At 42.4% G+C, this 71,386-nt stretch overlaps 6 protein-coding genes across 8 annotated transcripts in view; 5 read left to right on the top strand and 1 right to left on the bottom strand.

Annotated features, from left to right (window-relative positions):
- The window catches only part of kaznb (kazrin, periplakin interacting protein b), a 93,754-nt gene extending 91,435 nt beyond the window's left edge, over positions 1-2,319 (top strand). For all 3 annotated transcript variants that reach the window (XM_079265376.1, XM_079265377.1, XM_079265379.1), the window contains one exon: positions 856-2,319. In XM_079265376.1, coding sequence (XP_079121502.1) covers positions 856-1,020 — 165 coding nt within the window. In that variant the 3' untranslated portion in view covers positions 1,021-2,319. The remainder of the gene's footprint in view (positions 1-855) is intronic.
- Positions 2,320-3,567: 1,248 nt separating this feature from the next.
- Positions 3,568-10,435, top strand: tmem51b (transmembrane protein 51b). Its single transcript, XM_079266210.1, has 3 exons — positions 3,568-3,793; positions 8,020-8,449; positions 9,208-10,435. The coding sequence occupies exons 2-3, from the start codon at positions 8,034-8,036 to the stop codon at positions 9,632-9,634; spliced, it is 843 nt and encodes a 280-aa protein (XP_079122336.1). The 5' UTR covers positions 3,568-3,793; positions 8,020-8,033; the 3' UTR covers positions 9,635-10,435.
- Positions 10,436-17,888: 7,453 nt separating this feature from the next.
- On the top strand, positions 17,889-48,395 carry skib (v-ski avian sarcoma viral oncogene homolog b). The gene is made up of 7 exons (XM_079297008.1): positions 17,889-19,093; positions 44,251-44,364; positions 44,580-44,683; positions 44,796-45,040; positions 45,610-45,878; positions 45,981-46,211; positions 46,350-48,395. The coding sequence occupies exons 1-7, from the start codon at positions 18,200-18,202 to the stop codon at positions 46,569-46,571; spliced, it is 2,079 nt and encodes a 692-aa protein (XP_079153134.1). The 5' UTR covers positions 17,889-18,199; the 3' UTR covers positions 46,572-48,395.
- A 2,452-nt stretch (positions 48,396-50,847) lies between these two features.
- Positions 50,848-60,504, top strand: plch2b (phospholipase C, eta 2b; the record flags this gene model as incomplete). The annotated part of the gene is made up of 21 exons (XM_079266119.1): positions 50,848-51,199; positions 51,820-51,966; positions 52,681-52,924; positions 53,096-53,231; positions 54,633-54,803; positions 55,723-55,816; positions 55,941-56,144; positions 56,251-56,371; positions 56,466-56,637; positions 56,760-56,876; positions 57,098-57,181; positions 57,259-57,350; positions 57,436-57,524; positions 57,647-57,832; positions 57,918-58,025; positions 58,105-58,229; positions 58,320-58,404; positions 58,489-58,635; positions 59,100-59,179; positions 59,271-60,384; positions 60,500-60,504. The coding sequence occupies 21 exons, from the start codon at positions 50,848-50,850 to the stop codon at positions 60,502-60,504; spliced, it is 3,873 nt and encodes a 1,290-aa protein (XP_079122245.1).
- Positions 60,505-61,070: 566 nt separating this feature from the next.
- On the bottom strand, positions 61,071-65,788 carry grik6 (glutamate receptor, ionotropic, kainate 6; the record flags this gene model as incomplete). Its single annotated transcript, XM_079266117.1, has 10 exons — positions 61,071-61,181; positions 61,562-61,806; positions 61,913-62,132; positions 62,207-62,424; positions 62,541-62,638; positions 62,812-63,035; positions 63,247-63,426; positions 63,523-63,554; positions 65,349-65,434; positions 65,604-65,788. The coding sequence occupies 10 exons, from the start codon at positions 65,786-65,788 to the stop codon at positions 61,071-61,073; spliced, it is 1,599 nt and encodes a 532-aa protein (XP_079122243.1).
- A 1,872-nt stretch (positions 65,789-67,660) lies between these two features.
- The window catches only part of brpf3a (bromodomain and PHD finger containing, 3a), an 8,944-nt gene continuing 5,218 nt past the window's right edge, over positions 67,661-71,386 (top strand). The window contains exons 1-4 of the mRNA XM_079266371.1: positions 67,661-67,777; positions 68,637-70,166; positions 70,417-70,573; positions 70,964-71,095. Of these exons, the coding sequence (XP_079122497.1) occupies positions 68,656-70,166; positions 70,417-70,573; positions 70,964-71,095 (1,800 nt within the window). The 5' untranslated portion in view covers positions 67,661-67,777; positions 68,637-68,655. The remainder of the gene's footprint in view (positions 67,778-68,636; positions 70,167-70,416; positions 70,574-70,963; positions 71,096-71,386) is intronic.

Raw genomic sequence — 71,386 nt, 5'->3', positions numbered from 1 at the left:
CACTTTACTCAGCTGCAATTTCTTCACAGACGACACATGCATGCAGAAGAACAGCATTTCTCCCTGATTATTTTCATAACAACTAGTTGCCTTTTTATCTGCAAAACAAAACTATTTGAGAGCCTTATTCAGCTCAAGATTTAAATTGAAATGAATCTCTCATTTTTGAGAGACAGTAGCTTCCTTAAAGCTTTAGTAACGTTGGAGAAACCTGCAAGAGAACGCTATATTAAAATAATTACCCAACCAGTGTTGCCAGCTCTTTCCCAATGGAAGTGGCTAGCAGCGCTAGCTCCAAAAGTCACGAAATCTAGCAAGAAAGTAGCCAAACCGTCAACACTGACAGCACGTCCCTTCAGGCCTATAACAAGAAATGTTTCTAAAATGCATTGCCCACACTAGCTATATGTGATGTATGTCTTTGTGTCAGGAGATGTTGACGTGGGACATGACATGGGGAGCGATCATTAAAAAGTGTTTAATAGTGAGAGAAAGTTAAATTAGCTGGAAGTTTTAGAAAGGTGACTTTGTTCAGAAACCTGTTTAATTGGTTAATTAACCTGTTGCAGCATGTTACAGTTTGGAAATAAAAACAGTCTCAGGCTTGAAATAGTGAATTAGGTGTATATCGTCACAAACATTTGTATTTTTGTATAGAAAAATGCAAGTGAAGCTTTTTGTTCATCTACAGTAATGAGTTGTCCTGTAATTGGGAGTTTTTATTGGACAGTTTCACTTCAATGTCAGCTGATAGTATTTGAACAAAGTAGTCATTTAAGATATAGGAAAAAAAGCATCTTATTTTCAGAAAGTAGCTCCACATTCTGTTTTATGCCTTCTTGAAAAAATGTCCAGAGTCCGCTGAGGTTACGCGCCAACAACCACTCTGTGGAGCGAAGTCTGGGCTTCCACGGCAGCTGCGGCTCTCTGCCCAGAGATGCCCGAGTTCAGGCCGTTCCCCGGGCAGCCAAAGGCAGCCCGATGCACACCTACAAGAGTGTTGAAATCACCAACGTCTGAACCAGCCTCCGCCATCCAGATCGTTGACGTTGCAGCTGTTGTTTACATTGTCATTGTATTATTGTTTACGACTGAGAGGGACCTACACTCAGCATCGATTAAGAGTAAGTTGTCTTAAAGGGGCGCACCACTTGATTTAATGATTCATTATTCTTGGCCAATATTAGAATAACACATACTCTGAACAGATCATTTTTGACCCGATGGAGCCGTTGTGAACACAATGAAGAGGAAGAGGATTCTATGGACAAAAAAACAATTATGTTTTCTTCTGACTAAACGCCCAAATGAGTTTTATATTATGAGTTTATACGAGGCTTAAGAACAACCTTCAAAATACCTGAACACAGTGTTGTTCTCCTTTGATGCCTGATATCAAATAGGTCTCACAGCACTGTTGTTTACTGCTCTACTCTTTATTATTACAGTAAATGAATGATTATGCTTGAGTTATAGGAAATAAAGTCATTATAACATGCTTTCACTGTAGAGATACATATCAGCTGTTGAAGCCTGAACTGCTTCAGGTCAGCAGCTCTACATATACGAGTGAGATGTTGTTTAATTTTCATTACAACATTAAAATATATGTAATTTGGACGTGTGGGGGAGCTAAAAGTGGCAAAATTAAACTTCTATGATTCTGGTATTTAGGACCATATTTAACATGAATTCTGTAATTTTGAGAACTGGTAAAAATCCATCTTCTCATTAGTGTTACATAATATATTCATTTAATTAAAGAACTGAAATTGTTTTTGTTTTCATTATAATGTAAATGTTGAGGTTATATGTAGATACAACATACAGTTGAATGTTGGGTTTTGAAAGTGCCGATGTGTAAAAATTCAAGCAAATTATCTGCACATGTTTATACTGTATTAGTTAAGCACTGACGTAAAGGCAATGCTGTTACTTATATTATGAGCTCAGTGGAGAGAATGTAGGTATGAAGGTATTTTTGTACGGTTTAATCTTGTTTCATAAAACACTGTTTAAAGTTTGTTCCTGAGCATGAAAACACACAAATGAAATGTCACAGCTGTGTGCAGCTAAACGCCTGAGGTCAATCCAAATACCGGTTTGTCTGTCACTATCAGGGTGTCTCCTTCAGTCGCCAAGAGCAAAGTTGTTTAAGTGGGAAGATTTGGACTAGTTCCAACGTGTATGGAAACAGAGCTGAAGGACTCAATGTTTTCTGCTTTTAACACCAGTGTGAATATGACTGTTTACTGTCTCTCTGCTGTCAGAGCTTTTCATGTACACCAACATTAAAAGTGAAATTATTGTCAAGTCATATTCAGCTTAGGCCTGTTATTGTTATTGTTCAAGACAAATGCATTCAAATCACTTTTAAAACATGAACCAAGAAAGATATTATCCAATGAGATTTTTTTATATTTTTAGTTATATTATATATTTAAAATGTGCTCAGAATTTTCCAAAGTGTCATATTAGCTTGTTGATTAGTTTGGTATCTTAATTCTTTTCATTAAATAGTGTATCAGAATTTCTGTTTGCATTTCATCCCCCTTAGTTTTGAGCAGATTAGGAGGGATTTGAGGGCCTTGTGTGTGGTAATGAGGGGACAGCGCTGCTCTACACTCAAACCAGAAACCTTTGGGGGCTCTAACCTTGAGGCCACCACTTCATCTGCTAAGTGTGACACAATCTAAAGCTCCAAAACAGCTACTGAGTGGACCTTAGAGTAAGATCGTTTGTGTCAGCTGTATATCTCTGATGGTTGTGATCATATAAAGAATAGGAGTGGTTTACTTCAGACCACAACAAGTAACGTGGGGTCAGAATCTGAATCAGAACCGTTTATTCCCATGGTATGTTGAACATACAAGGAATTTGACATGACTGGTGGTGCACAACATTTATCAATCAACAACAATCAACACAGTGCAAAGTAGAAACATATTAAAATGTACAGTAAAATATAAAATAAAGTGAAACATAAAATAAATACATATGTAACGACCTCTTCAAGACAATTAAGGACACATTTAGTTTTGCTTTAATGATATTTAAACACTAATCATTAGAAGTGAAATGATTAATAGTCTAAGTCAGTTGTCAAGCAAAAGTTCAAAATATGACCTGGTTTCTGCATTTCTTTGTTTTATATGATAGAAAACTAAATATATATTGGTCAAACAAAACAAGCAAAGACACCCTTCTGGGTTCTGGAATATTTTTGATTTTCATAGACTAAAGTTAATAATGTAGAAAATCATCGGCAGTCTAATCGATAATACAAATATCGTCAATACAGCCACAATAATAACAATACTATTAATTTCTTTTAGACAGACTCTGAATAAATACAATGTAGTTAAATCAATTTAAGAATCCTGTAAGTCTCCATTCATGCCAACTTAAAACTACATTAACCATGTTTTATTGTAATATATTATTCAATTTCAATACATTTATCAATCTGTTTCCGGGTGTGTCCACCTTTCTTCCACTAATTTGTCTCCAGCGGAAGTTCCCTACGCGGCGCTAGGACCACGCGGACAAGCTTTACAACAAGGAGAGGGGAGGTTTCACTCCGGCTGGAATCTTAACATAGTTCCTCTTAAAACATTTTTCTGTGGTAGTAAACGGCGTACATAGGTATATAAAAAACGTTTTGTAATTTTAAACACGACTCTCAGTTGAACGGGGTCGTCAGTTGTTGCGTTTATGTCTTCTTCCTGAAAGCACACCTGCGTGATTCAGGTGAAGAGGAAGAGGGAAGTCCTTGGGCATTGAGCGGCGAAAGGTAAGGCCTCTCCCAGATCACCTTCACCACCTTTGCCCGCTATCAGCTCAACAGGAGCTCGCAGATTGGGTCGCACGCGGGTCTTCATGAACTCTCTTGTGTCCGGATAAGTTGAGTTTTCTTTAGTGTAGCTCCTGTGAGGGGACGCGTCCTCCCTCTGGGGTGCCTTCCTACTTTACAAAGAACAAAAGAACTGGCAGCTTGCTGAAGCACGCAACCTACCCAGTAAAAGCTCACTGTTTCAGAAGTTAAGATTACTCAAACAGTATTGTCATTGAAGCAGGTCGTAGGCCTGTGATACTTACAGGAGAGACTGTTTTTTTGTTGTTAATGTTTGAAATGGACACACCCACGCACACCTTCCAGCCTGTAACATGCAGATCATAAGACTATAAGGAAGCAGTTGATGACACAGGATGTCAGCGTGCAAACTGACAGAAGCACAGACCACTGTGATAATAAACTGTCCCCATAGTCCAGCCTTGATAGTGTCGGTAATACATCAATACTGATCCGATAGCAGTCACAGAAGGCACTAAACACTCTGTGGGCCTCCATGACTTAATGGAAGCAGAATTGTATATGTACATTGACAAATAAATTGTGTTTAATGTTGGTCGTGTCAGAGCTGATATTTGATCCATTTAATAAAGCCAATACTGATCTAGTGTATCGAATCAATGCAACCTTGTATCAAAGTGTCATACACTCACAGAATGGGCTCGTTATTATGAATGAAATCAACGTCACAATATTAACAAGTTTCATAATTTCAAAATAACCTTTGAAATCTATTTAAATTTGATGTTAAATGTAGTGAACTGAAAATAAGGTTACATTGTGTGTAACCGTAAAATAAACTGTTAATGGAATTTATTCCGAATGAAACTAAATCATTTATCACAGTGTTTTATGCAGCTTAATTTCACAACATGAATTTAAGAAAAAAACTCAATAAACTGTCTCCAGCCACGACAGCGACGCTGGTAATTGTGTGACAGATGCATGATGAGACTTTAAAGGTTTATAGTAGAACATCAAGGCTGCGTTCTCAGATGATTGTGGTCCAGGTTAGGGGCTAGGAAGGGCCACTGGCCTGATTATGCATCACAGCTGGTGTGATCCCGTTGCAAGATAATATCTAATATTTGTAGTTTCCACTTATGGTTTGCTTAAGATCGTCAATTTAAACATAACATTAATGATGTTGAAGTAGGACCTACTGTATGTATTCAGTGAATTTAAGTATTTTCAAGGAGTTTTACACACATCTGACATTTACAGTGTGCATGAAATTGCTGAGATTGATGATTGATTAATGAGAGTAGTTAGAAGATTCATGATGGAAAATGTACAACTAATAATAACAGCAGCAGTGAGTATACTAAAATGTGTTTCTATATTCTAGTGGGATAATGGGGTATAATAAGCTCTTTAAGATATGATGGTGCCTGACCAATTAGGGCTTTGTAGGTGAGAAGGATTTTAAATTATATTCTAGATTTTACAGGGAGCCAGTGCAGAGAAGCTAGTACAGGAGAGATATGATCTCTTTTCTTAGGTTTAGTTAGTACACGTGCTGCAGCATTCTGAAGCATCTGGAGAGATTTAAGAGACTTATAAGAGCAGCCTGATAATAAGGAATCACAGTAATCTAGTCTAGAGGTAACGCATGCATTAACTCATTTCTCTGCATCGCTTTGAGACAGGATGTGCCTGATTTTTATTTTCTTTTAAATGTTACGTAGGTGATAAAGGGAGTCCTTGAATTTCTTTTATTTATTCATTTTTTACATTAGTTTTGCTCTCGACCAATTGTGATGTTTTTTATTTTTGTGTACCCGACATGTAACTTGCCGCTTTCTTGCCCAGATCATCATTGAAAAAGAGATTTGATCTCAACAGATCAGATTTGTATCTGGTGTGGGACTGGGCTATCATTCCTGTCAAAGAGCCAGTGGAAGGAAACACCTGCCTCAGCATCACAAGGAAATGTCCTGTGATGCTGGTGATGGTGTATCAGTAGCATATTCCGCAGAGACCACGTCATGATAAAGGGGAGAATCAATTATTTGATCAACCCATACCAGTCCTCAGCTCTCCCAGCCTCTTTAAATCAATCAGGATAAATTTATACTTGGTTGATACTTTATTAGCATTGTTCTGTCCTCCATGCCCATCCCATCCTTTCTTTGTCAGAATAAGAGGACAGAAGCTTAATTGCAGGGTGTGCTTTGAACGTAGGTTTGGACTTTCATCTGCAGTTAAGCGCATCGATGACGTGCTTAAAACACTTTGCCCTTTAAATCATGAATGAAAAGAACATCTGTCAACTGTCCTGAGAACAGTGCAGCAGGTGGTGGCTGATTAATGATGGATGCAAGGCGTTTTTTACTCTAATTCATGATGTTCAGTCGATTAAACTCATTGTTTATTTTGCACTTTGCATTTTATACCTCCTCCCTCTGTTGACACCAGCTGCCCCGCCCTCCTCTATAAACTCATGAGCTCATCTAAACCTGCTCCCTCGGCCCACTAACGCGCTGAATACTTGCCTCCCTGTCCTATGTCCTCACCTTAAATTGTCCTCTTCAATTCTCCACTGTCTCATGGAATTGTCCCCTCCACCTTTTAATACTGCTGCTATCACCACAATACTCAAAAACCTGGTTGCCACCAGACCCACCCAACTCCAATCCTTCTCCAGAGCAGTTCCCAGGCTCTGGAATTCCCTTTCCCAAGATATTAGAATCCGTGTCCCTCCCGATTTTTCAATCTTACCTCAAAACCAATCTCTTCCTCACTGCTTCCTCTTAGCACCAACCCGAAATACTGTTTTAACTGTATGAATATGGATCCAGCACGCCTTGCTAAAGATAAAGTGATTGTGTGGATTACAGTGTGGTGGTCTAAAGGCTTTTAAATATATACTTGGTGCCCAGTAGCACCTTTAGTACCGATGTAGCGTTTTATGAAGACTGCAGTACAACCTAAACTTTGTTGCTGACCTGTTATTTGAACATGTTTTCCTGTTTGAACACGTTTCCAAACACACCCATCTAGTGTATCTGTCAGTCATCACTCGACTAACTTCAGTCGAGGCAGTAGTAGAAGAGGATTCTGTGTATTTGTCAGATTATTCTCTCATTTTAACTTTTATTTTTTAATTGAGAAATACTAGCTGCTTGTCAACCATCTAAAAAGTATTCAAATTGAACAGTTTAAGAAGAAAGAATGACTCACTGAAGTAATGGAGGGTAAAGATAATGCTTTGCTTTAAAGATTGACAAGAACAAAAAATGATGAAGTCCACTGTTTATTGCAAACATTTCTGAAAAGCTCGAGTTGGATGTATATGTTACAGACAGAGAGACACTTTTTGCAGTGTTGTGTTAAATTGCATTTATTTGCAGAGGTCTTCATGCTATGTTTTGCCCCCCACGCCTGTAATTCTGGGACTTGTTTATCAAAGATCCAATCTGCTCCATTGTGTTCTACTATATACTTAACATAATTAATGTTGAGTGATATATCATCATACCACAGACACTTTTTGTGTGAGTCATTACCCTCAATGAAAAGACCTGATGTGTCTCAATCTGTCATGTCAAGACATGTGTGGAGCTACTAAAGCACTTGTTGTATTTTAACCTGTTTTCTTGTCGACCTGCTCTCTCACTCCTGTCGCTCAGAAATGTAGCAATCGCAGCACTTTTGTACGAACCGTAAAACAAAAAGCAACTTATTCACCAATGCAGCCAGGTTCATGAATAGCATTATGCTAATACTCAGTCAGCGCAGGTTTCAATTGTTTGTTGCAGCAATAAAATGCTTTTTAGAGCTAATCTGAGCAGGCCTGATACACACGGTCCCAGAGATAACAATCTCCCTCCGAGAGCCTGAGATATGCAAATTTGTGTTTTTAGACTTGACAGACATAATGATGTTAAATGTTTACATGGGCCGTGTAGTGTTAGAGAATGGGTATTAGTATTATTGGTAGTCGTATTAATGTGGTTGATGGTAAATGAACAACGTGACTGGAGCTAAAGCAATTGGTCAAATATTCGATTAGGACACATCAGCATGGACTAGCTTTGCCGGGGATCGAACCTCCGATTCTCCGATTGAAGGTGACCCGACTCTACAACTGAGCCACGGTCGCTCGTGTGGCTACTGTTTCCTTATCTCTCGTCACTTCTCATCGGTGATCCTCTATGTTCCAGTTTGTCCTGCAGGGATGTGTTCCAGTCGGGGTATATGCGGCAACAACAACCGTCCCAATAGATCCTCCGGCTCAGAGGGCAGCGGTTCGGGCGCTCACTATGCCCTGTGCGCCCTTGGAGTGGGACTCATAGCCCTGGGTATCGTCATGATTGTGTGGACTGTGATACCGATGGACGGAGAGGACTCAACCGACTCCCCCAACTCGTCAACCAACTCCACTGGAGGGACTGACAAAGGGGACGACGACGACGACGGCGGCACGAGTTCTTCAACAGTGGCTATGGTGCTGGTTGGAGTAGGGGCGGGCTTGTTGCTTTTATCCATTTTCCTCGGTCTGAGGAGCAGGAAGAGACGACTCAATGCAAGTAGCCAGCCAGTGGCAACAGGAGTCCCCCTCATGAACCATGTGGCGAGGGAGCAGGCGGAAGCGTGAGTGATGGCCCTTTTGTCTTTTTAATATTTTCAGATTTTCCTTAGACGTTGTCAACTTCCAGTGTTACTCCTATTTGGTACATATGGTGCACACATTGTTGTTGTTGCTTTACAGGGATCGTTTCACTTTAGTACACACAAAAATGTACGCCATCAGAAAGCATTGCAAGATGCTTTAATCACCTACATGTTCTACCGAGTGCAGATGTGAGCTGTTAATCATGCCTCATGAAACCAAGTTTGTTGTCTCATAATAAGATCTATTGGCTTTATGGGGAGGAAGACGGTGGCTATAATCCATATTTTTATGAAAAACAATGGATCGACGTCTGGAGCATGTGTCATGTGAAAATGACAAAACCCTAAGCTTGTGATGGTTCAGTCTCACAGCTCTCTTAGCCCCGTTTCGGTTCACACAGGCAGCTGTATAGACAGCTGGTCAACATAGTTGAGCATTTAGCAGCTAAAGAACCAGATGTATAAAAGAGAGTGAATATTGGACTTACATTTGACAGGTGGACACAAACACGACTCCAAATGAATGGTAATGTTGCTCTATGTCTCTTGGATGTGAAAAACTGAAACCGTTTGTCAACACCTTCGTCATATCAACATAATAAGTGATGTGTCAGTGTTGTATTCACGGCTTGTTTCTGTTGTCCCTGAGTGGCAACAGAATAGTTATTGATAGAGTTTGATGATTTTCTTCCGTGTTTTGTTTTATACTCCACTTTCTCACTGAGATTCTTTTGCAGAGCGGCAGACCGAGCTTCGTACACCGTGCCGAGTTACGACGAGGTTGTCGGTAGCAGCGACTACCCCGTCCGCCACAGCAACCTTCGCAGTACCACCTCCCAGCTGCCGTCCTACGAGGACATCATAGCTGCTGTGGAAAATGAGGGAACAGAGCCTGACAACCCCTCCGAGGCCGTCCCTCCGAATGATCCCACACCAGCTCCGGCTGAACCTTCTGGCCTTCGATCAAACCCCAGCCTGCCCACTCGCAGTGCCAGCCGTGTGAGCCGTTTACTGCGGCCCCTCCGGGTGAGGAGGATCAAGTCAGACAAACTGCACCTGAAGGAATTCCGCCTCCAAATCCGCAGCCCCACACAGAATCCAGTGACCATTGAACCCATCACTCCGCCACCGCAGTATGACAAAGAGATGCCTGAGTTAGGGTAGTGTCTCTCTCTTATTCCCTGCTCTCGATGAATATAAATAACTCTGTTTCTGAGAACCCATTTTCAAGGTTGATATTAAGTAGGTTACCGTAAATGTAGCTGGGAGCGGCGTGATGGAAGCATGCAGATACACTCCTGAAATGAGAACATCGTCTTCATCGCTGAAGCTTGTGATTGGCAGAGCTATTGCTTCTTATTCTATAAATCATAATTAAGTCTGTGTGAAAGGATACGCTGTCAACGTTGAGATTTAGTTTGACAGAACTGTCAAAACATGGTGACAGCCTTTCCGTTTTATTTCATAGCCAATTTTGTGTTGCAATGGACAATATCCTGAACTTTTATGTTTTTCCCCTCAATTCTTATTGTTGCTGTATACGGGTGCTGGTTAATTGTGGAATAATTTCAATCATATTATTGTAATTGAAAAGGGGGAAAGGGAAACTCATTACCTGAGAGATTTTAAAGTTATTAAGTATGCAACCTTTATGTGATTTGCAAGTCTGAAGAAAATGCACTGAGGCCAAAAAATTATGATTTAAAAAAAAAAGAAGCTGTTTGTGAGTGCTTTTTGTAAATTGTTTTAAATTCTTTGTATTAAACTGTTTGTTGAAAATGAAAATGCCATCTATAAGACATTCAGTGTGAACTGTAAAATATTGGAAACACATAATCCACTGTAAAACCAGAGAAGAACTATTGGATATTCTGGTATGGGAAGCAACATTAACAATTATGCATTTCTTCATAGGAATTTATAGGTATTCAGATGTTTAAGCTGTGCTGTATGTTGTTTGTGAAGACTGGAGAATAAATGTTTTCTATTTCATTTACCTCATGACCAGATTTTATATTTTTGTTGCGAAATGGTTAAGGCGGGGCAGCAGGCTTAGGAGGGTATTTCAAATGTCCCTTTTCCCAGCAACCAGAGGCATTCCCAGGCCAGAGATATATAATCCCTCCAGTGTGTCCGAAGTCTGACCCGGGGCCTCTTGCCAGTTGGATGTGCCCGGACAACCTCTAAAGGGAGGCATCCAGAAGGCATCCTGATCAACTGCCCAAACCACCTCAGCAGGCCCCTTTCGAGGCAAAGGAGCAATGAGTGGCTCTACCCAACATATCTATACAATTTGTAGAGCCTTCAGCATATCCGGGATAGAAGCATATCCTGCAATAAGCTGTTTTTTGCCAAATTGTAGTTCTTTTTTGCACAGATATAACTTTATTTGCATTGTTCTAACAAAGTGATTGCACATTTTATTTGTTTTTGTCTGATGGAGCAATCTGGTTTCCTTAAAAGTGATTGCAATTTTCTTCATTCTATTATTTGAAAAAGCACAAAATCATAAAGTTGTAGTATAGCATGTTATTAAAGTAAGTGTGTAATGAAATGTCATAAAAAGTCATAGCATAATATGTCATCAAAAAGGGCATGAACATTCATTGTATGGCATGTCATGGTATAGTATTTCATTAAAAGTCATAGTATAGTTTGTCATGAAGAAACTATAAAATATTATGTATGCCATAAAATTCTCATGAAAATGTCATAAAATGTACAGTATCGATGTCTTACAAAATGTCATGAAAATGTCATAGTATAGTATGTAAAAACATTTTTATGCAAAATCACTGTCGGTAAAAATTCATAATTTAGTATGCCCTGGAAATATTGCAAAAAAGTCATAGTTTAGTATGTCAAGAAAATGTTAAAACTTTATAAAACGTCATAGTGTATAGTATGTCCTGAAAATTAATGTAAAAGTGATAGCAAATTATGTCATGAAACATGTCATTCAAATAATATTAAGTCATCAAAAAGTCAAGGTTTATAGTATGTAATACAAAAGTCATATCTTTCAAAGTGTCCTAAATTAACGAATTTACTAATTAACTAATTTCCCCCTGGGATGAATAAAGTTTATATATCTATCTAAATGAGTCATGAAAAAGTCATTGTATGTCGTTAAAATGTGATTACAATTCATGGTGTCTTACATGTCATGAAAATGTCATATTATATATGTACATATATGTAAAAAAAACATTATGAAAAAGTCGTATATGTCATAAAAAGTGTCATAAGAAGTCATAGTATAGGATGTGACCAAAAATGTCATGAAAATATCATAGATTAGTATGTCATGAAAATATTAAAAAGTCATAGTATAGTGTGTCGTTAAAAAATCATACTTATTCATTCATTGCACATTAATTCATTTATATTTTCTCCGTTTTTTTGGTGTGATTTTGCAGTCTGACAACAGCAGGAAGGAAGGACCTGCGATACCCCTCCTTCACACATCGCGGCTAAAGCAGCCTGTCACTGAAGCAGCTGCTAAGTGCTGTGTGTCCGGCATAGAGTAGGACATGGGCTCTCTATCAGGGATGACATCTTAACATCATTCTCCTTTCTCCCACCAACTCCACCAGACCAAAGGGTTAAGTCTCTTCCTGTCAGCAGTCGAGATGCTGCTGCCTCAGACCACTCCATCGATGAAAGCTGATGCCACCACGGTCGAAAAAGGTCCTCCGGAGTGCTCCCTGTACTCCAAAAGACAGGAATCTCCTTAGCAGATGGATTCTGCTGTGTTCCTTTTTGTCTGTTCCGTCTAGTGTATTGTTCAGGTGAGCACCCAGATCATAGAAAGTCTAAACAAAGCATGTCATTAAAATTTCATAGTATAGTATGTCATGAAAATGTCATAACAGTCATAGTATAGTATAGTTGTCATACAAGTGTCAAAGTGTTGTATGTCCTAGTTGTAATAAAAAAAGTCATCGAATCATGTAATTAAAAATAAAGTTGTATTATAGTATGTCATAAATAAGTCAAATATTCACAGTAAACTATGTTTTACAAAATGACATAAACATGTCATAAAACCTGTCCTAAAAGTCATAGATTAGAATGCTGCGTTCACACCGGTCACGTCGTTAGTATGTCTTACAAAATGTCATAGCTTAGTATGTCAAAACAAATTTCATAAAAAAGTCGTAGTATAGTATGACATGAAAAGTCATAATTACTGTCTTACAAAATTTAAACAAAATACTTTTTACATAAGTATTTTATGAAATATTTTATAAAAAGTTATAGTATGTCTTTAAAATCATAATTTAGGATGAAATTTCCTGACTTAAAAAATTAAATATGAAATATATTATTTTGTCAGACATACGACTTTTTCTTCACATTTTTCAAATAAAATACCATGACATTTTTATGATATTTTGTAAGACATACTATCGTATAATTATATACCGTACATGTTTTTTTTACATTTATATGACATACTTCACTCTTATTTTATGAAATTCTTCATGACAAACTTAATAAAGATTGTATGACACTTCTCACAATGACCTTTCATGACATATTATACGTTGACTTTTTACGCCATACTAAACTAATACTCTGCCATACTATACTATGAGTTTCATGGCATTATAAACTACACTTTTCCTGAGATTTTGAGACACACTGTACTATTGCTTCTTTTTTTTAAACTTTTTCCACGACATATAATTACTTTTTTACAACATAATAAACTGATATTTTCACGACAAATATAACATATCTTTAAGCGCTACAGAAGTCTACTTAACCGTTTTACCTCACATGCACTTGAAACTACTTTCTGATCCCATTTTAAGTTCACCCAAAGTTAAGTTTGCTTTTCTGTTCTGTGACAAAGACACAATTTTATTTCAAATTCTACACACTTTACAGCTTTGCAAAAATAGATAAATAAAAAACAACAAATGCCTTCATTTTGGTAGTACTTCACCAACAAAAAAATGCATTTTCTTAAACAGTATATTTTACTGTGTATCTAACCTACAAACCAACAAGCTACCTTAGCTGATATAACTGTAGAACATGATGGTGGCACTCGCATCATTTATTGGCTTGAAAAGTACATTTTTCACAGGACCCCCTCGCCTTTAACACAAACTAATTTCAAGATGGCTGATCCCTGAGGAGGAACCTCGCTGTCGCCCTCATTGGTACAGTTACTCCGCAGCAAGGGTTGGATCTCGTTGTCGTTGGTATTTGGGCGGTCTCTCACTGCATGCGTCTGTGAAAATAGGAAGGATGTGTGAGATTTAAGATTCATTTTTATTGGAATGTTGCACACTAAGTCCATATGGACAAATCTAAATAATTAATTGATTGTGTTATAGCAATATCCTATTCCTAGGGATGCGCCGATACCAGTATGAGAACTTAATAATACCATTACAGCTCTAACAATAACTTTGACATCATTTTAACATAATATTTTCATCAGATATTCTTTACTTTCTGACTGTAACAAATGAAAAATTCAACATGATGCTGTTGCTGACATTTTAACGTTCAACTTTGTGTTTTCCTGATACAAACAGAGGCATGTTAATAAGTAACTGTTTAACAGAGTTATCAGTTTTAAAAAAATACAAAAAACTGAACAAAACTCACATTGGTACACATTGAAGAGTATGGGCTCAGTTCTGGAAACACTTTGATTTAAAGGTTTTTCTTTCTCAAGTCCTATTCCAGCCTAACTTTTTACTTAGTTTTGTATTTCAAGAATGGGACAGAAGGGGCATTGAACGCTTTCAAGTTCTGTTTATCGGCTCCAAATGAGAATGGAAATGGGGCATAGACTTACATGTGTTTTGGGAGAAAGAATCTGCCCCATTTTCATGTTAACTTTCAAATCTCATAGTAACTGTTTTTTTAGTTGAATGTTTTTTTCATCTCTGGTCGCTGGTCCAGTGCTGGGAGGGCTCCACGTGCAGCAGGATGATGTTTTACAGTGGGTCTTGTCACGCCCACCCCAATAACTTCAACAGGTGTGACACCAATGCACAATTAGAATGATGTCAGGATGACGTAATGACCCTTCCTTCTTCCTAGCCGTTTAGACGGAAGTTAGCCTGCTATTACCCGCTATGTTGATTTGAATGGGAAAGTCAGATCCACTCAGTCCGTTTATATGGGTTGAACGCAACATAATGACGCAACCTAGAACGTAACCTGGCTGGCTGAAGCTAGACAGCCAGCTAACGTTAGCGAACATTAACTATAACGTTACAAGGACTATTTCAGAATAATTTCACGACTGTTTTAATTACCTCACACGAATATCAATTTGGCTGCAACTGGCTCCTGTCGTTGTCAAATGACCGACATCCAGCCGTGCTCCGCTCCGCCTCGAGGTCTTCCTTTACATCCCGTACATGACCCGTATGGTGTATTCTCTGCCCTAACAGGACCCGTGTTGGACATAAAACTCCATCTATGCCTGTCTGACACATACTCGTGTCTTGCGGAATCTGGGTGCTCATTTTCAAATGATCAGCGCCACCGTAGTGTGATTTGATTTGTCACCTCTGGCTCAGTGATCTCGCACACTCATTGGATGTGGAACCTTTTTTGGTGGATTGCATACCAACTTTTGAGTGCATACCGCCACCTACCGTACCGGAGTATGTAAAGCTGGACCTATTCTATATTCGCCTGTAATTAAAAAAAAGACAGCATGACAAAAGGAAAAGTAAGAAAAATAAACTATATTCTATCAAACTAACAGGTGTTTTTATTAAGACATCTATTACCTTTCTTAGCTTTCCACACCGTGTCACCCACCTCCCAGAAAAAGTCATAAACCTCGTAGTGTGTTATCTCATTGAAAATGTCATAGTAAAATATGACATAAAAAGGTCACAAAGAAATCATAGAAAAGTCATAAAATGCTATAGTATACAATCTCATAAAATATGTCAGATTATAGCATAAATATCATAGTATAGTATGGCACAAAAAAGTCACAGTATAAAGAACAAACAAACAACGAGAGTTAGATTATATAAACAGAAAGTTAAAAGACAATATTAATGACTTTCAAAAATAAATACAGCTTTATTAAACTTATAGCAAGTCTATTATACTATGATGACATTTTTATGACAATAAAAAACGAATCATAGTATGCAATAAAAATGACCCTAGAGAACAGACTTATTGTAACATCAGAGCAAGCTATTTCGTTGACATTCAACAGTTGCAGTCTGGGTTCGGTCACCATATGTTTAACAGAAACACGGTCCATGTACTCACCATGGTGCTCACAGGCATTGCTGTCATTTGTACCTCACAGAGTTGTGTTAACCACTTGGGAAACAACATTCCTCCCAAAGTCAGAGACACCATCACACAATTACAAATATCCCTACCACGGAAAAGGGGAGAGAAGTTGTGTGTTTTGGAAAACAAAGACTTGGCATGGCTTTAATAATCATTGTGATTGGTCTTGCCTTACGCTTTACTTGCACCCATCAATACTGTTCATAAGTCCTCATGATTGTGTTGTATAGGCCTATCATACAAATGCTAATAACCCTAGCTATCACTTTATGCTCACAATGCTATAGTGTGTTATTGATGTTTATAAGACAGTATTCCATTTCAGAAACTTTGAATTTATAATCTGTTATGATACATTAGAGCAGTTCTCTATGTGTCTGACCTTACGGTGGTTATAGTGTGCTATGTAACCCAGAAATCAGATTATCTTGTTCTCACTTTGGCATGGAGATATAAAGCGTTATGAATGCTGAACTTAACAAACCTTGTTATAAGTTATATTTGCATGATTATATATATATAAAGCTTTTGTGAAGCCTGTTAAATGCATTATAATGTCTTATAAATGTGCTTACAATGCAATATAGACATGTCCTTCACATACAGTGTTACAGACTTGCTTGAAGTTGAATAAAGCTGTGTTTATTTTTTAAAGTCATTCATATTGTCTTTTAACTTACTGTTTGTATAATCTAACTGTAGTTGTTTGTTTTGTTCTTTTCTATATTGTGAGCTCTTTGCAAACTCTCCCAATTTGACTTTCTGCTTTTGCATCAATTTCCATGAGTTTACGTTCACTGTTAATATTTAGCGCCCTCCAGTGGTTAGGAAAAGCAAATTACCAAATTAGGTTGATTCAAAGATGTTCTGTTACTTATTAGTTATCAGCTAGTTATTTGCTAAAAACAAACCCCAATAAGATCAAGGAAAGAGTAGTGCATAGTGGAAAACAATTGCTAATTGAGAGGAGAGGCTATCAATGGGAAATCAATGTGATGTCCCTTTTGATGAATTTCAGAGGATTTCACACAATCTCAGTTGCAATATATTGGATTTATATATAATGCTGACCCAAAATAATGTAAAATATGAAGCTGAGGGGTGATGCTTATGACAGCTGAATCAGGGAATATCAGAAACAAGATTTCAAAGGGTTTATATACATTTTGTATCATTGATGGCTGAAGTGTTCAGATGCTTTACTTTAGTAAAAGTAGTTTAAAAGTCAAAGTTCTGCTTTGAAAATGTTGCTTAGGCAAACAAACATAAGTATTATCAGCGCAATACTTAAAAAACAAAAGGAAAGGTATTCAATGCATAAAATGCATAAATATGCATAAAATATTAACAATGAATGTAAACTCATGGAAATTGATGCAAAAGCAGAAAGTCATGTTAATCAATAGATTATCAGTGCTCATGCATGCAATGCTATTATTGTACTTGATCATTTGTGTTTATGTTAAATTCTACTCTGTAACCAAAAATTGTCAAATGTATAAATGTAGTGGAGTAAAAAGTTTCCTACAATGGAAACACTCAATATAAGTACCTCAAATATGAACTTAAGTGCAGTCCTTGTTGCTTCTATACCACATGTTTCTGTTTCAGGTTGACCTTCTCAAGCAAACACATAAATATAGCCCTCAGTATATTCTAGATCCTCTCATTTTAAATCTGCATGCTCAAAAAAATACTGACGTTTTATTATACATTTCAAACAAACTTCAACTATGTTTTCCTAAGCTCCACCTTCCCCTCGGTTCAGAGGGATTTTTTCTTTTTTTTAATGTGCAGCTGCCATGTAGCAGAGGGAGGAACAGCTGGCTGAGGGAAGAGCCAGCCCGGGGAGTCAGTCACATTCCTGGCTGGGATTCAATGACTGAACCAGACACAAACAAACAGAGAGGGCGAGAGAGAGAGAGAGAGAGAGAGAGAGAGAGAGAGAGAGAGAGAGAGAGAGAGAGAGAGAGAGAGAGAGAGAGAGAGAGAGAGAGAGAGAGAGAGAGAGAGAGAGAGAGAGAGAGAGAGAGAGAGAGGAGAGAGAGAGAGACTCACACATTGAGTGAGTGGGGAGACAGACTGAGAGTAGCCTACGCCAGACTGAGCAGACGAGGCATATTTCGAGCTCACATTAGGAGTGCGTAAAACCGCAAGAGCGCATAGAAACACGGTACCCGGTGATTGTACGTTGGATAATACGAGTTTTGAGCCTCGGAGTTGTCGACTTTAATTGCGTCTGCTCACAGGAACAGCCCCTGTGAATTCAGCAGCCGTCAGTTTTCTGAATGGACGCGCTGGGAAGCTTCTCCGGTGACATGGAAATGCGCGTTATTGAGCGTGCAGCCGGATGCTGAGGACGCCCGATCCGACAAGTCAATTTTAGCTTTCACTTTGAGGTTGCAACTCTCTTTTCCACCCGGCGACATCATGGAGGGCACGAGCTTTCAGCCCCATCCCGGACTTCAACAAACTCTTAAGCAGTTTCATCTGAGTTCCATGCGCTCTCTCGGCGGACCGGCGGCGTTCTCCGCTCGGTGGCACCAGGACTCATTCTTCGGGAAAGATGGAAAATCCGTCGAGATGATGCTCACCCTCCCGGCTCAGACACCTCCGGTAATGTCCGGTCCACTTTTCATCCCGTCCGACCGATCCACGGAGAGGTGTGAGACCGTCCTGGAGCGGGAGCCCATCTCCTGCTTCGTGGTCGGCGGTGAGAAGCGACTGTGCCTGCCGCAGATCCTCAACAGCGTCCTGAGAGATTTCTCCCTCCAGCAGATCAACTCGGTGTGCGACGACCTGCACATCTACTGCTCCAGGTGCACGGCGGACCAGCTGGAGATCCTCAAAGTGGTGGGTATCCTGCCCTTCTCTGCTCCGTCCTGCGGGCTGATCACGCAGACGGATGCTGAGCGCCTCTGCAACGCGCTCATCTACGGCGGTACTTACCCTCCTCACTGCAGCAAGGAGTTGGGCTCCCTGGAGTTGGAGCGAACCGAGAAGAGCTTCAAAGTCTATCATGAATGTTTCGGTCGGTGTAAAGGCGTGTTCGTTCCGGAACTGTACACCGGTCCAAGTGCCGCCTGCGTCCAGTGCATGGATTGCAGACTCATGTTCCCTCCTCACAAGTTTGTGGTCCACAGTCACAAGAGACTCGAGAACCGGACAGTCCACTGGGGATTCGACTCCGCAAACTGGCGGGCTTATGTGCTCTTAGACCCGGACTACACCGGAAAAGAGGAGAACAGTCACCTGGAGCAGCTGCTTAAAGAGTTAAAAGGAAAATATGATCTGTCGGGCAAGCGGTCCAGTAAATCGTGCAGAGTAAGTCTGTTCTGTTTCACCTTATTATCAGCCACACACTTATTGTCTGAGAGGTCTTTAGTTTGTATCTGTGGATATTTCAAGGAACCCATCCTACTACAGCACCTACATTCATGAACATTCATTTTGAGGAGGCTTCCTTCTCATGTCACTGTCTCCCTTGATTGATTGTTTGTGTCTTTTCCAAGTGTTGCCAGTTGTATTAGGTGACCCCAACAGAGTTATAATGCAAATCACATGTCTTATTACATCTTTCTGTGTGTGTCCTCTACTCTTGCACTGTGAAACGTCACTCACCTCATATATTTCTAAAAGAGGTGACAGTGAAGCGTCTTACCGTCAGCTGACGCCCCTGAGTATCCCTCCCATCCTCCAAAACTCACAGGCCCACCCCCCACCCTCAGGCTTACCCAAGGGCATCTGCATTATGATAAATGGAGTCCCGATGATATATTTTACCAGTGTGAGAGGGAAGAGGGGGGCAGGGAAGCCCATTACGGTGCCATGAGGTGGGGAAGGGGATAAGAGTTTAATGAGGTTTGGGATATGGAAATGTGTGTGTGAGAGAGAGAGAGGAGGCGTTGTGGCTGGTCGGGATAGGATAAGATATGAATGTGTGTCAATGTCCAGGCTTCCTTGCATAAGTCAGAGATGTTGTGGACAAAGGGCCAGGAGACGAGGTGACTGTTCCTTCGTCACAGAGCAGCTGCTGTGTGGGACTCTGCTAATGAGTGGTCATCTCTGTATGCATCACCATGGTGCTGCTCCAGTCTGAGCAGGAGAAGATGTCTCACAGGGAAACCTCAGTACTCTCTTTGAAAAATGCTCAGGGAAATGTTGTCGGTTTATAGAAACACGTCTGAAACATCGAAAAGGTTATCAGTCCTGAGTGCAGCATGTTTTGGTAGAAGTTGTACCCAGACGTCTTTGTGCGTTCAAGAAATATCTGTCTGTACAAACAAAAGTTATCGCAGGTCCCAGGTCAGCACCAGCGGCTAATTTCTTCCCAACTGCAGTCGGCATGGACTTGATGTATCACCCGTGAGTGCTATATTTTGTCAGATTGTTGAGTCCTGCGCAGTCCCACGCTGACAGTCTTTTAGTTTGCGTGTGAAATAATCGGAGGGCTGAGCATCTTGGAGGGAGCGTGGCGTTTGCTGTGGTTCACTGTCAGTCGAGTCCCGGTTAGCAGACAGGCCTGGTCCTCAGGGAGCTGCACACCAGCGCTCCCCCATACATCAGCCTGACAGGGCAAGCTGCTGAAAGGCCGGGACGGGGGCTCGCAGATCGCGCTTGGCTCGGCTTACCTATGAAACAAAAAGTCAATGTTATCGGCCTGCCTCAGTCTCCCTCTGATGTCAGAGTGTTTTATTAATAAGAGAGAGCCTTGAAGGTTACCTCCTCTGCCTGTATCATCTGTCTAGACTCCCACTTCTTCTACTGTATGTGGTGGCTGGTGCAGATACAGCACTGCTGGAGGAAACTGCTGAGACAATTATTGCTGATGTAGCATGTGGTTTTTTTTCGTGGAATAGTTTTGAAGCGCAGTTTGCTGGAGAGATGGAAGTGTGATTCAGAATTATTCCATTTTTTTTATAGGCAGTGAATGTAGAAATTGAAACATAACCAGCCTCATCAGAAGCCGGATCAGAGGAGGGAATGAGCCCAGTGAACCATTGTGTCTGTTTTGCATCAAATCCTGCATTTGGTCATTTAGCTCTTGACTTAATGTGCAGATGAGGCCAGATTGCTGAGAGGAGGCTGCAGACTCTCATTCAGAAGATGCAGGGTGTGTGTGTGTGAGCCAGGCCTTGACATGTGTTGTCAAAGGGCCGTAACCCCTGACCTTTCCCCAAAGACACTGACCGAGCCTTCCCCCATTCTTTTCACACCATCCAATCATGTGCCCTTGTCTCCAGTCCACTGGGCAGATGGCTGTCTGATAATGGACGGAGGGATATACAGTGGGCAGATAACAAAATCTCAACTGCAGCTTGATTCCAATGAAACATTGCCATTTGTGCAATGCTTACAGTGCTCTTTATGATGCTTATATTGCTCACTGTGTGTTTATCTGCACTTGCATGCGTGTGTGTATGTGTGTGTGTGTGTGTGTGTGTGTGTCTTTAGGTATAGCTAGTATACGAGTGGTGTTTGCATGTAAACAGGCAAGTGTAATGCATGGATCAGCTGTGCGGGTCAGATTAAAATGAGCTCTCTGCCGGCTCATTTCCATTCCCATCTGTCTGCTGACCACTGGGATCCCTGAAAGCTGACAATGTGCATCTCTTTGGTCCTTGATGGCCCTGTCTGCCCAGTGTTGACCCAGCCAGTGAAGACTCAACCCACCCACGTCACCCAGACACACACACACAGAGCCATTTGCATTTGGTTCAGATTCAGCATATTTCAAAATCTCACTCCTGGTGCAGCAAATTAATGCTTTTAGTCGTTTGTTGCTTGTGTGTAATGTGCCTTCTTCTACTTATCCGTCTCTTGGAAGCATCATTCTTTTTGAGAGCAGTCGTCTGACTCTACAACCCCCCTCCCCCCCCTTCTCAACGCCCCGCTGACCAGCCCCCCGCCCCAGAAGCCAGTGACTGCTGGACGGAGCATTTTGGCCAAAGCACAGACAGCGTGTCAAGGCAAAGGGGTGTCAGGAGCTCCCAGGGGTTGTGGCCTCCATTCTGGCAGAGGTGACCCCATGTTAAAAGGGTGTCAGCTGGGGTTCTGTGATGGGTGATGTGTGCTAAAGACCTGCCGCCTCCTTTGTCTGAGGGCCGAGCTTTCAGAGGCTGTGAAGTGCAGCCTTTTCTCTTTGTCCGTGCCTTGTTTCTTTGGCTGCTGTGTGGATTGGTCTGTAACTTCCAGCTTTTCCCAGGGTGGGAAATCCATGCTCGTGAGTTTGCCCTGTCACTGGTTTCCCTGTTACGTGCACAAAGACATATTGGAGCCTGTAGTGGTGTCTGCATGTCTGATAGAGATAGGGCTGGGCCACAGTTCAATATTATGGTTTATCGACTTTCAGCAGAACCATTTTGCAATTATATGATCTTATCATGATATTGCCTCACAAATGCATGTTCAAATCAATGATTCTGTGCCAGTTTTAATTCAATTCTAACAAAAATAGTAACAAATGACGAGTTTGGCCCCAAGGAATGCTTTGAACAGATCAAATGAATTATTTGATCTATGGTTTTGAATACATTTGCAATCATGCTCTATATGATCTATATCAATATTTGAAAATATCCTGAACATAGTGATGTTAGATAGTTTTTTTTAACTTTTTTTTGACTTTGTTGTTAAAGCACTTCTGGCAAAATTCAAATATATCACAATGCTTTTGACCAAATTCCTCCGTAAAGTTATTGTGAGTTATTGTTTGCAGTGATGGAAGAAGTATCCAGATCCTTTATATAAGTTAAAGCACCAACACCACAATGTCAATTACTCAGCTGTAAGTAAAACACAAGTATTAACATCAAAATGCAGTTTATAAAGGTATCACAGAGCAAAGATACTCATAGTGCTTGTGTAGTTCATTTTTTAACAATATTATTCAACTGATCATATGTTTTCTATGTAATAGCTGTGGTCAAGTAATTGTGGTAAAGTTTAAAAAAGTACAATATTTCCCTTTGAAATGTAGTGCAGTGGAATGGAAATAGTCAAGTAAAGTTTTTGGGCATGCCTGTTGTTGCTTTATATATACACATTCATGAGAAAGGTAATAGTGATGTATACAAAGGGGCCAGGTAGAGGCTCACTCAGCTCCAACAATCAGATGTTTGGAACATAATGCTGATGCTATAAACTTGTGAAAATCATTGGTTCCAAAGTCAAATAGCAAGAACAATTTTAAAAACAAATACAATATACATATATATGCCTATACCCACCTAAAGTTAGATGATAAGAAAGTGAGTTTTTAGAGAAAAGATGTTGTGACTTTATCGTACGGAACCAGTTAAACTGAAAAAGAAAGCATTTCTGGAGTGTCCATATCTTGTTTCCTGCGATATCAGTATTATGGAAATATACTGTAATGCCCATCTCTATCTCCCATCATTTCACGTGGACCGCTTTTTTTTTTCTCGTTCCTCGCTAAAACCTCGATGACACAGCACAGTGCTAAAGTGTGAAAGACTTCTTGTATAACTCATGGAGTGAGGGAGGAGGATGATTAGTGCTGATCAGCGATGATGAGATGAGGGAGGAGATGAGCACTGGCTGTGACTGCAGTCAACAAGCCAGTCGGTCCATCGATGTGTTAGTGGCAGAACAGATGCCCGTATTGGGTTATCATCAATTCCTCCTCGATCACCTCCTGATTTCCAGCTCTGTGATTAAGAGTCAGACCCATCTGGTGCAGAGACAGGAAATCCTGGAGTCTGCATCTGCTGTTGGCTGAGCTACTAAGCCGCTGCAGTCAGGGGGGGGGGGGGGGGGGGGGGGGGGGGTGAAACTCTGATAATCCTACATAACCCCTGGAATGCAGAGACCACAGTGCACATCAAAACCGTCATCTTCTCTGGACAACGTCTTCAGGAACACACTCAGACAGACTGAACGTCAGCCATGGAGTCTCTCCTCCTTCTTTGGCCCACTCTAAGCATCCTCACAATTTATAACCAGTCCCTCTGGAATTTTGTAATTAGAGCATGAATTAGATATACTGCGGAGAGCATGTTACATGGAGGAACAAACATTGTAATTGTACATACCAATTCAAGATTTCAAATGAGACCTAGAGACACGAGCAGGATCTCTCTGTTTCTCCTTAATGACCCTCTGCTCTAAGCTACATAACTGTTAGAGCACATTGGAGATGTGCTATTGGAGCTCCAGCCCGAGCAGAAGTAGGCCCTGCTGGTGCCATATGACAAATCGGCATGCTGCTCTCGCCTACAATCCGCCCACCGACCACCTCCAAAGCTATCATAAGGATTAGCTCACGCGGCTAAACCAAACAGACTGCTCAGTGTTCAGACAGCATTTGGCCCAAATCTTGTTCGTGCCTCCTGTTTTGATGGCGAGCAGATCACAATTGGGGGCCGCTATCTTTTCACTTGCAACTGGTGCTGTGCCAGGTTGAAGCACGATGCCGTGTGCGGCTGCGGGGAAAAGGGAAGAATGAACGCTTTAAGGATTTACACGTCTCCCTTGCTCTTTGGGATATGCATAATTAAAATGTTTGGATTAGGATGGTTTAGATTAACTTTGAATTCTCTGCTGAGTTCAGAAGACGGAGGAGACACAGAGGGGTGCAAATGTACTTTTGTCTTCGAGTGCTAGTGGCATAAAAAGCTCGGAGCTTGATTCTTGAGAAATAATTTACATCACAGACCTGTTTTGTGTACGTGTGTGTGTGTGTGTGTGTGCGTGTGGGCAGGTGTGGACCTCGACATTTGGAGGTCTGTCAGACTCCACACACTCTCAGAAAGAACTCGTCCTCTGTTGGAGTCTGCTCCGTACGCTTGTGATTGGAGGGCGGCTGTGGTTGCTAAGCAGAGCTGCTCTTCCTGTGCTAAATAAGAACTTCGTGCTCTCTGACTGGTAGGCTTAAAGAAGCGCACCAACACACACACACACACACACACACACACACACACTCATATATGAATGCACAGACTTCACAGTGCATAGATCTCTTACTGTACAGAGACCTCAGCCTCCTCCATTCACTGCCCATCCTAGGGCTGGGCGATATGGCCTAAAAAAAAAATCTCCGATTTTTTTACAAAAAATCCGATTCACGATTTAAATCGATTTTTTTCCCCCAAAATTTTTTGCAGATGACAGAAGCTGTTGAAAACAATTTTTTCTTTTATTTTGTGATGATTTTCCCAAGTAGGTTGATAAAAAATAAAGTGCAAACAAAACCTGAACATTGTAGAAAGGTGCCTGTAGTATACAAAAAGTATTTGGTCACTCTTTTGTTTGCCTGAATCATTTAAATATAAAATTAAATTAAACATAACATTAAATGGCATTAAATAGTAGCCTTCCATTGTAAACAACTGTGCAAATGTAACTTTTTACAGTAAGCTTTTCTAACTGAATACACTGATACAAACACAGCATGAAATAAAATGTATATGACCCTTTAACATTCACATTTTCAAAAGTGCAACATCTGATCTAACATCAACATAACATATTTTGCACAGTAAATAAGTGCATGTAAACAAAATCAAGTGCATTCACAACATAACCAACAGTATTAAACAGTAGTGCATGTTTTTTCTAAATATTTTTTGCCAGGAAGACAAGCCTGTCTACTACCTCTGGCTTCAGGCATGCACGGTGGCATGTAACAATGCCCCCCCACACACTGAAAAGCCTCTCAGAGGGGGCACTTGTAGCTGGCACAGAGAGGTATTTCTTTGCTAAAGTACTTAGCCTTGGAAAGTTAAGTTGGTGACGCTTCCACCAGTCAAGTGGATCGGTGTCTGGGTCAACCTGCTGGACCACAGGTCAGTTGTTGCGGAGTAGAATGACATCCCCTCCAGCTCCGCAGAGATCCTTTGGCGTGTACTATTGTACAGCCGAGGCAAGGCAACGTCAGAAAAATGTTTACGGCTTGGTAGCACGTACCTGGGGTCCAAAGCTTTGAGACGGTGAATAAACCCCGGCTTTTCCACGGTGTATATGGGCACCATATCTTTTGCGATATACATCGCGACTGCATCCGTGATGGCTTTCCACCGGGCACTCTTCTTCTCATGCGGAGTACAGTTGGTGAATGTCTCCAAAATGCTGGGTTGTTGTTGTGAGGTGGCGGCGGCGGCGGCCAGCAGTGAAGCTGCCATTGTTTTAGTTTGTAAACAATGCGCGCGCACTCTACTACGGGAACCCAACGGGGGGGAGGGGTGGGGGCGATTTTCTCGATTTTCAATAAAACACATCGCCTTAAAGCACACATTCGAATTAATCGATTAAATCGATTTATCGCCCAGCCCTAGCCCATCCTCTTTCATTGTGACCTCCAATGAAAGTCTCTCCTCCTCCTCCTCCTCCTCCTGCTGCTTTCCTTTCTCCAACTCCTCCTCCTCCTCTCTGCATCACACACACTTCTACCACAGGTCAGCACTGTATAGAGCTCCCCTCTCCATCAGTGAGACCTAGGTGTCTGACACCTCCTCTGCCCCGCCACCATCACTCACCTCCTCCATTTGACACCTCCTCGACCCTGCAGGCCCCACACACACACACACACACACACACACACACAAACAGGCTCTCCTCCTCCACTGAGATCTCCTACTGCACTCCCCCTCATACTGTATTATACTTAGATCTCCACCTCCACTGTAGTGAGCACATGCTGTATCAGTCTGTATTCAGACTGGCCTACATACGCCGCACATGTATCACTGTACTGCTCCAGGGGTGTGAGGGCTGATCGTCTTTGTTTTGAAGAGATGAAAACTCGCCATCGTTCTGTGTTTCATACATACATACATAGACACACAGACAGACAGATGGATAGATGGATAGATAGAAATGGAGAGATAGTGCTACTTTGTCAGGATGACCTCATCACCATCCTCCAGCATCTTTTCCAGGCTTGTTTCAAGAGCCCGCTAAATGAACAAATGAGTGGGATCCACATTATTTTCGTCTCTCTCCTGTTTCGCTGTGTGCCATTACGGACGCCTATCATCTCACGTATCTGCTCTGCTGCTCAGAACATTACATCTCAAAATGTGATCTGAGAGCACTGTGTCTCCGCCATGACATTCTGCACGTACTGCCGGTCCCCGGGCCGACTCTCTAATAAATGGTTTATTTCTCTTAGCTTAGTTTCAGAAGGGTTCAGAGCTTTGGGTTAGATGGCAGAACAATCATTCAGTGTTGGTGGAAAGCTGCAGACTCCTGTGTGCTCTTCAGACCAGCTCGACATGCTTTCTTGCAGAGATGGAGCAATGCAGCATTGTCAGCAGACACCCGTATCAAATGAATTCAGCACAGCTGTCCTAGCAGACTCTGTTGCAGTAAGTGTGTGTGTGTGTGGGGGGGAGGGGGGTATTTATTCAGTATTACAGTCACCCCGGGAGCCGTCATGGTCACTCTTTGCCAGCATCATCTGGTCACGTGGACCCTTTTTCCCTCTTCAACCTCGCTAGTTTCTTTTATTACCTCAGTGGAAAGCAGAATGTACTGAATCTCAGCGTCCCGATTTGGTTTCTCTAGCTGCCTCACCTTGTTCTCAGCTTCTTCTCTTTCTCTCTCCATCAATACAGCGGGGTCTACATTTATAAAGACAGGCATACAGATGGGCCACAGTTGCTCACATGCTGAGGACACCTCTTCCCCTCACCCCCCTGCTCCCCCTTTTTGCAGGTGTCTAATAGTTGCAGGGTTGCCCCGCACTGTGCTCGCTGTGCCGGCTGCCCAGCAGGGCCGCTTGCCTCCCTTGTGCTTGTGGCTTTGACAAGCGTCTGGCTTTATTTCCAGCTCGTCGACGAGCACAGACACAGACAGCCATGGCCTGAAATAGAGCAGGCCAGCCCTTTATCCTATAATGAGGGGACTATTATAAGACTTGGGTCTTAAGCAGAGTATCAGCAGGTGTCAAGAGAAGAGGTAGTACACGCATCATCTGACAAAACGTCAAGCTGCTTCTCAGATTATCATCAAAAACTAATCGTGTAAAGTAATCACCTCTCCTTTTGGCACCAATAGTCTTAAGTCCAAGGTCAAGTGGACTTGAAGACAGTTTTGAAAATATGTCTGTAACACAAGCCAGATATTTTGGAGATAATCAATCCACTTCTGACCTTGTACCAATTGAATGTGTTAAATCAAATGCAACGACGATAGTCTGGTCAGGACATCTGTCCCATATGGAATGTATGAATTATTCCAGAGGTAATAGCAGGGCATTGTCGGTGCACTCGTCTTCACAAAGACGCCCATCTCTGCCATGTCCGTATTTAAGTGACCCCTTTCAGCTGCCGAACTGTACAGGCTGCAGATATAATGAGTCCCTCCAAAGAGATTAGTCGCCCTATCACCAATGCAGCTCCCTAATTTCTCTGCCTTTGTTGTGGGGCAGGCTGTACTAAATGGGATAAAGCGGCTTGGCCGGACACAGTGGGAGGAAGTGGCTTTTGTGTTGCTAGCAGGTGCAGTGGAATGACAGTGAGTTTTTTGGGGAGGTGTATACGTATGCGTATGCGTATGTGCATGCTTGTATGTGTGTGTGCGCGTGTGTGCAGCGTTGCGTCCCCGCCGGGCCAGAAGGGTACATGCTCGCCGAGTGCCGCTGAGATACACCAGGAACCTCTAAAGCTCGACTTGAACCCTCAATCACAGGGCTCCTCAGGGGTTTGCAGTAAATTCTTCAGGCGAATGGTTTTCTCTCCCCTTCCTCCTCCTCCTCCTCCTCCTCCTCCTCCTCCTCTTTTCTCTCTCTCTCTCGTTTTCTGCTCACATCTGGTGAACAGCGCTAGCACCCCTGTCATCTTTTACTGCGTTGAGGTCATTTCCACCCTATCGGTAAAGTGGAAACACATGATGTGCAGGGTTCGGCCTTAATGGGGTGGGGCTGGCATGGACCAGCACTGACACAGCTTTACAGCCAAGAGCTGCCAAAACAGCCTCTCTGTGGAATGCCCCCCACTTCAAAATTAAAGACATTTCGGGTAAATAATGTTAGAATACTTATATTTACCCGTTAGATACTTAATTACTATAATTACGTCATATATAGGATAACATATAGGGTCTTTACATGTTTTTCCTCTAATGAAATGGAGCAGCAGAGCAGAGCTGAACGTGTCGTTCATGGCGCTTTGAAACAGCACACAAAAAGAAAAGACCGAGCATTGTTTGGCTTCAGAGGGATATTAGGTGCATAATGAATACCAACTCCGGAAAGACATGTTTCTCCTTATGGAGTTTTTCTACCTCCGTTCCAATTTATTTTTCTGTAAAATTCCTCCCTATACACTCGCTTTTTCCCTCTTAATCACATTATTGATTCCAACTGGTGAGCTGGAGATACTTTGGCAGACACTCTGGATAAAGGGTGTGTACTCAAGTTTAATTGGGATTCTCCTTTATCAATGATGTGGATTTCCTCTTCTTCTTTGCCCTGCTGCGCCATTCTTCTCCAAATACTTCACACCACAGATCACAGTGTTTGTCATTCTCAGGAATCTGAGCTTCTGTCATTTGTGAAAACTCAGCTCTGCCATCTGGCACACTTTAGTTGGTTTCTTGACGGTGCATTATTAGTATATGAGCTTCATATGAATTAATTGTTCTGTCACGTTGACTACACTTTACGGTAACATTTCTCTCAAGCCATCTACAAATCATTTTTTTGCTTTAAAGTAAAATCCAACGACTTTAAAAACGTTTAGCCACTCATTTAGCTCATTTCTTGCTCAAGTATCTCAACCAAATAAACAGCTTTACTGTCTCTCTTCATGGATCTTAATGTGTCTCCAAGCAAATTCCAGTCACACTGTGGTTTCCATTTTGTGGTAGACAGAGCTGCAGTCTAAAAAGGGGTGGGCTGCAGTCAGTCAGTTACTGCTGTCTGTGGGTAGACTACAGGCAGAGTGGCTGCTAGCAGCAGCTGCATGGATTTTTATCCCTGCTGTCCAACAGGACTCCATCATAGACTGCAGCAACGCTCGTTATTGAGGGCGCACACTCCTGTGCTGCATGCCCCTGTCCTCATTACCTCTGCAGCAGCTTAGCTCTCTGCCTTTGTTCTCTCTCTTGGCTTGCAACTGGAGAATATGGAGAGAAGTGCTGAGGCTGCAGTTAGCTCGGCTGCCCACAACTTCTGCCGCACAGGAAAAAACCCAGCACAGACAACCACCAGCCCATAAGCCCTCTTGTCTACATATTTCTACAAAGCCAACACACAGGAGATGCTGCGCTTTGATTCTTCATGCTGACCTGGATGGAGGCTAGTTTGCTCCGTGCTTTCTTAAATTCTGGTTGTTGTTGTTGTCGTCCTGGCTGCTTGTGTCGCTTGTCTGATTTAAAAAATGTTATTCTCAAGTGCACTTGTGTGTGCTGGCATACTGACCAAATGCCCTCATGGCCAATCTGTTGTGTGAAAGGTTCCACAGACTTGCTCCTCAGAGGCGTCAAACAGCAGCCGTGCAGAGTGGCTGGAGGGACAGTAAACTTTTATCACACTAATAACCCGCAGTCACAGCTACCTTAATGGCTTAGGCAGCCACACCAGGGGTTGCTTGGAGGTCAGGTTGAATTGCAGGACATAAATGGTAGATTCGAACCGGTAGAACAAATAAAGGAAGAAGAAAAAAAGGAGGGGCATCTGAGGTGAGCAGAGGGGAAAGAAAGCTGTTATTGGAAGAGCAGATAATCACTTAAATTGATTTGCAGTAAAAGGAAGCCATTGATTGCAGTGCTGTTTTATAACAAGGCGAGCTGTGGCCATTTATCCCTCAATCCCACCCAACTCTGCACGCTCACAAACCTTGGACTCAGGCCGAGCATGCCGTCAAAGGGCACAACTCCTACACAAGTGACAAGTCAGTGAAAACATTTGCCCGGCACTTGGTGAAAACTTCGGTCGGAGAAGTAGCAGAAGACGAAGTGCGAGAAAGGGGATTTGTTAATGGAGTTCAAATCTAAACTTTTTCTCGGATTCCTCCCTTTCTCTGGCTGGGGTGGACGGGTCTTGAGAGTGTTTGTTTTAGGTGAAGTCAGTGCTGGAACAGAATGTTGAGAACCGCAGGCCAGACTGTGGTTCTGCGGTTCAGCTTCGACCTGAATGCAGACGGCTCTGTTTGTTTTGCTTCTCCGTTTCTCAGGGAGAAGTTTAGAAGCTGCCAAAGTCCTGCGCTCACACCCAAGGAACGCAAATAAAATCCCTTCACACAGAAGAAAAAAAATAAGGTACCTGGGTGTAGTCGCTACATCTGGACCTCACCACCCCCACAGAGCAGGGGTGCATGTCTATTGGTGTCTCTGCTGTCCGGCTCTCATCTTGCAAAAGGGCTCTTTGGGAGCTGAGATGGCGTTTGATTGTTTCAGTGGCAGGATGTTTGTGTGTTTTGTTCCAAGCCTTTTCATAAACAGCAGTTTTTATGTCGCTGAGGTCAACTGGTTTTACTAGACTGGAGAGGCAAGTCCAGAGGCACGGAGGCCTCCCCACCATCTGGCAGCCATAAAAGGGGGAGCAGGGCGTTTTTCGTGGGGGTTTATAGGATGGTCGGGTGAGACATTGAGGAGAGGAGAGACAGAGTGGATGGTGGACTCCGGTTGCCCCCGAGCTGCAAAGCTTCCTCTGCAGTCTGAATGACAGGTCAGAAGTTCATTGCCTTCTTTTTCATCCTGCATCTGCCTTGTTAGGTGAAGGAGGGGACAGTTGGTTCAGAGTTCGAGGGCAAAGGAGAGGACGTCACCGTGAAGCTGTTGTCACTGCTGCAAATAAAGATGTATTCTGGGCAGGAGATCTTTGTTTCGATTTAATGAGCTGGCTGTGTCTGAATAGTGTTTCAGAAGACGGTAGCTCAGCGAGTGTGTGTCCCCTTGTCGTCGCTTTGTCGTGAGCTTGTTGTGCTGTGCAAAAGATCAGATCTGAGTCCTACAGATGGTGCAGAATTATGTGGCTGCGTAACACTGGTGATTCAATGGCTTGGTGTTGTTTGGGTATGCGTCACCCTCTCAAAGCGCCCTGCACCCCACAGAGTAGCGAACAGTAAGTTGTTTTGTACAACTACAGATTCCAGGTCCTCTCTTTTTGACCAGAAACAGTCTCGCAGTTAGGTGGTGGCTTTGTTTTGTTTGCACATCTGATTTACAGTAAGTGGGAATAACAGCATTGTTAAGCCATGAAAATACTGGAGCTAGAGGCCAGTGAGATTTTTGTGGATATTTCTGCAATGAAGACACTCCTGAGAGTCTCAGTTATGTTCTGCTGGAAGATTTCTTTCCCAGTTTTAAGAGCCTGAGCTGGCGCTGTCTGGTCCATCTGACGCTGGATGCTCAGCCTTATAGGTTTTCCAGAATGGGGTTATCGTTGCAGAGGACTGTGCTGCTTTGCTGACTCTGGCACTGATACCTCCCATAGAGATTTCATCTTTTGTTATGCTGCAGCTGAGATGTGTTAACCCTTTAGCCCCTTCAAGATAGTTAAGCAATAGAACATCATGGAGCTGTATGTACATACATCCGTTGGGTGGTATGAAAATAATAGTAATATAAGAGTGGACCCCAATGTGTTTGTTGTATACATTAGTTGTGTTGACCCTTTTCTCTTGCTGGACTGGTGTTCTTGTTTTTAGACCGTCTTCCGCTTCGTACGGTTTGTATATGAACAGATGAAAAGTGCTGACAGCTAAAGAATAAGAGCGTGTTTGGCAGGCACGCCCTTGTAGGTTTCTGTGTCACTCAACTCGCATACATTTTTAATCGTTTCCTTGCTGTGGTATAGAGCTCAACACGGCACTGCTCAGTCACACGCTCTTTAGGCGGCTCATGCTCGGTTCGGCTCATAAAACAGGGGGTATAAAAAGTGTGAGTTAGGTATTTTCACTCATTAAGACCAAAAAATAACACGTTTTGAGTGACACAAATATAGCCAGCAGGAAACCAAGCAATTGATCGATGGCAATTCCAACTCCGATAGCGAATCTTAAAGTTGCTGCAGTTTAAAAGCTCATAGTTGGAAAATATAATCGATGATTACAATGGTCGTTACCTAATGTCTATGTTTCCTTTGAGGTAGATACCAGAATGTAATCTCGTGTTATAACACCCTCACGCCAGAGGCAATTTATAAAGCAGAACCTGTCAGTGGTGCCAGTGTCATTTCTGAGTTCATATTATGTGGTTTATTTTGTAGAGTCTCCAAAACTTATCATGACAATGGTATTCAATATGCTGCCATTGCCAGGAACATTGATTGCACTTGACAAACTTTAAAGAAAGCATCAAAGACGCCTTCAAAGGCATGCCACACTAAAATAATCCAGCCAGAGATTCACTGAGAGCCTCTCGACATACTTCAGCCTGTTTATACCCTCACATTTTGCGTCATGTCAGAGTGTCGAGCTTTAAGAAAAGGAGTGAAATAAAGCCCAGGCCCTTGATTGAGAGGCTGGAAATGAAGGGCTCTGCTCTTGCTTTAGTGGTTCCGTCCACTGCAGTGATTCAGGGGATAAATATGTGGCCTGTGTCTCTTTAAGAGCGCTGGCCTGTCTGCAGAATGCATCAGTCCTGTGGAGCAGACACAGGCCAGCAGGAGGGGAGGGGAGGGGGGGGGGGGGTGGAGCGTGGGGCTGTGCGGAGGGAGGGACGAGGACAGGAGGGAACAGCCGCAGTCTGGGCTTCCAGCCTCCTGGCTAGACTGCTGAAAGTTATTATTGAGTTCCTGTGTAGGGCCTCCCCTCCCGGCGGCATACTCCTCTGTGCTCACTACGAGGTAGACGGGGAGTACTGGAGAGGCAAAGAGAAAAGTTGGCAGCCTCCCATGCCCCTTTGCAGTGACCTTATATGCAACAAATAAAGGATAATTTTGTTTGATTGTGTGTTTTTGCAAGGGTGAAGCCTCTGAAAGACTGAGAGCAACCACACACGCTAACAGCCTTTTCAGCTGCTCGACAGCAGCTGAAACTGCGGCCTATAGCTCACTGTTGTCTTAAGTTACAGTTCAGCAGACACGTCCTGTTTTCTTAGGAATGGCTTTAACTAGTCAAGACAAGAAGGTTGGCGGTTCACCAATGAGAAAGCAGCGAACTAAATCCTCTCCTGGCGTGCTAAGTGATGAGTATGATTCAAGGACAGGTGGTGGGTGGACGACGAGTCTCCTTCAAACAACTTTGTCTTTGCAATAAATAACGGCCATGAATTAAACAAATTTGACTTTTTAAAGCATGAATATAATACAGAGTATCAATAGCCTCTCCAACACGAGCTAGTTTGCATGTATTGTAGTACTCTGCGTAATTAGTCTCTTGTAAGTTATCTTGTCCAAACTGCAGGTCTCATAGATCTGCTGGGAGAGGCCATGGAGATGACATAGTTACACACATCATGCCCTCCTCTCAGGCCTGTGCCTGCCTGCAACACTAATCCCTGGCCTGCCTTCCCTGTTAGCGGCTACGTTAGCGCCACAAAGCGCCTGCATCCTTCCAGCTCAGCCCACCAAGAGAGAGACAGGCTTTTATGTAACGCTCCGTCCTGTGTGTTTGTTCTGAACCTGCTATTGCTTAAAGCGAGGCTCCCTCGGGTTAACAGTACCCAGCTGCTGCCCGTCCTACTGTACTGAGCGTGTCATGGCTCTGGCTCGCGAAAAAGCCTGAGCCCATGCAGCACCTGAGGCTCGTCAGGAGCCGGCGAGGATCTTTCCCCGCACATATCTTCTGCAGCATGTCACATATGTGCCCTGATTAATCCCAGCATGTGTCTTCATTCATGGTCAGTGCGATCATTCGGCCTCTGTTTTAAAGCCGTCTCGGGCAGCGTTTGCAGGAAAGCTGGGCGATGGGGGGAAAACCCTGGCGCTGAAATGGGTATTTTGTGGAGTTCTGTTTGTTGAGTCAGAGCTTAGTTGGGCTTTACTGTTATGTGGTTGCCATGGAGAAAAACACAGGCTCTTGTGCAATAAAATCAACCAGGAAAAGACATTTCCAAGAATTTGTCAGAGTCAAGAAACAGACGGCAAATTGCAGAATTCATGAGGTGCTGCGGTCCGCCACCCGCCCCTCGTAGCCCTCCATTTTAGAGGGCTCGTATTCGTTTTATGGAAGCTGCCAGGCTCGAGTCCTCTCACCTATTTACTTCTGTAAGCAGATATGTTTTCCTATGAATGGAGGAGGGAAACTAAACCAGTGTTTAAGGATGGAATGTGTGTTCTTAGGAGCGGATGTTGTGGGTGTTTTATCCCCTATTTCCCTTACAGACAATTCCTTGAACAAGTGGAAACAAGTGAAATGCTATTTGATCTCTGTCAAATATTACTGTATACACACACTCGCACTGTGAGGCCCTCCTACATTTGACTCAGAGAGGAGATTTTCGGAGGCAATTACTCCCAGTGTAGTTTGGAAAATGTGTTGACAGTTCATTGGTCGAACACTTATAAAACCCACTGGTTCTTTTTTTTCATGAGCTGTGATTCTCTTCAGTAACGTCAAGGCTCCCTATTGCTCTTTAATATAAGGTATTTTATTCGTACAGTTTCCCGTCTCTCTGAGTGGACCCACTGGCTTTGTTCAACCAGCGCAGCTTTCTGGTTGTGCTTTCTAGCATGAGTAAAACGCCTCTTGTATGGCAGTGCAGTACAAAAGCTATGATCCTTTCAAGCTTATAAGCCGAATTTGAAGTTCAAAGCTAATCAAACAAAAAGAACGCCATGAAAAGGCACATTGGGTGTCAACTTCAACAGTATGTCATGGTTTGAATGGTCTTAGAAACAATCGAGGTGGACAGGAGATTGTGTTTTCTAACGTGGTGACCAGGAAGGCAGCATTTCAACCGAATGACTAGAATGGTATCTATAAATTTCAGCAGGATTTATTACCTCGGTTCAACCAATTAGCTCCCGAGCAGTTCTCAGGAGGACATATACTGTGTTGGTGAAATTACATCACATGGGACCCTGAGTGAGCAGTGACCCTAATTTAACCTTGCCCTCTCACATTTTTTATGACCTCCTCCCCTAAATCCCGTCTACCCCCGTCCCGGCTCCTCACACCTCTTAACCTCTGGTATTCATCCCATTTTCATCTTCCCAAATAAACCTACCACCTGCTCTCCTCTCCACTGGCTGCTCGGCGGGGCATGTGCTCATGTGGTTTCGCTAAATTAGCTGTGTGTTACTGTGCTCACGGTCATTGTTGCTCAAATTTGATTATTTAAAGCACTAGGTCTGCTGAAAGTATGGTATATATTTAGTCTGCAATATATGCTCATGACCTAGAAATGGAAAGATGGACTAGTTAGAAGCTGAAATGATTAGAAAAATATCTGCAACTATTTTGATAATCAATTAATTGCTAAAGTGATTTTGAAGCTTCTGAAATGCTGATTTTCTTTGTTGTATCTGATAGAAACATTATTAGATTTGCTGGTTTGGGACTGTTAGAAAGACAAAACAAGCAATTGTTATCTGCATTTCATTATTTAACAATGGATCAATTAATCAAAATAGTTAATTAAAATAATCTTCAGATGAATCGATAATGAAAATTATAGTTATTGGCAGCCGGAAGGGAGAAGACAGCAACATGATGGCCAGATAAACCCCCTGTGAGTATCATGTCACATTACCGAGCAGGGATTTTGATTCACATACACTGACATATTAAAAAAAGAAAAGATCACGAGTTCGGTATCGCAAGATGCTATCTGAGTTCTTGGGTGTCGTTAAGGACGAGGTGGTCTGTAATCTGGCCCGTCAATCTCTCAGACACTGGAGGTCTAAACCATTGCTGTTGGAACTCGCCGTCCCCATGCGCTTGCTCTCCCTCCCCTCCGTCGTTCTCCCAGGCCTCCCCCTGTCCTGACTCCTTCCCTGTCTCTGCCTTGTGAGGGAGGTGCAGAGGAGTCCTGCAGTACCAGGTACTGCAAGTGATATAATGGTCTGTGTATTCGGAGCCGTTACTGTTTGGGTTGTGGAGAGGTTATCCAGTGACATTTTAATCGTCTTTCTGCCTTCTTTGCCGTGGCATTAATCTGCAGGATTAAAACCCAGCCAGTCAGACACTGGACTTGCTGTCTTGTTGTAGAGCAGAGGGAGTGTGCTAACAGCGAGAACGGCGGCGCACGCTTCCCTGCGAACAGGCAGGGATGTGCTTATCAGTGACAAACCAAGGTTTCCAGTCCGGAGGCATCTGACCTCTGATGAGAGGATGGTTTGTTAACACACCCAACTGTCTCAGACGGGACAGCGTTGGTTTATGTCAGTGAGAAAACCACAGATCTTCACTCGTCTCTTTCATCACGCTGCCATCGCTGACTTGTATTCAGACATAAAATCCTGTGTTCGTCTTTTGTTCCAGAAATGATTTCATCAAATTGATTGTACACACATAAAGGTCCGTTTACTCATCACGGAGAGCACTTTTTCAGCCTGTGAAAACAGATGTATTATGTATGAATGTGCAATACTAAATCACTTGAATGCCCCTTTAAGAGAAATATTTTAATAGACCTATATAAAGTGTCCTATATATGACTCAGTTATAATTTTTTACACTTCTTGCTAAAGAAAAAATAAATTCCCCTTGTTGAAATGAAATTGCAGCCATACAAGTGAAACTCTATTTACATTGTAGATAAGAGGTGTAAATGTTGGCATCACTCATCTTTACCCAACCTTGAATTGTAGAATATCTCAAAGAGTTTTATGTCCCAAATTATCAAGCTTCAAGTAAACGTAAATTGTGTATAATTTAAACTCACAGAGGCAGAGAAGCATCACCGGCACAGAGTCAGATGAGTGTAATGCCAAGGGATTAAGCATGCACGGCAAAGATGGCGTTGGCACTGCTGCACAACAGATCAAGTTCTGTTGAGGCACGCACACGTGTACGAACGTCAGGATACAGCCACAGCAATGCTGCAACACTGCTGCATGATATTTAATGAAATTACAGAACTATTGACTACTTTGTAATTTTGGAACAGTGGAAAAAAGCTGAGATGCATTGAGAGTTCCTCTATTTTAGGTGTGTGAAGTATTCTTGCACAGGCTTGCCTGGAAACCATTTCAGTCTCCCCGACAAAGACTTTCTCACATCGTTCCTAAATTCAATTCAAGCGCAGAGAACATCTGAATCAACACTGTGTATTCCAGCAGGGTTGCAGGTAAAACTACATGGTCAGAGATTTCTTTAATCAATAAATGCAAAGAAGAGAAAAAAAGGAAGAAGTAATATTCAAATGAATGAATATTTCATTTGTTTGACCTTAAGCCTGAACTGTGAGATGTTTTGAACCCAGAATCAACCAAAGCCAAAGTGGTAATTGGCTTTTGAATCACATTTCCTTACAAATTCGAAGAAGACCTTTCTTCTTTTGTTCATGAAGTTCCTGAAAGTTGCGCAAATACTCTTCAAGTAGGAATCCCTTCAGGAGCACCAAATTAAATTCCATAAACGTAGATCAGCATGAGTCTGTCTTTGCTCTTTCCCTCTTTCTCTGTCTTTCTCGTTAACCTTCATCCCCTCCGGCCTCCTGGTTAGCACTGCAGCTGCTCCGACACTATATGTGTGCTAAATGGGAATAGAAGCATAAAGGCATTGTGTGTGTGTGTGTGTGTGTGTGTGTGTGTGTGTGTGTGTGTGTGTGTGTGTGTGTGTGTGTGTGTGTGTGTGTGTGTGTGTGTGGTATGTCCCATTGGATATGCAGGATATGTCCCAGTGGATATGCAGTAGTGTGTGTGTGTGTGTGTGTGTACCAAATTGGTTTGCAGACACCGCCTTGTGTCTTCCCTCAGATCATGTCGTCTGATGTTTAATTCTCTTATTCCAATAGTAGGCCTACAGCAGGGGGGCTCAGACAACTATCTGCTGAATTTGGCGCTATGTGTGTCTATAAATACACCAGTTGGAGAGCACGTTTCATTTACTAAGATAACTTTTCCTCACAACCATACCAAACATGCTCATGCTAATTATGTATAATCTGCTGTGATATCTGTTTCGTGTCTTTTAGTCTTGGGTTTCCATGTCTGTTGAAATGACTTATGAGCCCTTTGTAGTGTGAAGTCATCCTCTGAGGGAGAGACAGTGATTTGGACACCACTGTCAATATAGTGGAAGAAAGTCAGGCGGGCATGTCCTGTTTTGGTTGCCTTGTTTGGACCTGAATTGGAATTAACTTTCCGCCGTGCAGTAGTGCAGTAATCTTTCTTTTTGTTTGCTGTCACAAGCAAGCTTATCTTCTCAGGGAACTCATTTCAATCAGGAACAGGTTTTTTTTTCATGACGCAAAGGGTAAAAATGAAACATGTCATCAAAGGATTAGAGAGAGTTTGGTGTGTTGTGTTTAGTTTTGATTCCCAGTTGAACTTGTTTGATTGCATTGAGTGAGGCGAATTTAAGACAAAATAATACAGGTACAGTAAGTGTTCTGTAGGAATTACCAACTGCTTTCACTGGGGTCTCTGGATCTAACAGTCATGTCCCACACGCAGCTCACTTTATGAATGCTTGACGAATGCTGAATACTTCTTCAACACTTGTGCCTTCAAGCTAAATGTGTCACGCTGTGCAAACCTGATGAGATATTTTCCACCTGTAGGAGCAGCAGCTCGCCCTGCGTCCGCCTCAGACCTCATCGAGTCTCAATCCCAAAGACAATTAGGGCAATCCAATAAGCTTTACTGTAATGCCGACCTCATGCCAAACCCTGCAGCTCTCGTTGTGTGTCCTACTGTCGTGGCTCAGTTCAGCTATATCCTCAAACTGGGCACATCGGAGGCAGAATAAATTGATAAATTAAGCTAAGATTTAGTGAGTGGAAATGGAAGCTTGAGGTGTATCTGTGTGGAGTAGGGATGAAGTTTCAGGGATATTCTGGGCAGACACCAATAATTTTTCCCCCAGCTGTTACAAAGCGACCACAGGGCTTTATATAAATCGAGAGACTGTCGCACAATTTATGCAGTGAGAGTTGAATAGAGGGCTCAGGGCATCTCTGGGAACATCCACACCAAACTACAGGGATCAGATTACTCAAACTAGTATTCTCTCACTTCCAACTAAGGCTGTTACCCAAGCAAGCCGTGCCAGTTGGTGTGCCCTTGAGTGAGACAGCGCCCCACTAAGCACATGTCGATCTGAGGATTACATTCAGGGGTTTAGGAGGGGAAAAGAGGCTGTAATCTGAAACTGTTGTGTCTTGTTGCTGTGCACTTTTCTTAATGCCATGCTATCATGCACCATGCGTTGGTATTGTATGACGGTTGCCCGAGGAAATTCAGCGGGGGAAACTATTTGTGTCCCACCAGATGAGAGCCTCATGTTTTATTTCTTGATAATTTAATTTGAGGGTTTTTTTAAGTGGCACAACAGATGCTCAAAGTTTTGATTTAGCCTGCTATTACAAGGTTTGTCAACATGTATGTAGGTGCAGTTAAGAGGAATAGCTTAACGTTTTGGGAAATGCACTTAGTTGCTTTCTTGGGGATAGTCAGATGAGAAGATTGATACCACTCTCATGTCTGTATGATGAATATGAAGCTACAGCCAGCAGCAGGTTAGCATAAAGACTGGAAGCCATGGAAAGACAGCTAGCCTGGCTTTGTGGGAACAAAGTCTCTACCTGCGACTCCAAAGTGTCATGTTGTATCTTGTTTGCTTAGGGGGTCCCGTCTAGGTGAACTGTTTCCCATTGTTTCCAGTTTCCAGGTTGTAGCTTCATATTTACTGGACAGACTTAAGAATGGTATCAATCTTCTGACAAAAGTCTGGCAGGGCAAGAAACACAGCAGTCAGAAGGCTGATTGAAGATCCAAAGTTTTTATATATTGTTATTAATGCCCCCCCCCCCCCCCCCCCCACCCCCCCAAAAAAAGTCAAGTGTTATTGTGTTGACAAACCTGTGCAAGTTAAACCAACACTATCTGGATGGTTAGATACTTTCAGATGTTCATGAGAATATATGTTTTTATTTATTTTGGGTGAACCGACTCTTTAATCAGCATTCTCTCTGTGGAATATATATATGTATATATATATATATATATATATATATACATATACATATATATATATATATACAGTATATATACATATATCTGGTTAAATTAAACCTCCATACCAACAAAGGCCGACCGTGGTTTGGTCCCAGATTTACTGCATCATGGTTCAATAAACAAATACCGGTACTGTTGATAAGCTCCATGTTCAAGTGAAATAACAGTTCAATTGCCACCATGCTCCAGTTAGCACAATATTGACAAATGATTCTTCAAGCAGGTCAAACGCTAGACATTGATATGTTTGTGATTTGTTGTGTTGTGTAACGTGTTTCTCAGCGATTATCTCCCATGCCAGCATCAAGATAGCTGGGGCTTATTATTATTAAAAAATAAAGCATGTCTCTTCTTGCCCAGCTGCTATTAGAACCTGTTTAGCCGACAGGTTTGCTTTGAAACGCTCCCTCATTACAGCGCCTCAAAGAAATATCATACAATGGCGAGTTGAAAAGGGCAATGCTTGAATGGAGACTTAAAGGAGAGGCTGTACTTGGCCTTCAAGTATACATTCCTTCAGCTCAGTGCTTCCTCTGTGGTCCCGCTCCCCGGGCCCAACCCCCTCCCACTCAAGACTCAGTTCCCACAGGGGACTCGGCCAAAGCAAACTCCTCAGAGGAAGTCTCCCTCTCTTACCAGAGAGAGTGAGGTGGGGGGGGGGGAGAGGGATGTCCTATCATCTGGCTCAGTGGGACCTAGGCAGTAGGATGCGCGAGGAGGGTGTTATGACTTCGTGGCCATGCTATGTCTATGATGTGGTGGTGAGTTAAGCCCGTGCGGCTGCTCTCCTGTGAGGTCAGTGTCAGATTTAGCCAGCAGGTCCCTTGTGGTGTCTGGGAGTGTCTGTTTTCTGACTCTATTATGTCTAGCGCTCCTAGCCTTCCTGGAGCTGCAAACCTCAGGGTAGAAATAGTACCAGACAGGCAGACATCCTTTTGTCGGGAAAACAACAGTCATGCCAGTAATTACAGAGTCTGATTACACCGGGGCAGCAGTTCTTAGAAAACCACCGGCCTTGAGTCAGGCAGGTGAGCGGCCAAGTCACTATTGCTGAGCAGGATGCAGTCAGCAGGAGGTCTGGGTAAACACAATTAACCTATTGTAGCAAAACCAAACAGGAGGCTCGGTGTGTGTGTGTGTGTGTGTGTGTGTGTGTGTGTGTGTGTGTGTGTGTGTGTGTGTGTGTGTGTGTGTGTGTGTGTGTGTGTGTGTGTGTGTGTGTGTGTGTGTGTGTGTGTAATGTGGATACTGGTCAAACAGGTAGAGACATTTATGAGTCAGGGAGGCGAGAGGGGAGTGTCCAGACAAACATGTCATGCTCCAATGAAGCAGAACAAGACTAACCAATAAAATGAACAGTTAACATGTTCAGAAAATGCTATGAAAAGTCATGTAAATTATTGTGAAATAAATGTTATTCAATTATCAATTCAATATTTAACCAATTCAAGTTTACTCGACCTCCACTCATTGGTGACCACAGGAGGAATTGTTGACATATACATTAATAAACACTTACATCTGCTTACAACTACAATATAGTGTTTTATTAACCATTTATCAAATAAAGAAATGTGTTTATAAATACTATATAACAGAGGTAAAGTAAATTGTTACCAATAAATCTGTACAATTTTTTAAATAATCAAATAAATACACGTCAATAAACATGAAAATACATAAAGGTTCATTGAAACTCCAGGCATATTTCACAGAATGCTAATGAATAATAAAAACTGATGATGCATCATAATGGCGATCAAAAATCGAATGAAAAGAGAGGTATTCAGAAAGGTTATTGAAACATCAATAAAGTAAAATGATAATGAGTGTTTTTTATCAGGGAATATGAAACGAAGTGCAGTGATTTGTCAGCAGATCCGAAGAGTCTGAAGTTTGCCAATTTAATAGTTCAGTATTTATTCTATGAAATGTCAGAAAATCGTGAAAAATGCTGATCATGACTTCCCAGAGCTCAAGGCGATGTCTTGATATTGCTTGTTTTCACCATCCAAAACCTAAATATATTCAAATTTCAGTGAAATAAATCAGAGAACAACAACAAATCCTCACATTATCAAAGCTTGAACTCGAGAATAGATATTATTTTCTGTTTGACAAATTGCCTTAACATGATTGTAAAACTCTTGTAGTTTTGTAGACGTTTCTGTCAACTTATTTTGTTGCAACGCTACCGCCGACTTTGGGTATCTGTAGTTCAGGTAGGTTACACAGTCCAGACCTGACTAACACCTCCACCGGTGAGCACACTGTACCAGGCACACACACTCCCACTCCCACACACACATATACAAGTCCACACCCGCACCCACCCATCTCCCCACACGTCCCAACACCCACTCACAGCTGCGTGTGCACACACTCGCGCTCGCGCTTGATGTAGAAAAGCTGTGAGACGTGATTCATCACCAGCCGTTTTTCTCGCTTAATGCTAAACGAGGTTTGTCATTCATTTGCATCTCGAGGTGATTCCAGTGGAGCAGCGATGAAGGTTTCACAACTACACGCAACCCAGGCAGGAGTGTTTTCCATTGAGGATTTCGAACGTAGACGGAGTAATCGTTTGTCTTGAATCGCACACGCAGACAAGGAGATGGGAGTCTTTGCCATTCCTGGAGGCAGAATGTCATCGTAGTGAGTAAGAGAGTAGCAGGCAGGTCTGTGCTGGCCTCAGCGCCCGCCTAGGTAAACATATCCTCTGTCCGACAAGTGCAGACCTGAGGGCTGAGGAGGTTAGCTATCTCAACACATGGTTCTGCAGCTTGCCACACACACACATACATACATATAATATATATACAACAGGGGCTCTGGAGACTCTGTACTTTGTGGTACTTAACAAGGCAGATGCTTCCCTCCTCGGGTTTTCCAAATCTCTCAAACATTTCATGCCTCCATAGCCCTCCATGAACTCTCTCTGAACACTTCAGCTCAATCGTCTGTCAGATCTGAGTGCAATTACTTTAATACATCTCCCTCTCTGTCTCCCTCTGTTTCTACATTGCAATATTTCTGTGGTTCCAGCAGTCGATGCGCTCCACCTGATGGCGCCTCTTCTGCCTGGCAGGGAGCAATGTAGCCCTGCTGGCTGCCAGCCAGACCAGCTTGAGTGTCTGCTCAGCTCAAAGCACTGCTCGCACACACACACACACACACAAACATACAGACAAACCAAGCTCAGAGACTGAACGCTTACACAGACACATCTTCTATCCCCCTTGTCTCTCTGTGATTTCCTCATGACTCTCTGCTCTTTTACTGCAAGGCTGTAAACATTCACGTCATGTTCGTCATTTACAGCCATACAGTAGCATTTTTAGAAGTTGTGGGCTCCTGAAATATCCACTGTACTCCATGATGTAATATCCGCACTTTATCTGTGTAAGGATCACGATGACTAACCGTCTATTCTCTCTCCTCTCCTCAGGCTCCCAGCCCTGTCCAAGCAAAGAGGTCAAAATACAACAAATTACAATCTCCATCAGCTGACAAAGACAGGAAACCCGACTGGCTACAATCGCTGTCAAAGTCTGCACACAAGGTTTGTTGTGTGTGCACGTTGCTAGTGTGAAACCGGATTTGCCGTTAAGCTCAAAGGTCGAAGGGGGGATGTAAAATCCGTTGTCCTTTTGAATCATCACATTGTCACTTATGTATGACCTCTCGTCATTCAGCCTTGTTAAATGACGATTTAATGTTCTAATGGCATTTTACTGTGAGTTTATCGTAAGTTTATTGCTTTGTTTGTTGGTCCAGGATCTGAAACAAGTCCAACTGAAACAGAGGCCCTCTGCTTTCCGCCCCTGGTCTCCTAAAGCAGCAGAAAAAGGGAAACCAGCCACTCAGAATGAGGTGGAGAGGTGAGTCATCTCATGAGAGCTGTGATAGTTTCAGTTTTAAAGAGACACTATTGGTTAAATCAAGCTTTCAACCAATGAAATGCTTTAAAAGTGACCTGTATTTCCTCCACAGGTCCTACTCAAAGAGCCACGAGACTTTGGCGGCTCCCAATCTGACAACTGCTCCCCTGGCCCCTCCGGTCCATCCCAGGGACAGCCACGCTCCTGGCAGGGGGCCTGCAGCCATTTCCAGGCCACCGCAGGAGCTGCATAATGGAGACACACAACCTGCAGCAAAACCGTCCCCCTCCAGTACCGCCAACCAACCCGGAGACATGGACACAGATGGAGAGATCGACGTGGACGACTGTGACGATCGTAAGTACAACGCATCACAGAGTGCTTGCAATGATCCAGAGAAACAGAAAACTTGAAACACTACGAGAGTCAGTTGATATAAGACGCAGATTCTATAGTTAAAACTTGCATTACACAGTAAGCTCTGCTGGACATGAGCCACAGCAGAGCTGGGTCAGAGTGATTCCTGTACAACTGCGCCACCCGGTGTTTATTTGAAGAAATACAAGAAAAATACAAGTTGCAGATTTTGCTGTTGAAACATGCTATTCTATTTAACTGTTGTATGAATTATTTCTTTGTAATGTTGCCAAAAATGTGCGTGGAATGATTGTAGAGCAGCTCAACCAATTTGAAAACACCACATGTCGCATTTAGGAGAGAGTGAAAACTGGCTAGCGAGTAAGCAGAGGTTTAAACGGTTAGCTGAAAAGATAAATAGTTAAAATAGCCAAAAGTAATGGCACGTAATCATTGAGTTTAGTTCTGTTGACTTGTAGCGCTAAAAGCTTTGTCACAACAACAGACAAACTCTGCATTTTCTAATCGCTGTCTTACTGAAGTTAAAACTCTCTCTTCTGCATGTCCAGTGCCAGCTTCCTCCCTGGCTTCTCCTCCTTCGGCCTGCACCAACGTTTCTCAGACTCTGACCCCTCAGAGTGCTACTCGACCTCAGGAGGGAGCCGGCTCGCTGCCGGAGAACGTTTGCCCAGAAATGGACACCCTGAGACAGATGCTGTACGGAGGTGCAGACACCAAAGAGGCCCGGGAAAAACTGCTGCAGGAGATTGTCAAGTTGAGAGTGAAGCAGGAGGAGAAACTAGCAGCTGCATTGCAAGCTAAACGCAGCCTTCAGCAGGTAATACATCCTGTTTGAAATGCTATGTGGTAGGAATGACAGTGATCTCTGAATATGAGTGTTTTAAACATGAAATGATTCTGATGTTGTTGTTTTTTATAGGAATTGGAGTTTGTGAGGGTGTCAAAAAAAGGCCGTCTTCGTGAGGCCATTGAAGCCAAGCGCAACCTGAGAAAGGAGATCGAACGCCTTCGCGTTGACTGGGAGAGGAAGATGACGGACGCGGAGGAGTCCTGTGGGCGGCTGAAAAGAGAATTGGAGAGGGAGAGACAGCTGCGAGTCTGTGACAAAGGATGTGAGGCTGAACGTCTCCGTGTCAAGTACTCCACTCAGGTAAGATGTCTGCAACATGCTTATTATCACCTCAACCACCAGTATATACTCTGTCTAGTTGGGGTTTTTTCTTCATCCTATCTCTCATTTGAGTATAATGTATACTCAGTGCTGCCTGTGTCTGGTTGTGTTGTGCAGATCGAAGAGTTGCATGTGCAGCTGCAGCAGGCGGAAGCTGATCGTGAGCAGCTGAGACAGGAGCTTCAGCAGGAGAGAGAAGCTCGGCAGAGCCTGGCGAGTGTTGTTAAAGACCTTCAAAGCCAGCTGGCCCTGCAGGCCGACACAAGCCCTCCCGGAGACCCCAAGGATGCAAACACAGACGCACACAGGCAGACCACACAACACACCAACGGATCATAAAATTGCACATTCAGAACTGGAGAAAGAGACTTAATAAGAAAGGAGCATGGTTCAGGACTTTGTTGCACCTCCTGTTGGGGAAACGAAAACTCAGCAAAATGCAACGGCTGTTTTGTAGAGGAAAAATCTGTCATATATAATATGATATGATACAAATCGATATTATTATGACAATATATACATTTTATGAAATGAACTGGAAAGTAGCATGATGTCTGAGCATGCCGTAATGCGCGGAATTAAGAAAGACCTCTTCAGTGATGACCACATCTCTCCAGTGACGTCAGAGACACCTGACGCTGTCCAAGGATTTTATTTTAGTATAAGCTATTCTAAGATGTGCAAATATAGCCACATAACACTACTTGAATATGAAGGGAAGAAACATGTTGAGTGGTTGATGAAACTCTTAGTGCCACAAAATATTGGTACACTCAAAGGTGTCATTGTAGACCACTGGAAACAAGAGACACCCGTTTACCACTATTTACTTTTATTATCGGCTTGCTTTTTATAACTGTGTAGAGGATGTACTTTTTAAGAAATATTGCTTGCGCAGCACTGTTATTCCACAGGCAAGAAAAAAACCATCCATATACAAACATGTACGCATGTATACCAGCCTGTCTACTTTTTGTATTTTATAAACCTGAAGTATTGGAGGTCAGGTGGGCTTCCTTCAGGTCCACCACTGTTTTATGCTTAGACATTTTATGGAAGTGTTACTTTTTAATATTATAATGCAACTTTATTTGTTGTTTGAACATTGTTTTCAAGTCATTTTTTTTGCAACCAAATATTCTTGCCCACATCAGTGGCCCTCCTAAAAGAAAAACTTCAATAGCTGTCTGTACTTGTTGAAACGCGGTACTTCTGATTTATTGAGTATTGTAAAATAATTTATATTCTATCATAATTTGCTGCCTATCAACAGAAAGCATTCATTTTTAGTCACTGGTTTTAGGGCTCTTAAATAAACAAATGCTGTTTATATGAACAACATTTCTACATATATACAAAATATGGACATATATTTTTTTACTTTAAGAAAAAAGGAATTGCACTTTTTAAAGAAAAGAACCTTGCATTGTGCATCGTACTCCCTGTTACATTTTTCCAAACACAAGTTGACATGAACTTTGAATTTTAACATACTTTCCCTCAGTATCCTCTGATGTAAATACAATGATATTGTAAATAAGATATTTGTCGGTATGTTTGCTTGTTCCAGACTTAAATTGATTATGAATATTATTTGTTGCTCTTACTTGAAACCAAAAAGAGACTATATTTGGATTTGCAAAACTGCAATTTTGTTGTTGTATCCCTGAGTATCATTGCAATCACAGGGCATTTAGCAGAATGGATGGACCTGTTGGTTTAAACAAGGAGAATGAAACCATCAAAGGTCATGAACCTATTGTCAAGGTTTGACACACCAACAGAAAATTATAATTTGTCCCTTGATTTTGTTATTTGAGAAGATCTTTATTATTTGATATAGAGTATATATTAAACCACAGACCAAAAACTGAAACATGGATTTGAAATCTCTGCACCTCCAGCTCCCTCGTCAGATAGAGTAGAAGCAACATCTTCTGTTGGTTTCATCCTTAGGTGCTCTCGTGTATTTTAGACAAGAAACACTTTTATGTCTTATCATTACTTATGATACCCTCGCTCAGTATTTGTTGGGTACAGTGTAATAACAATATCCATTTTGTTAGCTGATGCTGTTGTAGTTTTGGTTTGGAAGTGGGGTTTCACTTGCCTCTTGGTTAAATGTTTTCTTTTCCTTCGGAAAACTTGTATAATACCCATTAAAATCTAAATCAATCCTATGGCGTGTTTCTTTTTATTTTGACCACAATGTAAACAGTATTTGTGCATGATTGTGTGAATTAATCTCTTTATTTGTATCTCGAGGGAAGGCAATGTTGGCCACTGGCTCTACCACTTTGGTGGACTGCCATCACATTTGTTACAGACATCCTAATAACTTCCCTGGCTTAACGTTTCAAGTTCCAAAGTTTCATTTATTGTCATTGTCAAACACAAGGTTGCGCAATGAAATGCAGTTTGTAGTGCAAAAAAAACAACACAAAAAAGCAAAACTATATTACATGGTGAAGGGTGGAGTTTCCCAGCCGGAGGAAAGAAGTTGCTCTGACGTCAACGCCAGACGGCAGCATGGTGAACATACTGATGCTGGGTGGGTATTGTTTTTTAATACCTTTTGAGCTCTTCGCAGGCGCCTCTTCTTACCAATATCACTGATGCTTGTAAGATGGGTACCAGCGATGTCCTGGGTGGTTTTGATGAGCTGCTGTGGAGCCCTCCTGTCCTGGGCTGTGCACATCCCATGCCAATTAGTAGCCAGGCTGCTTTCTACAGCTCCTCTCTAAAAGTTTTTCAAAAATTGGCACTGGGGATTGCTGTCTCATTTCATAGGAAATACAGCTGTTTAAGAACTTTATTCACCAGGATGGAGATGTGTGATGACCATATCAGGTTGTTGGTGATGCTTATTCTAAGGAAATAAAAACCGTTCACTTGCTCCACCACAGCTCCTTAGATGTAGACGGGGGTTAGGTGTGTCTTAGCCTCCTTTTACCTAAAATCAACAATCAGCTTCTTGGTTTTACTGATGTTGAGCAGTAGGTTTTTCCTCTGAGTCCCACTCTGCAAGATTGTTGGTTCCTTCTCTGTGTGAAGTCTCATCTTTTCATATCGCCACCATCAGGAAACATTTTGTATTCGTCCAATACTAAATAATCACATTCTCATCTTCAGATTTATTTCGTGTTTAGTGCTTATTAGCAAATGTTAGCATGCTAAACCAAGATGATAAACATATAAAACATACCTGCTAATCATCAGCATGTTAGCATTGTCATTGGGAGCATGTTAGCATGCTGATGTTTGTTCAAAGTTGTTGCATGGCTGCTATTGTGATTGTAATTACAAACATTTATGAATTGGTATGAGAAAAAGTGCATTCAATTAGCATATAAATATTTTTTTGAAAATAATAATTTCATAAGAGATATGATATAGACCACAGAGCAAATTTGTATTTGCTCTGTGGTCTAAAGGTTTCTAAGAAAGCAAAGTTGTATTATTTGATGTTGAGAGCTTTGGGTCTCAGTCCTTGCAGCAGACATTTTGACCTGTCGTAAAAGGAAAAACACAGGTGTTACTCATGACATTAACAGTTTAACTCAGTTTCATTCATGTGTCTCAGTAAGTCATGACAGTGTGACAGTGAGCCAGCATGCACAATACCAGGATCCTGACACTGAGCCAGCTAAATGGATTCAATCGTCATTAACCTTATTTTGTACATTTCTGCAACTGTAACATGATGTCTTCTGTGAAAGATTACCTGTCTTACAAACAAGTTAGGTCTGTGACATCATCAGCCAAATTGATGCAACTTCCTTTTCCTGATGATGGTTCTATCACCAGTGTGAAATAAACTGTTGATAGAGGTGTACGTTGTCCTAAATTAAAAGGTGCAGCAAAACTTACAGAAGAGTGAGAAAGTCTTCTCTGTGAAGGCAAAATTAATGAAATAAAAAAAAATGTGTGGGTTGTCATGAGCATGCAAGGCCTATAAAGTAAAATCAAAAGCTTGAAATCACAAATAACTAACTCTACTGTACTTCATTATTCGTCGATCCCATTATATATTATATACATAAAATGCATGTATTGTATGTCACACAGTTGCCTCAAGGGGGAGATCATTGCACAAAATTGAAGGGTGGATACTTCTGACTTGTTTAGCCAAATGCCCCATTGACAACGATAAATCACGACTATCCTAAAAGCGATCTATTAAATCATCTGTGACTTCTATGTTCTTTAATGATTAGGACTGCCTAGTTAAATGAATATTAGCCCCATCCTTGTCCCTCTCTTTCTTCAGAGGCTTACTGATCGCGTGAAAATCCCTCCATTAAAGCAAAGCTGAAGCCTCCCTACAGGATTACAGCTTGAGGAAGATTTAGTGACTGGCACATGTTGCACACTCTTTCTCTGCGAGCCTTCTCTGACGGCAAAAATATATGTACAGTAGAACCTATGGCTACACTGGATCGCTGGACACAGGATGACGAGGAATGAACCTTCAGGATGGGAATAGTGTTCCCTAATCCAACGTGGGAAGACTTTAAGTGGAAGAAGAGGATATGCTGCGTGAGAGAGGCTGTGCTATACAAACTTTGCTCAAGAGCCCTGTAGAGTGAGGTGAAGGTGGGTCAATGTGGTGTGAATGGGACGGGAGAGTTGGACTCAAATGAACAGCTCAGGGATGAACAGCACCCCAGCGATGGCACCTCTGTCTCCAGGGCCGAGTGGCACCCCACCACGCTCCTCTCTGTCACCAAAGAAGACCACATTTCAGTCTTTAGGATCTCCGTCATCAGGAGTGTTCTCTCCCTCGCTTGCTAAGGCCTCCAGTCATCAGGCAAAACAGGCCTCCAGTCCCTTGAATTCATCTACCACGTCCATCATGAGCTCTCCAAAACTCTGGAAGAAAGCATCCATCTCCAGACTCGCTGAGGAGTTTTTCTGGATTGGTGGTAGTGTGGTCGCACAGCCAAAATGGAGACTGGGTCAGATAGGTAAGATTCACTAACGACTTATTCAATTATGTCGTCTTCAAACACTCAAATTACTGCACAATGTCAACAGATTGTTCAGCAGAAGTGTCTACAAGCTGCTGCAAACTAAAGAGGGGAGCTCTATATATATTTATTTTCCAAACATATGACATTAATATGATATTTTACACCACAACATGTGAATTTCAAACTTTAACCATGATATCTTAATGCAATAGGCCTGTAACATGAGTAAATGTTCTAACATCACAGAGCAGAGTTGCCTGTGAGTATATAATGGGCATATGGACAGTAGACAATCCTTTAGGATTAACCTGAATGATGGGCCAGGATGCGTCACATGCATCTGAGCTTCAGATTACAAACAAAGGTTCCCTGCTCTCAGCACACAAAATAAACGCACCTCTTCACCGTGACCTAAATGTCACAAGATAATTGTTAGATCTGACATGCTATTTCAGTACATTTCACTTTCATTATAGTATTATAGGTTACTGAATATTCAGTACATTGAATATGTTATTTGCACAAACTCCCTTTGATGTTGGCAGTAAATAACTGACAATATGATGACCTCTGTGGATTTTCTGACAAGCTTGACTCCTTGTGCTCCCGTGTAGTGGAGCGGTGTATGTGCACCATGCAGACCGGCACTCAGATGACCAAAATGAAGGGAAAGAAGAAAGGACTGGTCCGATTCTTTTACCTGGACGAGCACAAGTCCTGCATCCGGTGGCGGCCCTCCAGGAAACATAACAAGGCCAAAAGTGAGCCATCACCAAACCATGTCCACCACCACATATTTATTTTTGCAGCGCTGAATATCTACAGCTGGCTGTTCTAGTGGATTTGGTTTTGATGGAGCTCCCAAGAGGAAGCTATTCATACATATAAATTTAACTCCATATTCTTCTCTAAACTACCGTTCTCTACCGTTTCAGTGAGGCTGGCACATAAACATATTGGTGTATCTTGCTATCAGTCCACATATCATTAGCTCTGATACTTCTGATCAAAATGACCTGCCACAACTGATTGTAACGTTTTGGTTGTGCGCAGAACGTTTGAGTAGAGTGCTGCAAGAATGAGTACTTAAACCTGCAAATTACTTCGTGCAAACCCCTTTTGTGAATTTTGAAGTTTTTATGTGTCTTTAAAAAGGCAGCAAGTGGCTAAATGAGACTGCAAAACGTCATCACGTCTTCACAGCCTCACTGTGTATACTCGCACTCATGCGACCGTGGTGTCGTTTGTTTATAGCCTAAAGTTAGCATTTTACTTATGCAGATTGCGTTCATACTTCAAAAATCATAAATGGGTTGTTCATTTGTGAGGATTATATTGTATTATACTGAGTGTTTGCAATCCAAAATGATTGGTTATTATGCTGTTTTGAACCCAGAGTTTCTTTCATTTCCGTCAAGACGCTGAAAGAAGTTACTGATTAGATGAAGCTAAAATGTCTTCATCATCTGTTTCAGTAACTATTGATTCCATCCATGAAGTCTGCGAGGGGAAAAAGTCAGAGATCTTCAGGCGGTATGCAGACAACCGCTTCGACCCAAACTACTGCTTCAGTATTTACTACGGGGAGCGAGTGAAGTCCCTGGACCTGGTCTCCACCAACGCAGAGGAGGCCCGCACGTGGATCACTGGGCTGAAGTACCTCATGGCTGGCATCAGTGATGAGGACAGTTTGGCCCGGAGGCAACGCACCCGTGATCAATATCCTTTATCCAGCCTCTCAACATGTTTCATGTCTGAGCGACTAATTATTACAAATACATTACTCTTATAGAGAGGAGTTAACAACACATCCACTTGTTGAAGATACAACAACACACATAAACTGACCTGATCTGATCATAATTCTTGTAGTTTCCTCCTTAACTGAAGCCTCACGTGGTTAAAGCAGACTTTCTCCGAGGCCGACAAAAATGGAGATGGCAACTTGAGCATTGGAGAGGTTCACCAGCTGCTCCACAAACTCAATGTGAATTTACCGAAGCAGAAAGTCAGGGAGATGTTTCAAGTAAGAATTTTAACCAAAAGTCAAGTCATAGATTTAATGAGCATGACCCACCATCAAACTGGCCTCTGTGCTTTTGTATATTCAGTAACCTAGTGTCACTAATATCTCTTAACTGGAGATGTCGCTTCGTTCAATTGTGGCTTCGTGGCTACAAAACAGAATACACATTGTGTTTGGTAACTTGATTGATGTTTTCTACTTTAGTAACATACAGCAAGCTGACAAATAAACGAACAAGACTCACAGTCAGGCTAACAGCTCTGTGAAGCTGAACTTAGCAACAGCAGTGCTATGTGCTAAATGCTATCATGCTGACAATGACAATGCTAACATGCTGGTGTTTAACAGGTTTAATGTTTACGATGGCATCCATCTTTGTTTAGCATCTTAGCATGCTCACATTTAAATATCTAAAAACTCAGAGTACATCTGAGGCAACTTTATTTTGCAGGTTCTCTTGGTCATACAACAATATTTTTGTTGACCTGATGGTGGCGTTAGTGGAACAAGTCAGAGATCATCAAAGTTATTACAATTCATCCTCAGGGGAACATGAATATGTACCAAATGCCATGGCAATCCCTCAAAAAGTTGTTGAGATATTTCACTCAAAAACACAAATGTGAACCTCATGGTGGCACTAGAGGAAACATCAGAGGATCGTCAAAGTCAGTGTGATTCATCTTCTGGCCACCATGAATGTATGTACAGAATGTCAAGGCAATCCAGCCAGTAGTTTTTTAGATACTTCAGTCTGGACCAAAGTAGTGCCAGCATGCCTAAAAATAGATAAATAGGTTTGTACATGGCAAAAAAAAAATGGAATCCAGCACAAAATGCTTTTAAACAAAACAGAAAACAAAACAGTGAGCATCAGCATGACAGGGCTATAATTACATTATTTCTTACTGTAATGCACTGATGTTTCTCAGCGTGCAGCATAATGGAAAGAAAACAGGCTGGAAAAAATAACAAGAAAAAAAAGAAAAGTGGTTTAAGATGCAAGAGTCTGGATGTTTCCCTAAGAGGCCTCTTCTTTGGGTGATCCTCAGATCTTTTGAGTGAGAGACGGATAAAAGGATGGCGATGGAGCGAGCAGACAAATATGTATTCAAAGTATTTTGGCTGAACACTGCATGAGAGTGCCACAGGAAGACCATATGACCACAGCTGAACAGATGGCTTCAGTTGCACTGCAGTATTGCTTTAGTTCAGTAGCTCACTGTCTCCCCTCCTGATGGTGATAGTCTCTGTGAACGCGCTGCATCATGTTTGATGGTAATAGAGATATATCCTTCAGATGGGTTGATGGTGGTACATATTTTCTTTGGCCGGATGGTTATCTCTAGCATTGAGAGAGTTACTTCTTGTTCATAAAATACTTTATGTCGTTATCTGTAGGAAGCAGACACAGACGAGAACCAGGACTCTCTGGCCTTTGAAGAATTCTGTTTGTTCTATAAGATGATTTCCACACGCAGAGACCTCTACCTGATAATGATCTCCTACAGCAATCAGAAAGAAGTCCTGGACCTTCACGACCTCGCACGCTTTCTGGAAAACGAACAGAAGGTAAAAACTAAATGTAAAATGGTTAATGCCACTTTTAGTTTGTGTGTATTTGTTATAAAATATCATACTTAAGATTTTTATGAAATAAATCCCCTTATTTTACATAATTAAAAACAGGGATTTCTTTTCAACAATAGCCATGCAATGTGTTAATGTTCTGTAATTACCATGTTGGTGGCGGAGTCCGCACAGGGGATTCACAGGAAACAATGCATGCATGTTTATATTTTTATCTTATTGATATCAGCTTCACTGTTTAAACTTAAAAGAGAAAAAATAATGAACATAAAGTTTGAATAAAACAGTAGAATTAAAGTTACAGCACAGTGCAGTGCAAGATACAAATTATATTCCCAAATGTAATTTAATAAAAGGCATACATGGTGAAGAGAATTAAAAGCTGCTAAATTTAAATTCAGGGCATATCTATTGCCTCCACGCGGCTCTCAGCCTGGCGACGGCTGAGATGGTGGCAGCTACCAGAAAACAGTGCAAACAGTGTGAACAACGGCAACAGTGTTTCCCGGTCTGGACGGAGTTATCAGCTGTAACCCCTGTATGAGAGCAGTGCAGAGCGTCGTCTGTGAGCTAGCCAGTGGGGCACGCTCACATGCACGGACATGCACACGCTGTGGGCCCGGCTACGAAAACAAAGCACAGAGAAACTCGGATAATAACACACACAGAGGGAGAGCAACTTTATTCTCTGCTCAGGTACATTAGGCTACTCCACCATATCTTTATATAGCAAATAGTTGTTTACTGCTCTGATAATGCTCTGAATATCCAATTCTGCACCTCTAACCCTTGATATAAAATCAAGGGTTCACAATAAAAGCATTCAACAGATGAAACATACGTGTTAAATGTCGAATCAGTTCAACCAAAAATGACATTCATGATATTGTTTTATTTGCAGATGCGAGGATTGGCCAAAGAGTATTTAGTCGATATCGTGGCCAAGTTTGAACCATGTCCTGAGAACCTGCAGCGTACAGTTCTCGGCATTGATGGTATGGGAAACTTGCTAATAACAACTTATTTAACAATGCATCAATAAGATATCATATGTCACTTGGACCAGACACAATATCAACATACAAAAAACACAGCTGCTCTGAAACCTTCTTCCTTCAGGTCTTACCAACTACATGAGGAGCCCTGCAGGTGATATATTCAACCCCGAGCACAATCAGGTGAACCAGGACATGACGCAGCCTCTAAGTAACTACTTCATTGCCACCTCACACAACACCTACCTGACAGGAGACCAGCTGCTCTCTCAGTCTCGAGTGGAAATGTACGCCTATGTTCTGCAGGCAGGCTGTCGTTGTGTGGAGGGTAAGAGCCTGAAAAGCCAGAACATCGGCTCTCTTCATTGTGATTTTAAGACAGACAATGTGACTCACTCATCACTCCTTTGTTTGCTTTCTTCCTCCTCTCTCAGTGGACTGCTGGGACGGGCCTGACGGGGAGCCTATCATTCATCACGGCTACACCTTGACATCCAAAATTCTCTTCAAAGATGTCATTGAAACAATCAACAAATATGCCTTCACAAAATCACCGTAAGTGCTTCTGGGTCCTGATGCTGATGTGTTTCGTCAAGCCTTCACAATAAAGCATCATACCTGTAGCTCAGGTGTCACTTCACCCCCCCAGGTACCCAGTGATCTTGTCCATAGAGAACCACTGCACTGTGCCTCAGCAGAAAAAGATGGCTGAGTATCTGAGAGAGGTGCTGCAGGACAAACTGGATCTTTCAAGTGTCAATGTGCATGAATGCAAGAAGCTGCCTTCCCCTGAGATCCTGAAATGGAAAGTCTTAGTCAAGGTAAAGTTGTTTTAAGCAACATGTGCTGCAATATGCTACTCAAGGATACTCGAACAAAGCACAAAAACACACACAATCACACATGGACTTGTAATATACAGTCATTCATTCTTGTTTTCAAGGGGAAAAAGCTGCCAGCAAACCTTGATCCTGATGCAGAGGAGGGTGATGTGTCCGATGAAGACACCGGGGATGAGGAAGAGGAGGAAGACGACGAAGATGATAATGACAACCCACAGGCAAATTAAACCTTGATGGATAGATAGACAGACAGACAGACAGACAGACAGACAGACAGACAGACAGACAGACAGACAGACAGATAGATAGATAGATAGATAGATAGATAGATAGATAGATAGATAGATAGATAGATAGATAGATAGATAGATAGATAGATAGATAGATAGATAGATAGATAGATAGATAGATAGTTATGCATTATGTTTGACTGTTTTAGGACGGGAGTATCATCACCTCTACCAATCAAACCAAAAAGAAGAGGCGATTTGGAAGTTCAATCACGAGGAGCTTCAAACGAAAGGTCAGCTCTTTTGCTTATTTTTTAAACCTATTTGTATAAAGTTACAGAAGATTTGCCAATAATGCTTTTGTTTTCAGAGGGAAAAGAGAGTCCGAGTGAGAAGTAAGACGCTGTCTGATGGCGAGTCAGACCACAGCGGGGAGAGGACACAAATTGTTTACCATCCCAAGTAAGACTAGTCATTGAATTAAGCCATTTAATACTCTTAGTATCAGCAGTTACACTTGAACTTTGTCGATTAACTCTCCCTTTAGGAAAAGGAAAACAATGATGTTGTCCCGAGCTCTGTCTGACCTGGTCAAGTACACAAAATCTGTCCGTGTGCATGACATAGAAACACAAGGTAAAGGATCTTCAAAGTGAACATCAAACCGGAATTTCTTTTTATCACACACACAATCTTCAAGTTCATCATATATTTTAGTAATAGATGTGTGATGCAGTGTTTTATTTTCTGTCTGGTAGCATTTGTGAACAGCTGGCAGGTATCATCCCTCAACGAGACTGTTATGAACCAGATCTTACAGCTGAAGCCGGGGGAGTTGGTCCGTTTCAACCAACGGCAACTCATAAGAGTCTACCCGTCCAACTACAGAGTGGACTCGAGTAACTTCAACCCACAACCATACTGGAACACAGGATGCCATATGGGTAAGACCGTCGCGGAGACTGCAATACTGCCTACTTTAACATTACAATGACAGCATTTGATTTATGTACATATGTTTCATTTTAGTTGCAATGAATTATCAAACAGAGGGCCGTATGCTTGAACTGAACCAAGCCAAGTTCTCAAGAAATGGAAACTGTGGATATATTCTGAGGCCTAAGTGCATGTGTAAAGGTATGTACATGTGTAGATTGTGCAGGTTTATAGCACCTGTCTGTGCAGGATTAGACTTTTCTTTTCTTTTCTTTCTCAGCTGCCTTTAACCCCATGTTGGAGGATCCTTTACAAGGACACAAAAAGACTCAGCTTGTGCTAAAGATCATCAGCGGACAGCAGCTACCCAAACCCAAAGACTCTATGTTTGGGGACAGAGGAGAGGTGAACACGCTGCAGACATGATCTGTTATTGAGACACCGGACAAAAGAATCTCTCCCACTACTGAAATACTTGTGTTTTTCTTCTTACAGATTATCGATCCTTTTGTTGAGGTTGAGATAATTGGCCTAAATGTAGATTATTCCAAGCAGCAGACCGGGGTGGTGGATGATAATGGTACTTCTCATTTCATGATCTCATAACAGACAGTCGATGTTCCAGTTTTTCCATTTGTGCAACATCCTTTTAATGTTCATTCAGGTTTCAACCCAATGTGGGAGGAGACCCTCGTCTTCAACGTTCAAATGCCAAAGATCGCCCTGGTGCGTTTCCAAGTGTGGGATCATGCTCCTATTGGACGAGATTTCATCGGACAGAGGACTGTTGCTTTCAGCAGTATGATGCCAGGTAGATTACATGATCAGATACCTGCATGCACACTCCAGAGTTGCACAGAGTAAGTCATTTGGGAAACACGCTTATTGCAGATGGTTAAATGGGAAGATTGATACCAGAACTCTTATGTGTGTCAGATCAGTAAGGCGACAGCCAGTTAGCTTAGCTTAGCATAAACACTGGGAACAGGGAGAGACAGCTATCCCAGCTCTTCCAAAAAGTAACAAAATCTGTCTAGCAGCACCTCTAAAACTCACTAACAACAAGCAACGTCTTGTAGTGAGTCAAGAAAAAGTCCAATACATAGCTCGTTGTTAAGCCACGTGTTGTCTTTACATTTTGTTTTTTGTACAGATCAAACAAACGGGACATACGATGTTGATTAGCAAACTCCCTGCAAGAAATCAAATAGCCATATTTCCCAAAAGTTAAACTGTTCCTTTAATATGAACGATTTTTAAATGCAAACTTTGTAGGTTATCGGCACGTGTACCTGGAAGGGATGGCGGCTTCATCCATCTTTGTACATGTCGCTATCAATGATATGACTGGAAAGGTAAGTTTCTTTTAAACAAATAACTCGCAAATCTAATTTAATCTTTCCCGACAACTCCATCCTAAATCCTTCGGTGTCCTTTGTGAAACAGATCAAACCCACAAGTGCGGTGCAAGCAGCCAGAAAACACATCCAAAAAGCAGCCCAGAAGCATATGAAGGGTCCTCAAAAACAGCCTTCTCTGGACTTACCTTCTCTGGACTTATCTGTCCAGTCCTCAGAAGACGCACGCGTTCTGTTCCTCTGCAAGGATCTGGATACCATTTCTCAGGACAGCAGGAATGGAGAAATATTTCCTCTGTTACAAGGGCCAGCAGCCAAGGCTGCCATTCACAAAGGGGCCATGACTGAGCCAGTGAAGCGAGCGCACAGAGTTAAAATTCATGAACCACCAGAGACAAGGAGAGGTGTCTTCAGCCGGATGTCCTCCACTGACTCCCACCACATCGGGGCTGCTCCCTGTGCGAAGGCGGACAGCTTTGACCTCGAGACCTCACCCCGGGCTTCTTGTTCTGATGGTTCTGACAGCCAGAATCAAATTCAAGAAGAGTTGGAGAATGAACCTGATGAATCAAACTGTGCTGAGCAGGATACCGTTCAGGTGCTTGAACCAGAGCAGCCTGAACAATCTGAGGAATTGCCAGAGCCAGACAAGGTCACTTCCACTGGACCTGAACAACCAACAGAACCTCAAAGTCAGACTGATTTGCTCCCTCGGCCTCGGCCCGCGACACAGCATATGCTCTGGCCTGAAGCCAAATTCTCTTCACTTATCCCTCCGCCGTCCCCTGCCAGGGTGAGACGGACCTTAGAGGCTTTGACCAGATCCCGACCGCCCACCCAAATACGAACAAAGGCACGCTCACGCAGTTGCCCTCGGAAGCCGACTACTTCTCCCCAGACACCGATGATGAACCGCCAGCCTGCAATCCACTGGCAGACGCAGGGAGCACAAAACTACAACAGCTACGGCAGCCAGATGAGGCCCATCCCCAACGGCCTCTGCCTGTCTGACAACACATCCAGCAGCAGTGGCGGCAGCAGTGGCGGCAGCAGTGGCGGTAGCACCGACAGCCTGGAGTTTGTGGCCTCCTGTGTGCCAGCTGGGGCAGAGCAACGTGAGGGGACCCTGCAGAGGGAGATGAAGGCCCTTTTTGACCAGAGGATGAGAGAGATCAACTGTAAATCACCACTTTTTCTAAATGGTGAGTCATCGGTGATGTGTCATTCATGTATGCAGAAGTTAAATAAAAATAACTGCAAACTAAAGTTAAGTGGCTGTATGAAATCAGAATTTGTGCTGTTTTTTTTCTCTTTTAGATTAGAGAAGAAAACAAGGCCCTTCAGAAGACAAAGAAAAAGAGTGACAACATAACCACAAAAAGGAGGTGTGGGAGGAAGAAGTTTTAATTGTTTGACTAGATCAGTAGGACCACGCAGAATTACACAATTAGACTGTTTTTTGTTTATTGTTTTAGAAATGCTGTAATGTTTACAGTCAACACAGCTTTTATGCATGAAATAATTTTTATTGTTGATATCATGTAATGCCATTGCCAACTGTACAAAACAGCATGATGCAGAGTCATAAAAAGTAACAGCTAACTTAAAAAACTAAGTACATGAGCATTATTTGTTAGTTGGATAATCTTAATATTTTTAGTTTTTATAATACTCAAACTATAATGTTTGCTTTTTCATTCAAATTGTAGCATTCTTACTCAAAAATCAATATAATAAATGTGAGTTTTTAATTTTTAAATGCAGTATTTTTTTCTTTATCTCCACAAGTAAGAAGGTTCAAAACCTACAATTAAGTTGATGTCTATGTCAAAAAACTAAAAATTAAAAATGTTCAGACTTAAAACGTTATAAATGTAAATTCAAATGTTTATGCATTTTCTTTTTCTTTATCTTTGTCAACATTTGCTTGGGGTTTGTTTGCATTGCTGGTCCTCAAGCGCAGACTCAGTTCTTCAGTCAGCACGGTGCAGCAGGATTTCTGTGGGAAGGACAAATAAATATAAACAGCAGTGAAACAAATCAATCCACTAATATGTTGATGAATTTAATGTAAACATTGTTGTGTGGATGAGAGAGCATGACTGACTAAGTCTGCTTGTGTGCATTTTGTTCCTCAGTTGACGTGAAAACCAATTGGTAAATGACAGGGTTGCTTTTAACTGTAACGAACTGTGTTGCCATGAAATGATTGAGCAAACGTTGCAGCCTTTTAGGCTCATGAAACAGTTTAAACCCCGATTGAATGAACACATATGCACACGGTGGAGCACAAAACAAGGCTGTTTGAATTAGTTTCTGAAAGGTTAACACTTTGGAGATGGGTGGATGTTGTTGTTGTTTTGCCTGACATGCACGTACCCGCTGCTCAGCTGCACTTCTGCGGCTCTTGGAGATGAGCTCCAGGACAGCCAGCAGTGCTCCCAGCCCCAGGCCCAGGGAAAGAAGCAGAAACATCCCCTTGAGGCTGTGTGGCTGCACAGCTGAAGACTTGGCCTTGTCTGCGATGCAGCTGCTGGCCCACCACTTGCTTCGCAGGTAGGCCAGCTCCCCTGCCTCGCTCAGCTGTAGGATTGCCACGCTGAGGTTCTTTATGATGGGTGAGCCTTGAGGAAATTGATAGGTATATTGTTTATGATACAATTTGCATTACCGGGTATTTTTATTTTTTATATATATATAATTTTAATTTTTCTAAATGAGTAAGCTTACCAAGGGTGGCAGCAATGCTGTAACCCCTCATTCCAATGACTTCATGTGCTCTGACCAGCTCACAGTGGCGTGCTACTGCCAAGTCCAAAGAAACAGACTCTCCAATAAAGGCAAAGTTTCCCTCTTTTGCACGCCGGACCCCTTCGTCCATAGATGACACAGGACTCTTGGTTCTCGCCATGTGTTCATAGATTCTGCGGTACACTGGATTGTTTGAATTCTGCATGAAGGATAAACAGTATTAGAGAATAAGCAGCGACACAAGGGGATCCATAAGTGATCTGATGTCTGTACCTTAAAGAAGGCAAGGGTGGAAGAGCCAGTCAAACAGCCATACTCAATTGTATCCTGATTGGCCAAGTCCTCAAAACCTTTCAAGGCCAGGTGAGTGGACTCAGAGGTCTTAGAGGAGCTGAGGTTGGAGAAATAACAAGCCAGGAGGACGATGGTAAATATCCACCAGCTGCAGCAGATGACACGTCCTGAAAGAGCTTTGGGGTGTGGCCCAGCACCTGACAGCACAAAAAGAGTACAATGAAAAGAAGTCTCAAGCAAAGAGGAAGACAATTTCCAGAAAATAAAGAAATCAATACAACCATTATCGCCAGTGTCTGGTTTTTCCATTTACCTTGGAGTGTCAGAGCTCCAGCTGTGTACCACAGGCTGTGGAGGAGGCTGAATCTGTTCTGCTCACTCTGAGGCTGACTCCACTCACATGGGCTGAGTCTGCATTTACATAAAAATGAATGTGAACTCAAATGGATTCCACTGCCAGCAGAAATGTGAAAATATCCACAGACAAGAAGTACATACCTTGATATTCAAATCCACAGCAAAATCAACAAAAAAACTCATTATTATCATTTTCCCCAAGACATTAATCTACCTCCATCACCAACCTGGCAACTATATAGATGCAAGCAGCGGTCCCCAGGTAGGCAATGAGTATGACGACCCAGGTCTCGGCTGCAAAGGGGGACAGGAAATCAAACAAGCCGGTTCCCTCTGAGATGTCCTTCCTCAGCAGGATGCTGATTCCCGTCTGCATGAACGGTTTGGTCATCCCCACCGCTTTCTCCCGAGCTGCAGTAAGAGTCAGCGGAGCAATCGCAAGGTCGGCTTCCTGTCGGAGCACATAAACACTTTACATTTATAGAAATTCCTCAAGGAATTTAAGATTGCACCAATAACCCTGCTGATATTGTTAACACCTCACACTCATTGATTTTGAATATATCCGTTGTGAGTTAAAGACGGCAGCTGGGTAATTCAAGCTCCTGCAGAGTGGCTGACTGCCCTTTGACCCCTCCAAGGGTCCGTTGTCATGTACTCACCCCTCTCACCACCTCTCCAATCATCCCATTCCAGATCCCGTTCTCATCTTGTCTTCCGTACGAGGCATCTTTCACCAGCTGCACTTTGAACTTGAAGCCCAGTTTCTTTGCTACTTCAGACAGCAGGTCCATGCAAAACCCTTCCAGTTGTGAGCCTTTGGACATTGCATATGGCTCTTGCTAAAACAAAATATGTCAGAAGATAATCGGTAAAATGTGTTTTATCTTTAAAATGTGTATTTACCTTTAGATGTTCAAAGTAAACAAGTGAACCACCTTTATTGTTGTGATTCTCATCTCTGATTGCACTCATGTTGAGGAAGAAAAATAAGACACACGTTAGGACAATAACTTTTAGACAAAAACACCGTTCATCGTGTCAAACAGATATATAGCGGGGAATATATCAGTGGTTCTCAACCTAGGGGTCGGGACCTCCTCAAGGTCTTAAAATAAATCTGAGGGGTCACCAGATGATTAAAGGGTTAACAAAGAAAAAAATCGTCATCAAAATACTGGATATTTTGACCTCTTCAGGGCTACAACAATTCCTTATATTAAACAAAATAAAGATGAAAATAAATCCCCCTTTGGCTGAACTTCAAAGAGCAAAAAGCAACATAGCAACTGTTTTCATCCAAGCCTGTTTCAGTGATGTCTGTTGGTTCACCACTTTCATTCAGACTGAAACATCTCAACAGGTATTGAATGGATGAGGATGAAACGTTGTCATTTATGGTTCCAAGAGGATTAACCATAATGACTTTGCTGATCCCCTGACAAATCATCTAGCACCAGCAGGTCTTAGTTTTCACTTATCCAATGAAATATCTCAACATCTACGAGATGGATTGGCACTTTAGTACAGACATTCACGGTTCCCAGAGGATGAATCCATACTGACTTAAGTGACCCCTTGACTTTTCTGACAATAGCATGTAGCTATACAAAGCCGATAGCTAGCTGCAGACTCTTAGTCTTCCTTATATGATTTTTATTTGTATTGCTAAGTTGTTCTGTTGCAGTTTGTTTGAAAATATAATGTAATATGTAGATGAGATAAGTGTTGCCTCGTTCTTAATTATGTGGTGAAACATTAAAAAAGCTGCCTGTTTTGGAACATGATTTGTTTTGACTACTTGAAAAGTGAGGGAGCAACACATAACAATGATACATTATGACAACTGACAACTGATTTAGTTTGACAGACAAGTTTTTCACTGCTAAATTTAGCAGAATCAAAGAGCCCTTTGTGCATTGGCCATCTTCAGACTTTACTCTGACATGCAGAGATGTCTGAAGTGAACTTTGGTGGCGAATGATTGACCCTCTAGACATAACTGGTTTCCTGTATCCTAGAGAGCTGGCCACTCTCCTCTCCGACTTGAAACGGTTTGCACAACACAATCTATTTAGAGCAGTGTTTTAATTCAAAGAATCTCAATGCCGTGGCACTGTGAGATGGGAGGGAAGTCAAAGAGTATCAAAAGCCTTGATTCAGGGCCAAGGCCTTGGGGATCCATCACCACAGGGTGATCCTGACAACCATCAGATCCTCCTATTCAAAAGATGACACGTATACAAGCTCTTCAAGACTTTTTGGCCACTCTGAGACACAAGGCCTTTGTTTGCTCCATAGAGCTGATTTATTACCGGTTTTTGGTGAGAGGGTCAACTGGCCTGCTTCCCTTTCTGTTTTTCTACAGTTGGACAGGATGTAGCGCCACACTTTGATATTGATCCGAGCTGACTGTTTATGTATTCATGTCTCGTCAAGCCTGAGAAATTTCTACCAATCCAGCAGGGGAAAACATGAGAAGTTTTGGCAGAGAAATAAAGCAAGCTGTCACCACACTGAAGTACAAATGCAGAGACCGGGTCAAACGTTGAAATATAAGTAAAAAGTGACAAAACTACATTTTTTAACATTGTCAATCACACCACTTTCTAAATCAACACGTGCGCAGTCACTTTCAATGTGGTTTGAAATTGATCAGTGTGGTCTAACAAGCCTGGTTAAATCTGCTACATTGATTCGGTGTGTCAATACTATTTTTGCAGAGGTACAAATCTGTAATTTAAAAAAGAAGATACTTCCTTACCTGCAGTGCACACTGCCATGTCCAGGAAAAACCAAACAGACAATACAAAGAAGCTAGACAGCATCCTGATTCTTCTGGTTTGCATCCTACAAGCATACAAAAGAAAATGAGTGGTTGGTTGTGCATCAGATGAATCACATGGATACACTTAAATACATTATATTCAGTATATTAAGACATTTCTTGGTACAAATGCAAAGCTGTGGATCAAATTAACGAATCATTGAGTGGAGTGCATATGGAAGTCCATAGTACCTGACACGAGTCCAAGATGTGGCTGCTGCTGGCACGTCAGACTTCAGACAGACCCCAGTGAGCTCGACTGTGATGCAGAGTGAACCAAAGATTTCAGATTCAAATGTGTTGAGACTGCAAGCAAAGTTTTTGTGGGTGGAGAAAGTGGAAGAATTTTGAAGGGGTGGGAAGAAGCAGCATGACATACAAACATATAGCTTTCTCTGTGGAACAAAATGTGGTTATTCATACTAACAATGAAGAATATATCTTAATAATATGAATGAATATCATTATCTTGTTACAGAACAGTACCATCAAACTCATATTGTGGTGAAGCAGAGTATCACAGATTTTATAATATTTACATTACATGTGAACAAAGTTGAATATTTGCTGGAAGCAGCTGTCCTTGTATATTACATTTACAGAGAGCTACACATAAAGTTTATTTAGAAAAAAAAAGACATTCTTGAATTGAATAACTTCTATTAACGGGACGAATATGAATGTTCCGTGCAGATTTCATTGGAGGAGTTTGTGTGAAATCAGTATTAAAAGACAGGCTGTAACAGCGTTTGAAAGCAGGACAGCATTCTCTTTATTAACACTTTAAAAGGAAAAGAATCAGAGCACAGAATTGAGTGACTGGCTACAGATTTTGTAAGGCCCTGAAGGTTTATCAAATTGTGGAAAAACAACTGGATGCTCTTGTCCACATGATAGTGTATGTTTTAATGAACGATTTAATTTTTCATTTGTATTTTAACATTAACATCTGAAACAATAAGCAAGGTAAAAAGAAAAATGTAAGAGAAAGAGCTAATGTTTAACAATGTAACACATAACAATTTAGTATTTCCAAAAAATATTATAGTTATAAATTTAAGTTCAAATGGAAGCCGATGCTCAGTTTACAGCTGGAAAACTTGATAGCTATATAAATGAATTTCAGTGTCCAACCAACGGGCATTGTTTCTATTGCAACATAGCGGACTGAAATAGTGTGTTTAGCAGACATTTTATAGCTCCCAGTGACCGAAACATTTGAGTCAGCCAGTGATCAGCTCATCAGTTTGATCATGCAGTATATAAAGTGAGTTATAACATATAAATAAATTAAACAAAAGCCTGCTGGCATGGAGGAATTATAGTATATCAGCAGTGGCAAAATTAAGTGCATCTACTCCTGCCAGTGGGTGAATTAAGTTAAAATCATTGTTGGCTTTGATGGGCCTCAACCATAACATTATTGTCAAATCTACTGTACCAGTGGAACCAGAATGTCAGAAAACTAGCTACTTATAATGGAGTCAAATGTGTGTAATCGGCAAATGGGAGTACAAATAATGTGTGTGAATGAAATTTGTAAGGGTTGTAGGCAGGATTTTAGAAATACTGAGATAATGATTCCACATTATATTTATTAATTTCACTTTTCACACATACAGTAATATATACATTAAATCATATACCAACATGTTATTTTGATTCTTTAATGTTTTAATCAAATCTTTCTTTGGATTTGTATAGCTTAATGTAGTAAAAGGAGACAAACCAACAGAGACAATGCACAGCTCAAGCAGTACAAACCAAGAAAAAAAACATACAAGCCCCCCCCCCTCTAGAGATAGCAGGTGAAGGTCTATAACAGGTACAACATGGGTCTATGGGAGATGAAGACGGGGCTATAAGGCGCGCAATATGCGTCTCGTTGTTTTACTCATCGCTTCTTTCTGTTGTGATCTCTAGATTGAGTGCAATGTATTCGGTTTATCCTTTTGACCAATCAGAGAACAATGCGCGTTGCGCGCGAGGTGAAGCAGCGACCTACAATTGGCTGAGGTGTTTTTTTTCCAAAGGGGCGTATTTTTCAACCCATCTCGACTGAATATTTAGCCTCATCCAAGGAACATTAATTTGATATCTTCAGAATTTCGCAACCCTTGATTTGGGAACCGACATCGTTTGACAGGTTTAAACCACAACTATGAAACCAGGCCGAGTTTGTGTGTTTGACCGAAGTCACGGCGGAGAACTGAAGTGCTGAAGATGACGCTGTCGCTCCTGAAATTACCGGCTAGCTAAGCTAACGGCTAGCATGTCCGCCTTGGTTGTAGTCTGTCACTAGCTGACATTTAGCTAGGTGCAGTTTTTCTGTTTGGCACTCGCACTGCAGAGGACGATTTCACAAGGTAAACCACTCCGACATGTTCAGCACTGTCAGCGTTGCTGAGGAAACCTGCCGTCTTGTTAACGTTACACGACTTCTGTGTCCTGTCCGACCGAGTATTGTTATCACATCAACCAGACAGTGTTTTTGCAGGGGTCTGGAGTACAAAGCTGTAGACGAAACGTTGCACATTTGCGGTGTCGTGATCTAACGTTTACATGCAAGTAATTTATGCATTTAGGCACGGCGCATACAGTGCGTCTGCTTTCTGGTTGCTGTTGGCATGTGTAATTGGGCTACTAATCAACTTGCAATCCAAGTGTTGTCTCTGCTGTTGTGCGCTTAAAATGGCTGACAGATGTTAGATACTCGGGTTGGTATTTAGCGCTCGTCAACCTAACTACGCACAGCAACAGGGGAGAGCTAAAAAATAGAGGATACTGGCATTTGATTGGGCTGAGGGAATGGGGGGCGGGTACAGACTCCTGATTAGACCAATGGAGAGGCAGCGTAGGTGCATACATGCGAGCAGTACAACTAACTGTAGTTGTGTTTGTGCAGCAAGAGTACTTGAGGTAACATGCTGTGTTTTTAATACAACAGCACCAGAGTTGACCCCTTTTCCCCCCAACTATTGTGTCTAGAATTGAAAAGGAAACACAACAAAAATGCAAATGAGATTGCACTCTTGACATTGGCAGCAGTATAAAGGAGCATGATTAATCAGGGTAACACAAAATATAAAACAAGCTCTGAGGGCAGAATATGATATCACTTTGTCACCAAATTATTGAACTATTCATGTAAAAAGGCAATTATGCAAAGTAGAAATTGTTGACACACATTGCATTCAATCATTTTCTTCCCTTTGTATTTGTTAGGGAGCTGGTTTGAACTCCCATGCGGAAGGTGAGGAGGTGGGAATGTGAGACAGTTGCTAGCGGACTCAACATGGGTAGGGGCCGAGGCAGAGGGAGAGGAAGGGGCAGGGGATCGTCTGGACAGTTGCGGCCCCCCTCGCCCTACAGACTGCAGCTCTCTCCATCCAGGGAGACTTTGACGTACGCTCAGGCGCAGAAAATAGTGGAAGTGGACCTGGAGGGGAGGCTCCATCGCATTAACATCACGGATGCTCTGCCAGTTATTACCGAGGACGAGATGATGGCCCAGGACATTGCCGAGTGCAACAGCAACAAGGAGAACAGTGAACAAACGCAGACTAAAACTAGATCGTGGAGGAAACCCTCAAACAGTAAAAGCAGGAAGAGTGGTAAAAATGTGTCTCACCAGAACCAACGGTCCGGCTCCCAGCAGCACACGGGACCTACTAATTCGCTCCAGCAACCGTCCCACCAAATCCCTCTGCCTGAGCCCATCTTTCGTGTGCTGAGTTCAGTTTGCCCCTCAGAGGCGCCTCCTCTCCCGACAGCCTACTATCGTTTCATAGAAAAGTCGATGGAGGAACAGGACAGTGTGGCTGAGTACGACATGGACGAGGAGGACCTGGCCTGGCTGGATATGGTGAACCAAAAGAGGGTGTGTGACGGCTATGCCTCCGTATCCGCGGACACCTTTGAGCTGCTGATCGACCGCCTGGAGAGGGAATCCATCTTGGAGTCCCGAAACCAGGCTCTGTCCCAGAGTGCCGTGGACGAGGATGCCTTCTGCTGCGTCTGTCTGGATGACGAATGTTTGAACAGTAATGTCATCCTGTTCTGTGACATTTGCAATCTAGCCGTCCACCAGGAGTGTTACGGCGTGCCCTACGTACCTGAGGGTCAGTGGCTGTGCCGCTGCTGCCTGCAGTCCCCCTCCCGTCCTGTAGACTGTGTGCTCTGTCCCAACCGAGGAGGTGCCTTCAAACAGACAAGTGATGGACGTTGGGCCCACGTTGTCTGCGCCATATGGATCCCAGAGGTGTGCTTTGCCAACACGGTGTTTTTGGAGCCCGTCGAGGGGGTCAATAACATCCCTCCTGCTCGCTGGAAACTCACCTGCTACCTGTGTAAGCAGAAAGGCAGAGGAGCGTCCATTCAGTGCCACAAAGCCAACTGCTACAGGGCCTTTCATGTCACCTGCGCACAGAAGGCTGGCCTGTTCATGAAGATAGACCCAGTCCGGGAGACGGGTGTCAACGGTACCACCTTCTCTGTGAAGAAGACGGCTTTCTGTGAGCATCACTCTCCAGTGGGGTCTCGGCGGGACGGGTCTGGAGACGAGTCAGTTGAAGGGAGAATGGTGGGGGGCCGGGGTAACCGGGGTCAAAGGTCCTACACTCAAAGCCCCCCACCCCCACCACCAAACAAGAAGGCTACCAAGGGCCAGAAGAAGAAGAACGCGAAGGGGGCTGGTCGGTCGACACGCCGCTCAACTGTGCCTGTGCTGCTCGTGCCTCAGATCCCCTCTCACAGGTGTGACATTGGCATACTGTCGAAATTTACATACCCAGCATGCCTTATTAATTTCCTGTGGTGTCTGCTGCCTTACAAGATATTATTAGTATTCTTGCAGGGTTCCACAGTAATTCATTTTTGATCCAGTGCATTAAGAAAGAGTAATGTATACCTGTATTGATACTTAACATAACTTACCACCTTATCATATGTTAGTGGTATTATTATGACCGCCAGGTTTTGATGTGTAACGGTTACGTCTCCACAGGCTGAACAAGATCTGCACAGGAGTTGAAGTCCAGAGGAAGAATCAGTTCATGCAGAGGCTTCATAACTACTGGTTACTGAAACGACAGTCACGAAATGGGATGCCTTTAATACGCCGACTCCATTCCCATCTACAGGCCCAAAGGACTGCAGAGCAGGTGAGGGGAGCGATAATGACCAGTGTGTGCGTTTAAAATAAAAATGAGAGAATTAAACAAATGGCAGGAGATGCCTTAAGCTGTTACGGCATTTAAACAAGTTAAAAAAGATTTACTCTTTGGTGAGTTTTGGGATTGTACATTTTTACAGTAATGTCCCCATGGTTGCTCTGCTTCTTGGACATATGACCTGATCCTTGTGATTTTCTTTCTTGCTGGAAAACTTGTAGGGGACTAATAAATCCACTTCCCAATAAGAGTCTGGAACCTGCAGCACACTTGAGTCTCAGAGCCAGACTATCTGCTCACTGCTCTCCAGCACAAAGCCAGAGGAAAGACTGATTGTGGTGGATTAAAGCCAAACAAGAAGTGTGTTCTCTTTGTGTTCAGAGGGAGCCTGATGAGAAGCTGTGTGCCGCAAGAGAGGAGCTACGATACTGGCAGAAGTTGAGGCAAGACCTGGAGAGAGCCAGGCTTCTGGTGGAACTCATCCGCAAGAGAGAGAGGCTAAAGAGAGAACAGGTGCGTTGCAGAGGAAGTGCTAGATGAGCTATAATTATTTGGGGTTATTTTTTTTACAAGGCTCCCGTCAGCATTCTCATTCATAAGCTGATGTATTGGAGCTGAAACTATTTTGCAAGTAATTGTGAGAAAATGATTCAGCAACAATTTGATAGTAGATTCATTGTTTCAGCAATTTGCCCAAAATCCAATGTTTTATTTTTTGTCCTCTGTGACGGATACCTCAATATGTTTGGATTGTCGTTAGATGCGGCGTTTATCTCTGTTCTCTTTAGAGTTAGCCGTTCATTT

The sequence above is a fragment of the Melanostigma gelatinosum genome (assembly GCF_949748355.1).
Source record: "Melanostigma gelatinosum genome assembly, chromosome: 3".
Taxonomy (NCBI): domain Eukaryota; kingdom Metazoa; phylum Chordata; class Actinopteri; order Perciformes; family Zoarcidae; genus Melanostigma; species Melanostigma gelatinosum.
The sequence above is the reverse complement of the archived record's forward strand: the minus strand, read 5'-3'. Positions and strand labels throughout refer to the sequence as shown.

Excerpts from the sequence above, each read along its gene's own strand:
- tmem51b (XM_079266210.1), top strand. The coding sequence starts at position 8,034 with ATGTGTTCCAGTCGGGGTATATGCGGCAACAACAACCGTCCCAATAGA. Across the intron at positions 8,450-9,207 it reads GCGAGGGAGCAGGCGGAAGC|AGCGGCAGACCGAGCTTCGT; the intron begins GTGAGTGATGGC and ends ATTCTTTTGCAG.
- skib (XM_079297008.1), top strand. The coding sequence starts at position 18,200 with ATGGAGGGCACGAGCTTTCAGCCCCATCCCGGACTTCAACAAACTCTT. Across the intron at positions 44,684-44,795 it reads ACTCAGAATGAGGTGGAGAG|GTCCTACTCAAAGAGCCACG; the intron begins GTGAGTCATCTC and ends TTTCCTCCACAG. Across the intron at positions 45,879-45,980 it reads CTAAACGCAGCCTTCAGCAG|GAATTGGAGTTTGTGAGGGT; the intron begins GTAATACATCCT and ends TGTTTTTTATAG.